General features: G+C 41.3%; 3 protein-coding genes across 5 annotated transcripts in view; 1 reads left to right on the top strand and 2 right to left on the bottom strand.

Annotated features, from left to right (window-relative positions):
• Positions 1 to 22,984: 22,984 nt before the first annotated feature.
• On the bottom strand, positions 22,985 to 44,783 carry CUNH1orf105 (chromosome unknown C1orf105 homolog). Its single transcript, XM_051185751.1, has 7 exons — positions 44,711 to 44,783; positions 44,061 to 44,146; positions 40,773 to 40,860; positions 33,392 to 33,466; positions 29,347 to 29,417; positions 26,126 to 26,190; positions 22,985 to 23,303 (listed from the first exon to the last, which is right to left on the bottom strand). The coding sequence occupies exons 1-7, from the start codon at positions 44,738 to 44,740 to the stop codon at positions 23,158 to 23,160; spliced, it is 561 nt and encodes a 186-aa protein (XP_051041708.1). The 5' UTR covers positions 44,741 to 44,783; the 3' UTR covers positions 22,985 to 23,157.
• Positions 44,784 to 46,446: 1,663 nt separating this feature from the next.
• On the top strand, positions 46,447 to 47,792 carry Pigc (phosphatidylinositol glycan anchor biosynthesis class C). Its single transcript, XM_051186092.1, has one exon. It carries the CDS (start codon positions 46,610 to 46,612, stop codon positions 47,507 to 47,509), a length of 900 nt encoding a protein of 299 aa, XP_051042049.1. The 5' UTR covers positions 46,447 to 46,609; the 3' UTR covers positions 47,510 to 47,792.
• Positions 47,793 to 62,637: 14,845 nt separating this feature from the next.
• Dnm3 (dynamin 3) overlaps positions 62,638 to 72,089 on the bottom strand; it is a 480,062-nt gene continuing 470,610 nt past the window's right edge. The window contains exon 21 of one of the 3 annotated variants that reach the window (XM_051186097.1): positions 62,638 to 62,772. In XM_051186097.1, coding sequence (XP_051042054.1) covers positions 62,736 to 62,772 — 37 coding nt within the window. In that variant the 3' untranslated portion in view covers positions 62,638 to 62,735. Of the gene's footprint in view, positions 62,773 to 71,299; positions 71,802 to 72,089 lie in introns of those variants that run through there. The other 2 variants (XM_051186093.1, XM_051186095.1) reach the window with 2 other exon arrangements.

Below are 72,089 nucleotides of genomic sequence, written 5' to 3' on the forward strand. Positions count from 1 at the left end.
GCTGGGATGGCTTCCCAAAGCAAGACTCAGGGCAGGAGAAGTCAGCCCCTGTGTTCAGCCCCTTTTGACACCTTTACCAAAGCTAATGAAAGATAGGTTGAAGCCAGTAATAGAGCAGTGGGAAAAAACCCAAGAGCCACATTAACCGGTGGAGCCTGGTGTATAGCAGGTGTGAGGGAATAGAAATAAAAAGCTGAGAGCCTGGACTGGGACTTCAGGCAATTAGTGTTCCTAGATTCACCTGGTGACTTGGGAATCCATGATTAGAACCTGTGTTCTACATCGTGTAGCTCTGCGGGGGGGGGGGGGGAATCTAGGTGCAGACATTTCTAACCAGCTCCTGGGATGTTACTAGGGTACACATTTGGAAAACCCCGTGGTTACTTGAGCCAAAGAGATTCACAAGCTGGAGGGAGTCGCTGGCATCCCTATAGCAACCAAATTTTATTTGTTCCTCTTCAGTTTCTCCGTAAAGCATTGCTGGCATTCGGGGATGGGCTGGGGGCGGGGAGCTGCTATTAAGAAAGCTGATTCTGAGGTCCACAGGCCTAAGCTCAGCCTTATTTAACTGCTATGTGATTGTGGCCTAATTTCTTAACCTTTGGGTAGCCCACAGTTTGGGGTTAAAAAAAAAAAAAAGTAACTTTTTCTCAGAGCTTAATATGGGCTAGTCACAGTACCAGGGTATTTATTATTTACTTGTGGATGCCTACACCACTGTTAGGAGCTACCATCCCCAATTTATAGTGAGGAAATTCTGAGAAAGACAGACGACAATAACAAACACTATATAATTACTGTGTGGGTTAGATGACATCATCCATGCTAAATGATAATCGAACACCTGAGAATGTCATTTATTTTCTAAGTGAACAAGGATCTGAAAGTCTGCTCTCTTACATTGAAAATTTCAAGGGATTGCCTAAAATGATGAGCCATCTTCCTTTTCCTCCTAAAGCTTATAGGGGAAAGAAATCTACTAGCCACACCCTCATTCGCCCCCCCCCCCGACCCGTAGATGGGCTCCTTTCTTGCAGACTTTCGGTCTCCAAAGAGCTGCGCAGTTCTAAGGGTCTCAGGGCATTGTGGGTGTAAAGAGGATCATGAAAGCAGTGGTATGCTTGCGCTTGGTTAAGCTGGGAGTTGGATATGAGACTTGACATCTCAAGAGAAAGCAGGCAGTTTGCAAATTCACCAGACCAAAAGAAAAGAGCTGGGAGGACGCCCAGCCCTAGAGCTGCACCAGCGCATTCCTGCCTGATTGACACTTGCTGGTGCCCTTTGTTTTTCCATCAGAGCTGGAAAGCAGGGGCTAGAGCCTTGGCCGGTACTTTTTCTGACCTTGTCACTTTTAAAGCTTTCTATTCATAGATTAGGACATAACGGCAAACTTCCCTTAAACTGATTGATATTTAGTCATTACCAGTGAGTTGAGTGAAAAGCTGGTGATTCAACCTTTAGAACTTTCTACCTGAAAGTAAAATATTCTAATGCAGGAATCATTATTCAGTTCCAACCCATATATTCTCCGCCCAGCCTTTTACTCTGGCTGCTGAACCTCCTGTGGTCCCCACACTGTGCCTTTGCTTTGGATCAGTGAGCACCTGCCAAGCCCTGATAGCCCCTAGATCTTAGTTTCTCTCACCCAACCCCATCCCCCAGCCAGAAAACTTAGGTGCCCTGAAAATGGTCTCACCGTCTTTGCTTTCTGCCATTGTTACCTGGTGGTTTGTGTAGCTGTTCGCCTTCTTCCCTCAGTAAGAAGGGACAAGCTTCAAAGTCTCTTCTGATTCCCAGTGCCAACTAGAGTGCCTTGCTGACAAGCCGTGACTGACTGGTATTTTCCACATACCCAGCCTGCCTGGGCTATCCTGTTGATTGCCTATGGGTCAGTGCATATGGGACAACTGATTTCTGTGCTGACAGAGAACAAAGAGAAAGACAGGAAACACTGGGCAGTCAGCTTAGTTATGATAAACTCTGGTGAGGCTCTGCCACACTCCAGCTTACACTGGATCTTTATTTCTGTGTCTTGCCTTCTCCAGTTTGCTTGAATGCTTCTGAAGCCATTTTGAGAGAGCCTAAAACGTTGCTTTGCCCTCTGGTGCATAGGGCAACATGTACCTGCATGAGGATATCATTTCCTGTATCTTGAAAAATTCAAAGTCTTTTTTTCTTTTTTTACCTTGAAGGTAAGCTTAAACCTTTAACAAATGGGTGTGGCTACATCTTTAAAGGACATCTAGATGCGAAAAATATGGGTAGCAGCTACCTTATTTTAGGAGTTTGATGCTTTCCCTAGCATACACAGAGGAAAATGAGAAATGCAGAGTTTTCAAGGATTCCAGGCTAATCTTCAATTGGAAGAGGTGAAAGAGACCATCTTGCCAGTCTCTGGCTTATCTCCTCAGAGGGAAATTAAACAGTAAAGTGATTTTATTTATGTCATAATCTCTATGGCCATTATTCAGTTTTGAAGGTCAAGCCTTTCATTAATTTTTAGTTTTTAAATTATTTAATAATTAATTTTTAGAATCTGATTAATTTACATTTAAAATTTTAATGTAATAAGCTAATTGATAATTTAAAAGTAATTACCAGTAGAGATGATCAGTTATCAATTGATAATTACTAAATATAAATGGAAAAGGTACATATATCCCACACAAATCATGTTAGCAATAACAAAAGATATAGGAAGCAGAATTAAAATGTCATTAGTGTTGGGCAATAGTGGTACATGCCTGGATCAGCAATTCTGAGGAGGCAGAGGCAGGGGCATCATGGATCCCACATGAGTTGAGACCCTGTCATTAAGGGTTTCCTTAACTAGGGCAAACTTTTAGGATGTTTCAAGGAAAAAGGGAAAATTATTACATAGTTTTATTTTCAAGGAGGAAGGTTTGACAACATTGTCTTCAGTATCTTGTTACACATTAAACATTTCTCAATGCTGTATCAAGGGATCTTGACTGAGGGATGGTGGGAGGTACATATAGGTTGGGGCTAACGTTGTATCATCCAGGTTCCTTGATATGGACTGTACCATGGAAACTCTACTTCTACCGATACCAATAATAATATCAATGTCAAAAGTAGCATTATAGGATGTCATAGAGACACTGGCTAAAAACCTGGCAAATACGTTATTTTCAAATACTTGCAGACTAGGCACTCATAGGAACTTCATTTTGTAGATGCAGAAGGTAGGGCTTAGAGAGGTCAAGTCACTTAATGTCATAGCCAGCAATGGAAGGAGCCAAGGCATGAAACTAGACCACCTGATTAACCTCATGCTGTGACCTTTGTGAGAAGCCAATCCAAGGCAGGAGGGAAAACAGACAAGGTTGGGATCCCCAAAGCATGAGTTCAGAAAAATAGTGGGGCAGCATTAGCACAAACAACATTAAGAAAACTAAGTGTAGGTGCAGACCTAGGCTGAGACTTGCCTTTTATACCAATCCTATTGGTGGGGTTGAGTAGGTGCTGGCCTAGCTACCATCTCACTCCTCTAAAGATGGCAGTTCCAGTGAGGCACTGAGCACATGTGCTTGACGTGGAACCTGGGCCCCAAGGGAGTCTTGTGATGTACAGCCAGCACTCCATGCTGTCAGGCTCTAGGTATATCCAGGATGTACTGGCATAAAGGAGTCATACTAGGTTGAAAGGTGTTTTGCAAGAACATATGCCATAGAAAACATCCTTCCTAGCATGCCAGACAGTAATGGTATTTATTCTAGCAGCATGGATGATCTAAGTTGTGGGTGAGTGAAAGTAATATTTACTTAGCTTTATATTTATTGTCTTTGCCCTGACCCCCCCACCAAAAAAAAAAAAAAAAAGAAAAAAGAGTGTTCTTGGCATGACACAAATAAGTGTTCAGGTAATTAGAAATAATCCTCATTTCATTTTCAAGTATATAGGCACCAATCTATGAGTGTGTGTATGTGTGTGTGTGTGTGTGTGTGTGTGTTTTCTTTTGAACAACCAACCAGCTTTTAAATCAAGACACAAAGACTTATTACTAGTTTTGAATACTCAGCCTTTTGCCTCGGGCTTATTACCTTTCTTTTGTTTATCTTGCTTTCACTGCTTCTCTGTGTCTGGCTGGCTGGTGTCTGCCTGGCTTCTTGCTCTGGGTATGTCCCTTGTTCTCTTCTCCTTCTCCTCTTGTTCCTCCTTCTGCCGAGCCTAGAGTTCTTCTATTTATTCTCTCTGCCCAGCTATTGACCATTCAGCTCTTTATTAGAGCAATTAGGTGCCTCAAGCCAGCCAAGGTGGAACAAATGTGACACACCTTTACATAATTAAGCATAAACAAAAGTAACACACCTTTACCCAGTTAAAGTAATACTCTGCAGCATAAACAAATGTAACACATCTTTGCCTACTTAAAATAATATTCTACAACGTGTTTGTTTTCATGTCTATGTAAAGGCCAGAGGCTGATGTCCAACTATCATCTTCTTTCTCCACTTTGTTGGGGTTTTTTGTTTGTTTGCTTGTTTGTTTTTTGAAGTATGGTCTCTCACTGAACCTGGAGCTTGATATTGGGTAGGCTGCCTCATCAGGGATTTCCCAGTCTCTCTGCTTGTCTCTATAACCCAGCCCTAGGACTGCATGTATACTCCATCTGGCTTTTTAACGTGACTAAAGGGATTCAAACTCAGGTCCTCATGCTCACAGGGCAAGCAGTTTGCTGATTGAGACAACACTTTAGAATTTTTCTTCCTCTTTTTCTCCTAACATTAATTATGGATTTTTCTGAGGAAGGATTTCAAATACCAAAGACAGGAATGGGGATTCCCTTGAGTAGCATGGGGCATCTGCTTGTGCTAAGTTACTGGCAGCTTTCGGGAACAAGTTCATAAAGATTTTACAAAGGTCACTCATGACTTGTTCATGGTAAATTCAGATGTGTGATTTCTGTTTTTAGCTGGCCTATTGATCCACTTTTGATTTCAATCCTGTGATCAGAATAGAAAATACCAAAATGCAAAGAAACAGAAACAGCAGCAGCTTGCTAGTGTTTGTGACCCCAGCATCTCTCTTGGCTGGAGTTTCTCTTGGGTTTCTGCTTCTGCCCTGAGGTGCCCACTGACCTTGAACTATCCTGTCTCTAATCAGTGTGTAGCATATTGGTGTTTCCACCCATGGGGGTACTTAAAGGATTACCTGGGACCCTGTGAGCTACTTAGGGATGAGAAAGACAATGAGTATAGTAATCCAGGGCTGCTAGACAGACAGGCTCTGCATTGTCTAGGTCAGGAAAACCCTGGGATCACTTACCTCTGAGCATCTCAAGCCGCTTAGAGGGACCTGAGATCCTGACTACCCAGAATTCCCTGTTGAGGATCAGACTCAGCCCTATGAGTGCTCACAGAAAATGTAGCAGGATCAGGTAACAGCCTCAAAACCTAGGTCACTGAACAATGTGACTCCTGACATTTTCTTAGGCACTGCTGGAGACCTGGAGGAGCAGAAAGAAAGTGAGTCCAGGCCCTCATGGGGTGGGGTGGAGAGTTGGAAGGGGGTGCTCCCAAGAGGGTGGAGATGCCATAAAAACCCAGATTGCTTTTATTTGAGCCTCAGTTCTTTACTATATTGATACTTATAGGATACATTATCAAGACCCTTCAATTTAAAAATTGTTACATTTGTGTGGATGTGTATGGCATGTTTACATGTGTGTAGGTACATGTGTGTATGTCAGAGAGTTTATGCTATTTGTGAGCCTATAGGTGTGGAGGCATGAGGTCAACATCTAGTTTCTTTGACAATGGCACTCGATTGAGGCATAGTCTCTCAGTTGAACCCAGAGTTCACCAATCCAGCTTGCCACAGGGATGCCCCTGAATCCTGTCTCCTGAATGTTGGGATCACAGGCAGCTGGCATGCCTGCAGAGCTTTTATGTGGAGATCCGAACTCTGGTCTTTATGCTTTCCAGCAAAGTGTTTTACCCACTAACTCATCCTAAAGCCTCCTCGGTTTTTTTTTTTTTTTTTTTTTTTTTTGGTGTTTTGTTTTGTTTTGTTTTGTTAAGCTTTCATTTTAAAAGTTTCTAAAAGTCCAAGAGTTTGTCTTTACAGCACCTGTCTTAATACTTACTGAAGATATATTAGAGAGAGAGAGAGAGAAAATGTCATGGGAGGAGAAAGAGAAGGAAAACATGTTGGCAGAGTTAGATAAAGGACACAATGCAGAGGGACAAGCTAAGTTAGAGGCTGTGAGAGGGTCCCTCAGTCAAGCTGATCCTGTGAGGGGAGGGAGACTTGGGGGAGAGATGATAAGTGAGTTGTTCCATGGATAAGTAGCTATTGGTCAGGTAAGGAGGAGAAAGGATATTCCAGCAGAAGGAAGAGGATGTGTCTAGCGATGTAAGAGAAGGCACCTCAAGAGCATTAAGTGAAGCCCTGTGGGACCTTGATCAGAGTGACAGGGGTGAGCAAAGGCCAGCCTGGAATCCCCCTGTGGGCTGTACTTAAAAACTTGAAGTTCTTGGGGCTAATGTTTAAATGAGGAACTACTGAAGTATTTTAAGCAAATATTAGCCTTCTTAGAACTTTAAAAGAACATTTAAAAATAGTAGTAACACAAGTTGGTATTTATTGAGCACTTCTTATATACTAGGCAATGTTTTCAGCATTTTTCCTAATATAAGACATGTGGTCTCACACAAGCCTCACCCTAAAGCACATAATAGTACAAGGCATAGGGTCAGGGTACAAACCACATCAACTTCCACCCCGACCTTGCTCTCAGCCACTAAGCCATAAACATACATACCCACATATCTGCATATCTCCCATTGTTCTTTCTCAGTAACAATGCTAATCCCCAGCGTTTACATAGTCCTTATCTCATGCCTGAACTACAGCTATGACTTTGCAATTCCCGCCTCCCCCAGGTCTATGTCTGGAGAACATAGAAAATTCCCAATGAACTGGACTTCTGTTCTACTCCTCAGTGACAGTGCTTCCCCCAAGAAGGCCATCTCCTTTGTTTCTACAGTGACCTTTGGTAATCTGGTAATGCCCCTAGTTAGGCTCAGTCCCAGAATAAACCCATCTTCTTTATTAGGACAATGAAATGGGAAAATAATTTATCTCCCTTGGAGCCAGTTGTTTGGAAGTAAATGTTCAGTTAATATGGAGCACAACTCAGAAAAATCAAATCAAGGTTAAATGAGAGCTCATTATTAAAAGAAAAAAAAAAAAAAGGATTTCTTTTATTCCTGGAGGGCAAATTTCATGCTGTTGGAACTGCAGTGATATCCTTAGCTCCTAAGATACATTCTCAGATCTCAAATATTTTTATTCAATCACTCAATGATAATTTGCCGAACACCTGCTATATGCCAGGTGCCATGCTGGTTAGAGACAAAGGCAGCCTAAAATCTTGCGCGCTGGCTTTGAGCTAAGTGGAGAATCTCAGTCATTGGTATTCTTTCAATGCAGGTGTGTGATGCTTCATCTCTCTGAACACTTCATTTCACCAGGCTGACAAATTGCAGGGAATTTTAAAATTACATTTCTTTAGTGTGTGTGTGTGTGTGTGTGTGTGTGTGTGTGTGTACCCGTACCCATGTCCATGACTGTGTGAGTTGGGGGCAGAGCTGGTAGTGGACACACATGTGATGTGGAGGTCATAGACAGCTTGCAGGAATCAGTTCTCTCCTTCCACCATGTGGATCCTGGAGATTGAACTCAGGCCATCAGATTGGGGGCAAGCATCCTTACCAGCTAAGCCATTTTGCCAGCCCAACTTGTAGGTAACATAAAAACACCATTTCCCTTGAGACCCTGGCTAGCTGCTTAGGCTCTCAAGTTGGGCCACCTGGCTGAGGCAATTTGCCACCGGTCCATCACTTCCTCCTTTGACTAACAAATGATGAGACTTTCTTTGGCTCAGGTTATTACAGGTCTATTTGGGAATTATTGAACTGTGGTAAGTTTTTTTTTTTTTTTTTTTTTAAGAGAAAGGGAAGCATTTTTGCTTTTAATGATCTCAAATGAGTCAAATTACTTAAAGAACCAGGAACAGAAATATTTCTAAGAGAAATGTCAGTTTTTAGAGATTCTTTGAAAAGTCCATTATTTGTTCAAAATCCAGTACCATCTGTCCTACACATCTACCAGTATACAGAAAGTATATTCTCTCTTAGTATGCATTAAGAGTTCAGACACAATGCCTGCGGATGAATTATTATGGAAGTAAAGCAGAGTGTAAGCCATTTATTCAGTCTGATACCCCTTCCCAATCAGGCGGTTTTTACAAATAAAGTAAGAGTACACTTTCAAAATAGTAACTGTAGGAGAGAAAGAAGGGAGCAGACAGTGTAGAGGAAATGGAATAAGTGTCATAGACCAAGGGGCTTTGTTATTCTCTGAATTTCAGAACCCATCTCTCTCATTCCTAGGTGGAGGAGTATGGGGAGAGCTACAAGGAAGCAAGATTTGCATTTACTTTCACAGGTACTGCCTTGACTACATTCTTCTTCTGGTCTGTATTTCCTGTCTTCCTCTTCTTCTCTTCACTTAGCTCCAATCTCCTTTCCTGATTCATTCTGCTCATCCCCAATATTGTAACACTGACCTCCTTTCCCGTCCTCCCAAGAGTTGATAAACCAGTTCCTTGACTGTCACCTGCACCACAGTCATCACTAACCCCAACTTGAACTGGAAAGACAGGATGTGCCTTTCACAAAGAAAACGAGGGCAGCCTTTTCAAAGGGAGATGCCAATCTCAGCTGCTCCTAAACTAGCATCATTCAGACTTTCTGAAGATATCATTTATAGCATTTTTGCATAGGGCAACACCTTTGTTTTACAGAACAAAGCTTTAGTCATCTTTGTCTCATCAGTTTGCCGCACAATGCAGTGTCTTTGTAGTATTGACTGCCTAGACTTGCACATTTAACATCCAAAACTGTGTGTCTCTCTGCCCACCATTTCACCCCCCAGAGCTCTGAAAGGCCACAGCAGGTGTCTTCTGGTGCTTGAGGCTTGGTACCAAAAGTGGTGCCAGACTTGGAGGCTGCCCTTAGTCAGATCTTCCACCATGTGGGAAAAGGATACTTCCCACTTCTAACTTAAGAAATGTCTTGATTTTCATGATCCCTCCTGGAAGGCATCACCCTCTCTTTGGAGTGTGTGTGGGGGGGGAATGAGATGTGAGTGGGGTGGGGGGGCATGAGAGGGAGGGAGGGAGGAAGAGGGAACTGGGATAGATATGTAAAATAAGAAAAAATATATAGATATATGTATAAAAAGAAATGTTGTCTTAAATCTTTAATCTCTTTCCATTTTTCAACCACTTACAAGCTATTTCTACTTCTCACCCTTTCCCTTTATTTCTTGACTTATATTACATAAGTCTCCTAATGGTGACACAATACTTTCCCTGGAGTAGAATCTTATAAAGAGACATATAAGGAACTGTCATACAGCAAATATTTATTGGGAGTTGTGTATATGGTAGGCACAAAGCTAAGAGCTATGACATTAGAGCATTTTTGCTTTCTCAGAGAAAATGAACTACCCAAGAAAGTATGGTGTAAACTTCACATTCTGACATTTAATTTTTCTAAAACTAAGATGACTAGCTATCATTATTTGCTGATTCATTCTCCATTTACTCATTCAACAAATATTTTTGGGTCAGGCACTATGTTGGCTTGGTTCATAGAAGTGAACAAGGGCCTTGTCTTCTTTCAAAAGAAGCAAGTTAATAATTAACAGGTGACTTCAGGCAGCGTTGGTGATAAATGCTATGACTAAAACAAACAGAATAAGGAATGAAGCATCCAAGGTGGGTGGGCTATTATAAAAAAAAAAAAAAATTACCAAGTGGCTTCTCTGAGGAGATAGTAACAGATACTTGACTTATGCAAAGGGATGAGCCATATGAACCTCTAGAATGCTCATAGCCCTTGCAGACATTCCCCGGGAATTTCACTGGATGGTCTCTGGGGTTCTTACATAGAAGAATCTAGAGTTGTAAATTTTCCATCCAGGTCTTATTTTATAGCACTATTTTGTGCAGTATCTGTTTTTTAGTTTTGTGAGACAGGGTTTCACTATGTAGCTCCAGCTGCCCTGGAACTCACCACTGTACCAGGTTGGCTTCAAACTCACAGAGTTCCTCCGGCCTTTGCTTTCTGAGTTCTGGTATTAAACCACCACCACACCTGGTGAGCATTTGTAACTTCCAGCTACAAAGCTTAGAATTAGCCTAGGAGCTGTCGGAAGGTTCTGCCTATATTCAAGGCTCCTATCGCCAGCAGTTTGTGATGTAGATGCCAGAACAGCACTTAGTGAAAGCGATCATCCAGTAAGGGTGAGCCTAAGCTACCAGACAAAAGAGTTCTCAACTGTCAGGGAATTAGCAATGGCTCCAGGAGCACTAAATCAGCACCCTGGTGTTATGGTTGACTTGTTAATGTCTAAGCCTCCATTCTCTGATCTAGAGATTTGGACTGGTCATAATAGACAACGTACTGTTCTCATAATTTAAACACACAAAAGGGAGATCACAGACAGTCCAAACCTCTCCACAATGAAATCTTACGGATGGCTGATGTCTGGCTGTACTAGACGTAAAAGGCTTTGACTGTAGCTACAGGAAGTTCATGATTTGGGCAATGTAAACTTTTGTTTTGAGGACTTGCTTTGCTTCTGCTGGTCATTCTGAGACCACTTCAAATTGTATCGAAGATGTTTGGCCTAGACTAACCATAAACTTTACTACCCATATGAATACCAGGCTCTCTCTCTCTCTCTCTCTCTCTCTCTCTCTCTCTCTCTCTCTCTCTCTCTCTCTGTGTGTGTGTGTGTGTGTGTGTGTGTGTGTGTGTGTGTGTGTGTGTTTTACCTTTCTTTTTTATTTTTGTTTTACTAGGCCAGTGGTCAGACCTGAGGCCTTGCACCCACTAGGTAGGCAGGCACTCCACCAGTCAGCTCCATCTTTAGCCATGAATGACAGCTTATAATTTAAATTTGCGGATTTTTTTTTCTCTCTATTAGTCTCTATTAGTGTCAAGTTGGAGACATACAAGATGTTCTCTTCTGTTCCTCTGGTGAGTTTCTCTCTTGTATTACTTACAAATCTATCCATATGTTATAGACATAGACTTCTGATTTCTTAGCTTTACTTAGGTCTTTTGGGCATATTTCTTCACTAGCACATAAAATAATATTGCATGTTTTAATTGATGGCATGCTAGATTGAACAATACACAGAAAGCAAGATGGGTGCGTGGAAAGAGAATGCCACCGCAAGGAGGGAAAGTCACCAAAAAGAGACACGGAATTAGACCATCTTAGAAAAGAGTGCAAATCTGATTTGACTGATATGCATACCAATTATTATTGGCTGATTTGTAGTCTGGATGGGGGAATAGGCTGAGATTCTGGAGATACTAGAAGTGGGAGCCAAGTGAACAGTAATGCCAAGTGGGTCAGGAAGGAGGGAAGTTGTTGAGTAAGAGGAAGGGAGCAGGCAAGGGAGGAAGCTAGAATGCCTAGAGCTAAAGGGCAGGCTTTGCTTCATTCCTTCTTGGTTCCAGCAACCTATCTATGGGCGTGACAAAGGCAGGGAGAGAAGCCTGCATGCAGTGAGCAAAGAGGTTTCAGGTTGGTGCTGGAGATATACTTAAACAAGAAAATAAAAGTTACCAACGAGATTTCTAAACCATAAAAAAAGTTTTACAAAACTAACTTGAACCACTCTCTCTGTGCCCTTTGCCCTGAATTACTCTGGGTCTTTTGAAAGCAGCCTCCTCTTTCTGGAATTTTCCCACCTTACTGGTGCCGGCTTAGGCATTTTTCCCCTAAGGCATAGCTAGAAGATCACCTTAATAAAACCTTGCCAGTAACACAGTCAGTGTTAATCGTTTCTGGGAGGGTTCTCAAAGTACCTATGCACTGATAAGGTGCACATGATGTAATGCATCATGTGTCTCTCTCCTTAAGATGTCAACTATGAAGGAAACACATTACATAAACATTATCCTTGTAAACCTACCATGAAACTTAATATCTGGCATAACTGGGAAACTAAATGTCAATTGAATGAGTCAGTGAATGAATGAGAGGACAGGTTAGGCATCTCTCTTATTGCCCTGTACTGCCTTTATCACAGCACTTACATTTCTTTGTGACTATCTGTTAACCTACAGTGGTTCAGTCAGAGCACAAACTTGTGAAGGACAGAACATGGTTGTATTTGTTATTGTACAATATCAACAGCACTCAGAGCAATGCCTGTTGCTTAAGAGGTTTTGTGGTGAATACTTGAGGTGCAGCCTTGTTGGGTAACTTCTTGCTAAACTTCACACACACACACACACACACACACACACACACACACACACACAAAACGTGTAGCTAAAAGTAATGGTTCATGTTCATAATCCAAGCTCTTTGGAGGCTGAGGCAGGATTGTCAAGTTTGAGGTTAGCCTGGACTATATAGGAAATTCCAGGCTAGTTTAGGCTAAAGAGTAAGACTATATAAAAAATACATACACAGATTCAAGCCAGATGGGGTCCCACACTGAGAGGAGGAGTGGTTGTGGGGGTCCTATCTATAACTGCTAGTACACACTGGAAATAAATGCATTTTCTCCAATGAAGCCTCACTGCATACACCAACTACATGTCAGGGTAGGCCCCATGCCCAAGAGGGGATGCCTAAACTAAAAAGAACTAAATTGTATTTTTTTGTAGACTTTTTCTTTCATTTTGCTTTTGAGGGAATATTTGTCTTACTGACCTTTTGCTTGTTTAAGTTTGTTTTGTGGGTTTTTGCAGTGTGTTTATTTTTTTTTTTAAGAGAGAGAGGTAAAAACATAAAGCTGAGTGAGTAAACAAGTGAAGAGGATTTGAGAGGGGATAACATGATCAAAATATTGTGTGAGCTGGGCAGTAGTAGTACACACCTTTGTTCCCAGCACTCGGGAGGCAGAGTGTGCGTGTGTGTGTGTGTGTGTGAGAGAGAGAGAGAGAGAGAGAGAGAGAGAGAGACAGACAGACAGACAGACAGAGAGAGACACACAGAGAGATTTTTTCAATTGAAAAAAAAAAGAAAAAATTGTCACCAAACAAAATTTTAAAACATCACCTTATTGTCTAGTAGCCTATTGGGTGAAGAGATTAAAAGCCCTCTGCCAATCTAGGAAGGGAATATTCTAAATATAAGGAACATCATAATTAAGTTCTCTCCAAATACAATTTCAGATTCATCAGGGCAAATATTTAAGATGAATAATTTATATTAACTTAGAATTAAGTACCAAGTGCTATATAGTTTGGATCCAGAAGTTCCCCAACACCCATGAAGTGAAGTCTTTCCTCTAGTTGCTGGGACGTGGTAGATCTTTAGCATTCCTACTTGGAGGAAGTTAGACCACTGGGGACATGACACTGGGACCCTGGCCCTTCTTTCTGTTTCCTGGCTGTCTTTAGGTGAGCAGTTCATTTTCATTGCTCACCATAGGCTGGAGGACCACTTCTAAAACCATAATTCAAAATGAACTTTTCTTTCCTTATGTTGGAACCCAGATATCAGTAACATAAATGGAAAGTTAATTCAAAGGTGTTTTAGATAGTGCTATGTTGCAATCCTGATATTGTGAATAAAGGCATTAAGCTGAAAAGTGGCATGTTGTTGGTCTGAGAGTGTGCCATCTCGACTGGAACTTAGCTAGCATGAGCACAGAACCCAAGCTTGTAGCCAGTGTGGCTCACCAGTCCTGACTAGCCTGCTCCTTTGAACTAGATCCAATGAAGTACTCCTTAAAATTTGTTTATGGACTTGTAGGAAACCCACTCTGCTTTCCCTATCTCTGCATGCAAGTTAGACAGTACTCTCTAGTGCCTGGTACTTCCTTGATTACACTTCTCACATTTACTGTCCGTTAACTCACTTTTACCATCCAACTAGACCACATGCTTCTCAGGGGTAGAAAATATTTTCATTTGTTATTGTGCAATACCAACAGTACAACACCTTTTGCATTTGTTTTTATGGATTCTCTCTGATGGAGAGAAACCCTACACTAACTCATTGTCCTTTGTTACAACTAGGTCTGCCCCAGAATACCATCTTTCCTTTATTTTCTCCAAGTGTTTCTGAATATTGCAATCGAATGACTTTCATTTTAGAAATTTCACAAGCTGCTTAAAAACCACTAACATGAAAATAATTAATAATTTGTAGCTCTAATTCATTTTCTGTACATCCTCCTAGCTAAACTAATTTGTTCAGATTTATTTTCATTATCTTAGATGATGGACATAAGAATAATATTTTAAATGTTTATGTAAAATGTTTACATTGACAACAATAACTGTATATCACTTTTCTATAGATCATGATATTAAGAATCCCTGGGCTTCCTATTTTTCTATTACCAGACTCCCCTCCTCAGGCAGAATCCATTGTTTTGAACCCTGTCTAGACATTGGGCTTTACTACAGATAAGTAGATGTTCAATATAATAATTCCTGCCCTCCATGCTTCCAAGTACTTCTTGTCATATGTACATTCCTCCACTTGGTTTTGGATCCAAAGCTTACCAGACTGACTGGTAAAAGACACTACAGCTAACTTTGTCATTCTGTTAGCCACTCTAACCTCTATTTCCTCCTTTTAAGCCTTGTCTGTCCTAATGGCTTTTGTCATGACAATACCCAGCTTCAACTCACCCCTCCTGGCCTTCCCATTCCAAAGACATGAGATATTCTGATAAGCCTGAGCATCTAACAGGCTGAAAGAACAGGGAAGCATCTGTTGGCAGCAAGCCAAAGAAAAACCAACAAGATGAGGCTTGGCTTGCTTTGGCTTGTGGCCCGTTTTATCCCATGGAAGGAAGAGGATTCAAAGGAGTGAATTATTCCTTTGGACTTAATTCAGACAGGAATGAGCAGATTGGGTAATAGGACATCTTAAATATGTTGTACCCACAAAATTGGCATCATTCACAGCTAAATAGACAGAGTAGGAGCTCCAGCTAAATACTAAAAACACCGAAGTTCATACTGTAGCATTGTGCAAGCCTGGTAAAGTATCTTTTCAAGATTCAGTATCCTCATTCACTCTACAAGGATAATGATTCTATTCTATAGAGTAATGTAAGAATGAAACAGTGGTGGATATATTATAAGGTATTCAATAAGCCAACCCCCTTTTTTGGTGTGGTGTGGTGTGGTGTGGTGTGTGTGTGTGTGTGTGTGTGTGTGTGTGTGTGTGTGTGTGTGTGTGTCCATGTACACATGCACGAATGTGGAGCCCAGAGGTTAGTATCAAGTGTCTTCTTGGATGATTCTTAGTTTTCAATATAGGATGTCTCACTCACCAATTGATGAGGCTGACTAGTCTGTGAGTCCTAGGGATCCACCTGTCTGCCCCAGTGCCCTAGCCAGTGCTGGGGTTACAGGCATGTACTGCCAGGCCAGATTTTAATGGGAGTGTGTGAGTTCTGGGGGATCAGAACTCAGATATTCATGCTTGCATGATAGGCAATGTTCTCCTGAGCCATCCTCCAGGCTGCAATAACTTAAAACAAAAGCAAAACCCCAAAACAAAACAAAAAACAAACAAACAAAAAACCCCTCACCATATGGATTTGATGTTAACTTAAAGGGTCAATTTCAAATGTTATATGAAAAGGTTTGCTCCAAAGGTCAGAGGTTTCAAATAGAAGTCTTGAGTGCTTTGTTGTATCCTTATAGAACCTTACTGTTGAGGCAGATACTTTTGCCCTTTCTATAGATGATAAAAAACAAAGCCCTATCAAGGTAATTTGATCAGTTACACAATTATGAAGTACCAAAACTGTGGTGTAATCCTTGTGACTATGTTAACCCATGATAAGAATGTTATTTCATACCCACTGGAAGCTCTAATTGGTAGTTACTCATGACTTTATAGCCACATGAATAGGAATACTATTTAAAGAGGTCACTAGCATTATTGTGTGTACATGTGTGCATATAGCCAGGGGCATGCCATATTGTGTATGTGTGTGTAGGTCAGAGGAAAACTTTGGGGTGTCAGTTCTCTTTCCTCTATTGGTTCTGGGGACCAAACTTGGGCTGTCAGGCCTGGAGGGCAAGCACTTGAACCTAGTGACTCATATCTCTGTCTCAGTCATAAGCATTTACAGAACAATTGTCTCGATCTCTTGAACAAGTCAGTATCATGGGAGTAAGTTGAAGTATGGATGAAATGAGGCAAATATGCAATGTGCCATTTTAATTTGATTTGAATTTAAAGGCACTAGCTGTTGTACAGGACTGTCTTCCATGTCAGACATATACAGCATCTTCAAAAATTCAGCTGTACATGCTTGCAAAAGATTATCACAGTCCAGCTTGACGATAATTGATATTTCCTCACAGAGGGAAGGACAGAGAGGGTCATGGAACCCTCATCTGGGTATCTAGCCACTCCTTCCAAGAAGTTGTCTGTAATTATGCCCTAAATGCACACAAGGTTAGAGGAATAGGCTGGCAATGCCTGGGGGAGTGGGCTCCTTCTATGAAGCTATGGTGGAGTCATCATCAAGGCTTGGTGCAGATCTTCCAGTTGGCTCCTCTAAAGGCACCCACAGTCCTGCCCATAACCCCTCACCCCCTGCTCTGGAAGGAAGCCTAATAAACTCATTGGTTCTCCAGAATGAATTGGTGGACTCATACATAGGTTTATAGTTAGAACCTTCAGAAGAGGGAGTAGGCACTGTTTATACCTCCCCAAGAAAAGGAAATTTAGCAACACTTGTTGTAATAGTCTCATTGAAGAGTGTGAATATGGACCAATGAGAGAAAACATCATAGGCTGTTTTATAATTATTAAGTAAGTCAAGAGTGATATGTGTTAAAGGAATCTGTTTTGGAGTTTTGAGTCAAATACTTAGTGTAAAATGTCAGTGTCTTTAAAATGGTAGCAAGCACTGGAGTTTCAGTAGATGTGACAAGAGTATCTTCTAGTGGGAGGGTATATTGGTGCTTGTGTGTTATTTCTGCTCTTATGTGTATGTGATTTTTTTCTATAATTAAATGCCAGTTAAGTACAAGGCCTTTAGGATCCCTGATCAAATGAGAGTGCTGTGCTGTTGAGAGTCATGGGGTTTGGTTTCTGATTCTATTCCTTCTACAAATGTTGGTCACAGAGAGAAAGAAAATCAGGTATCAAATATGGGACTAATCCAGATACAGAAAGATGGAAGCTGTCTGGAATCTAGCTATAGCATTTGTAATAAAAAAGAATACAAGTTCATGTATATGGCTTCAAAAATATATAGCATGAAAGCCGGGCATGGTGACACACACCTTTAATCCCAGTATTTGGGAGGCTGAGGCTTGTGGATATCTGGGAGTTGGAAGCCAGCCTGATCTACACACCTAGTTCCAGGATAGCCAGAGCTACACAGAGAAACCTTGTCTTGGAATATATATATATATTTGGGTATGATGGTGCATGCCTTTAGTCCCTTCACTTGGGAGGAAAAGGCAGGTAGATCTCTGTAACTTTCTGGCTTGTCAGTGCTACACAGTGAGACCCTGTCACGAAACACACAGTTAGCTGGAGAGGAAAACTTTAAGAACAATTCTCACTAGACTGACAGGTCATCTTTAGTTGGAGGCAAGGCTACGACAGAGACTAAATTAGGGATTTGACCATTGAGAGGGGGAAAAACCCCAAAACCCCAAAACCCCAAAACTGCAATATCAGCCCATGCTTCAGGAAGTAGGCCATCTAAAATGAGGGTGTTTGGTTCCCACAGCCACAGCCTGGATTTTAGATTCCACTCTGAGAGGCACAGTGGACTGGGCCCAAATGGAATGGTTAGAGTCATATCACTATCCATAAAAAATGTAACAACAACAACAACGAGAAAAGCAAACAAAACCAAGCACATCTATGCCAGGGAGATGAAGAATTTTTGTGGAAGTACCCTGGGGAAGAATGAATGAATAACATCTTGTGAAGCACTCTTGTTTAATGGGAAGAGAATGAGAGTATAGTTGATGCAGAGGAGAGGAATTAGAAAATGCTGAAGAAGCATGAAACATTTGCCATTGGGTGCCAGGCCTTAACTTTTAGTAGCAAAGCTTCCTGAGGGCCAGAGATTAAATGTATTCTTTCAACTGGACACTTGCCTGAAGTTGATAGTACTCAAGGTTTACGTCTGCCTGAGTGTCAGCCAGACAATTGTGCACATAGTTTATCGGGTTTCCAATGTCAAAGCTAGATTCGCTCCTTGGTGCCTTCAAAAAGGTCTTTTGTTTCATCCTGTTCTGCATTTAAGTCAGTGAAACCCTGAAGTAGTATACAATCTAAAGAGAGAATATGGGTAGAGTTTGCAAAATCCTCTCTGCCATCTTCTGCACTCTAGCCACTCAGTTCGAGTTTTTGGAGCTTACCAATGTTACCACAATCTCTTCCTTGATTTTATGCACTTTACTCTTCATGCATTTTTCTCAAGGCGAGAGTCTAGGGAATAAGATTCCCTAACTTCTTTTCCCAGGTTGGAATCCCCACCGGATGGCCCTTACGACCGAACTAAATCATCCAGTAAAATTTCCCTGAAAATAGCAGAAAGCTGCCAGTGCCTCACTTGGCTTTTCTGCCCTTTGCTGATCAGGTGACTAAATGCCTTGCCAAAGACTTCACAAAGAACAAGTGATAACACATTGTGTGAGTGAACATAGCTATTATCCTTCTAAGCCCCCTTGGCTTATGAGGTTCAGTGATTTCTTCTTTGTTCCTGTCCAGACGGAGTGTTAGTTACTGCTGAAATTCTTGTGTGTTCCTTTTTAACTCATATCCCATGCACTGTGTGTGTGTGTTTCTCTAAATGAAGACAGAAGCCCAATACCTAACCAAGTCTACCTTCAAAGCCCCAAATTTATGATTCTTAGCTAGTAGTTTTACAGATTAGTTAGTAAACCTAGGAATGGACTTGCCTTTCTTTTTAATACATCTCAAATATACTGGGTAGCTCCTGCAGGGCTACAATACAGCATGAGATGTTGCTGATCTTGCTAAGTTGTACTCATTTTTTAAAAATAGAACAGAGTTACAATTACATGTATGAAAGAACTGTTTTATAAAGTGCCAAATTAAGTCTCTCTGTTTGGTATGTGTGGGTACATGTGCAGGTGCCATCCACCTTGTTTTGTGAGGCAGGGTGTCTCAATGGCCTGGGTCTCACTGACTAGGCTGGGTTGACTGGTCAGCGATCTCTAGGGATCTGCCTGTCTCTACCTTCCCAGCATTAAGATTACAGATGCATGCTGACACACCCAGGTTTTTAAAAGTGGTTTCCAAGGTTTCAATTCCAATCTTTTCAAGGTGAGCACCTTGTGCTCTTCGCAAGCTCTATATCTTGATTCTTAGTAGTTTTGTTTTTAGGTTTGTTTATAGGCAGGAATCCCATTGTTCTTCCTTTGTTGAACAATACCACTCTCATCCCTCTTTCACACACACCCCTCTTGCACAACTGCACTTGATTGAGACTGAACAGGGCACCCTTGAGATTACCTGGAATTATGCACATTTAAGACAATGAACACGAGCTGTGCCATCTATAAGATCATTAGGCCAGGAAGCCAGCTAGTTGCTAACATTTTCAGCCTCCCTCCCTTCCCCTGTTGTTTCTTCTTTCCCTCCCCACCTAATAGTCCTGAGCAAGGGAAAATGACAAGTGGCCCTCATGAAAAATAATAGCATCAGAAGCCTGCCACACTGCCCAGAATTAAAATTGGGATCAGGTATGATAGAAAATGAAACACAATTAAAATTATAGCACAGATTTTTTTTTCCAAATACAGCATTTCTTTCCATTTCTAATGTAAAAGAATTATGTAGATTGACTGGTTTTTAAATTCCATATTGGAGTAAGGGGAGGTAAGAGAAGAAGAGTGTATATGACTAAAATCTGTAGGCTTTAACTCAATTATGGTTTTTTTTGTTTTTGGTTTTTTGGTTTTTTTTTTTTTTTTTTTTTTTTTGCAAAACTAGGCTTTTGCACTGAAATAAAAACATCTGCCCGGGATTATCCATTTTTCAAAATTAATCTGAACTACATATGACTTTGACCAAGGAATAACATTATGAATTGTAACATGAAAAACAAAAGACCCAAAGATAGATATTGGGGTTCAAGATTCAAGCTGAAGACCAGCAAAGCAAAGCAGCTGGCCACTAGCTCTTACCTCTACACTTCAGACTGAAAGGGGGTGATCCTGTCTCTATGAGCTCTCCACCAAGCCTTAGACTGCTGCCTCTCCTCAAAGTGGTTGGGGACCAAATCTCAGAATGCAGTCTGAGACACTGGACTCCTGTCTTTTACATATACCTCTATTAATCTTTTAAACTGATTCACTGTGGTGTAGCCCTGGGTAGCCTTGAACTCACAGAGATCCATCCTGAATCCTGGGATTAAAGGTGTGCCACCACCACCTAGCTTCTCTAGCTAACTAGTGTGGCTGATTTTGCATTCTAATACTTCAAGCAATCTTTATTAAATATTAAATAATATATCACCACAATGCATGAAGACATTGCTTGGTCCATTCATCACTGGTTTTTGGATGACACTTAGGAACATTCATGAGGTAAAATAATAACAAGCTCAGATTATTATGCCAAGAGGGATGCTGTCGAGCTTTTTCCTCCCACAACATAATGGAAACAAAGCATGGTATAGGTGAGATGTTCTATTTTAAACAAGTTTTCTATTGGTATAGGAAAGCATACAGTATATATGCAGATCCCTTGCAAGTTTGAATTAAAATGCTAGTAATGGGTTAGTCATGCATGGAGATATGTTAGAGGTGGACATCCAAAATTTGGAGCATTCTACTCTCAGTGCTATTACTCTCCAGAATATGATTACAGGAACAAAGCAACAGGGAAACTCTTCTTGGTTAGCTACGTAACAAAGCTATTGGGGTCATTACTAGTGTACTGAGGCCATAAGAGGTCAGGGTTGGGTATGAGATTCTGGGAAATTTCATACTAAACCAAAATGCAAATCAGCTAACACTTGTATTCAAATGGAAACATGACAGTGCAGTGGGGACCAGACTCTGTTCTCACTGGGAACTATTTGAGAAAAGTTAGAAAAACCATAGGTAGTAAAGGGAAGCTGATGCTAAAGGTTAGTATTATCGATGCTGAAAACCTAGTATTGCCTTCTCTCTAAATTATCTTTCAAGGAACCATATTACTCTGAGAATGAGTTAAATCACCATGCCATCACTTTTCCTGGAGGTCTTGAGATTCAAAGGTATATATCATTCAGCCTTTAAGTCTTGAATTATAGACCTGGAACCCCTTGGCCTTTGAAGTCCTTCTGGATTATCAAGTTTATAATTATTTGCATAGCACATACTTTCTTATTCTTGCTCAAACATGGTAGAATTTTTCTCAAGACTAAATGATGTGTGATAATTGAACCATTCTCACACCTAATGAAAGTGTTTTAGAAACTATTCCTTTTAATTTCTAATAATAGTAAATATCAATAAACATAACTCCCATTTTAAAATTAGGGTTCTTTATTATTGAAAGATATAAAATGTTTCTAAAACCGAATAGTGTAAGAAACATAGAGAGGGAGAAAGAGGAAGGAAAGACTGGGGATAAGGGCAAAGAGGGAGAAAGTTGGGGAGAGGAAGGGAGAACAGAGCAGGGTCCTATTATCCCACTCAAGGCTACCCCCAAATGACACAAAATCCTCCTTCGTGGCTCCATTTCTTAAAGATGAAGCTACCTCCTGGTAGTGTCATAAGCTGGTGGCCAAACCTTCAAGCAATATGTGACTATTGTGGGGAGCATTTAAGACTTAAACCATAGCAACCACTGTCAATATGTTGGCAAGTAACAAGATTCTCTTCTGGAGTGGTTTCAGAGTGCTCTAGATTAGACCATCTTAATGAGATTGCAGAAGCATTTTGTCTTCTAAACTGCATAACATCCAGATTACCTCTAAAACTCCAAATAATTGTGCATGAGGGAAGTATTTCCCCTAATTCATGAGTTCAGGCACCCCAAGTCCTTTCACTGAAATATGCATAAACAACAAACAATAATCAAAGAAAATGTTTCTGTGCTTGATAAATTGTTTGAAATGATATTAGAATCTGTGGGTACTATTTTTGAAGTTCTTGAACTCCAATCACAGTTAAAACAAGAATCATAGCCTACCAGAAACATAAGACAATGAAGCAGATTTTGTTGTTTTTGTTTGATTTGTTTTTCTTTGTTTTGTTGAGTTCAATTTGGTCATTTATCTGAGATCTCTTAATTCCATTCTTCAAAAGCAGTTGGCATAGGTTGAGTCTCATAGATTGGTCTAGCATCCACTTAGCATTCCACTAGGCATTTGCTTCATAAGAAACAGAAAGGTGTTTTTATACAAAGCCTCTTGAAACTTGGCTTGGGACATATACGACCATGGATATAGTATCTGCAAGCCTGGAATTTTATCTTTTGTGAACTGTACACTGTGTACTTACAGATCAGCACAGATCTGGAAGCATGCATTTTCATATAAAATAACCTCACTATAAAATATAAGTAAAGACTGGCTGAACACTTGATCAATATGCAAGGCAGCGAAAGAGGTGACACAAGAAGGTGAGATGGGCCACAGTTTCTGTGACTGGAGACTGCAACAAGTAATCATTTGCCAGTTATTACATCATAGTGTCCCCTGTTAGCTGAAAGGAAAGAGGAGATTTTTCTTTCTTTTATACTTGGTTATTGATAAGATAAATTCATAGAGGGCTCTAGGAGCCATCCCTGGTCCTCTTACCCGAAAGAATGGGCTAAATAACTTCCATAGAAAACCCATGACCTAGAAGGAGAAGATTGCCATTTATTATAACATGCATTAAAATCTTCAGCAAAATAATACAAGGCTCACTTATCATGTTCTGTGTTAATCAATAAATCTTTATATTTATGAAAATTAAACATTCTGTCTTTAGGAGAAAGTGGTAAGAGCTAGAATAGCAGCACATAGGAAGGGAAAAGTGATCCATCTTTCAGGAGATACGAAGACTATGAGAATGCATCAATAATAGAACAGCTTGGAGAGGTGGTCTCTTCTCTGACAGTTTGGGGGTAATTAGCTCTGACGACTCATTGCTTCACTGTCTTGCTCTTTTGTTTCTTTCTGGGAAAGGAGAAGTGTTGAGTCTCCTGAGGAGTTTTGTAGGCACCTGACAGCAGCCTGTGGAAGATAGCAGTCCTGGGACCCATAATGGGCAGTCTGTAGTGAATGCTCTCTAGAAGGCGGTGCAAGAAGAGTGGAGAAAATAAGGACTTGAACACTGTTCTTACAAAAACATAAAATAACCAAGGGCCACCAGAGACTCTTCCAGCCTTAGCAGATACTCAAAATTCACATAAGAATTTCTTTTAATAGAAGCATATCATGCCAACAACTTTCCTAAATCTGATCCAAGATGCCAAGCGAAATTCAGAAATAACACCCAAGAGCTAAGAGTGTTGCCAATTAAATTTAAATTGAAGATAAAGTTTATCTGGAGTTGTAATAGTAATTCAAGGGAAAAGAGGGCTCAGTTCTCAAGAGACTGCTCCAGGACATGTGTTCCCGTAGTCCTGCTCTTTGAAAAAATAAATAGCCATGATCTTACAAAAAGGCTATGGTATGAAAAGGATTTAGTATTTCAAAAAGAACCTTAGGCTGTGAATAATCCTAAAATCCTTACCATCCTGTCCTCTTCTTCAAACATGATTGATTTTAAAAAAATATTTACATTTGTCTTTTCCAGAATACACATTGCTTCAAGGAGATAAATCATGTGTGCAACAACACTTTCCCATTGGCAGTAACTGAATGACTAAGGGAATTGAAGCCCTGAATTTTCTGGAACAAGTTTGCTTGGTAAATCCAAACTGGAGTCAAATCAATTATGGGATTAAAAGTCTAGAACACAGTGCAGCCTTATCATTGCAATCAAGCTGCAACAATATTTTGGGTTGACATAAACAAACAGGTCCTCTTAGTCTCAATTTAGTACACTTTGTATCATGTCACACTTCTCTGAGGCCAGGCTCTAAACCTATGTAGGATGGGTAACATAACACCAAGGCTCATCAAATTTAAGAGCCTGCAGTTCTCATGGAATAAAGACAAAGACAAATGAGTCCAAAGTAACCTCCAATTACCATTTGGATACTGATAAGGTTTGGCTAAATTTAGGAAAAGGGTAGAAATCACTGTTTTGATCTACAAAATGAGTTAGATACTGTGGACAATGAAAACGCTGGGATTCTGTATTTCATAGCAAGTTTTCATGGGGGTGGCAGCTTAGGTAATAAGTAGCAAATACTGAAGAATTGGTGTGTCTAAGCTAACAAGCCATCAGGCTGGATATGCCAGCATCTGTGGCTTGGTCCCTCATAAAGGTTGCTTATATTGTTTGAGACAAGATGCTGCTCCAACTTTTAAAGTGAGAATATGGACACCAAACCCACAGAGAAAGGCCACCATCTGGGAGTGGGTTACATTTCCCCCCCCCCATGCTTTGGAGGTCAGAGCTAGCATCACATAAAGATTCACCAATGTTCAGTCCATAAACGGTTTAGTGCCCATTTTCCCTACAGCTCCATCTCCAAGATTGTTGTATTAGATTAGGTTCTATGGGCAAAATACCAGAATGCCAATCCCATGTACCCTCAGCCAGCTTTTATGTTACTAATTGAAGCATTCTCAGGATTTACAAATTGGTGTTGCAAAATAATCTTGCTGAGAGAAGATATAATTAGGTTGTGTGTGTGTGCACATACATGCATGTGTATTCGATTCATTCCTTTGCAACATAAATTTGAAAAAAAAATACAGGTCCAAGAGAAATTAAAAAAATAAGTATGTCACTAGTACAGATGATGCTGAGACTGATAGGATGTGGGTGTGCTCGTCTCCCAGTGTTCTCTTGGCTTGTGGGGAATAATTACTGAGCAGTGAAAATTGGTGGGGAATTTTCATAGGTCTCCATTGCTCCCTTTCGCCTAATCAAAGTCATGAATTAGGTCAATAGTTTTGGATATATGAGAGGAAATTCATGGGAACTGGGCTGCCCCCTTTCACTGCAATGGAGTTGAATTCCTAAACCATCCATTGTTTTGGGGGGTCTCTGGTCTTTCCTTTGGCATTTGTCCCTTCTGTACTCAACTTTCCTTTCTAGGTGGCTTCTCAGTTCAGTTCCTGTTATAAATCCCTGTAACTTCATGGGATTAAATATCAACTTCTGATTTCTGTAACCATAACTTTACTTCTTTTATTGTAAAAATCTAATGAAACAAAAGCTCCAGGTAGTTCCAGCTATTTGAATTATGTCACCCCCAAAAATGGTTTAGTTGTGTATTTGTTAGTCCATTGCCACCCACCTCTAAGGGGTGAGGCATAAATCAATGCTGAAGCCTGGGATATACTACTGTCCATTTGTTTACTTGTTTTATTAGTAATAGAACTTAGAATAGCACTGGGTATTTTAGGACTCCTGGGGATAAAAGATTTGTGGCTTTATAGTGAGGCCATTCCAGGGGCATCGTGATGTACTGACTTTCCACTTTGAGTTATGTCATCAGGACTGCTGAGGAAAGTCCTTTACTTAGTTTGTGTGTTTTCATGCAAAGTTTGTTAGCAAGTGGCTTATTAGTCAGACTTATGTGACCTAAAGAAACCTTGGAGACAACATGACATAAAAACATGGAGACTGCCCCCCAAGACAGCGCCCCTTACCAGCAGGAAGTAGTTTGGAAAGAATGACGCCCAAATTCCCAAATATTGTGTATAAATGTTTGTTTTCATTTAATTGGACTGTTATATAAAATTAAATAAAATTAAAAAAAAACATGGAGACCCTTGGAGGGGACAGAGTGAGCTGGAGTTAAAAGGAGGAGGGGGTGTGTGAAACAATCCAAACACATGCAAAAGATTATACAGGAAAGAAAAAAGGGACAGAGAACGGAATTTGCTCAGAAAATGTAGAAGCTATCACAGAAACTATGTTTTCCATTCTCTGGCCCCAAATAGAGTATCTATTACAACTGAAAGTACTTACTCCAAAAGAAAACAAACCTGTTAGAATGTCATTGCAGGGATGATTAAACTGCTGGACATGGGGATGATGAAGGAGCATCACTCTGATAGGAAGAATCAAGAAAACACATTAGTCAGTTAGTTAGGCCTTAGAGAAAAGGAATTGAAGGGACACTAGCTAGCCTGGGCCTGGCAAACATGGCTCTGGCAGGCCTTGCTCTTCTCCTCCATCCCCTCTGCCTTGCTTAAAAAAAAAAAAAAAAAAAAAACATTAGATTACATTCCTAAAGCTAGCCACCAAGGTCTGTCCCTTTATTTGCTCATTTCCTCCTCCCAAGACTGACTATTAAGGTCTAGTTATCAATGTATTGAAGTTCATCAATCAAAAGCCCCTTTGGGCTCACATAATTAACAAGCCCAATGGAAAACAAACAAACACCCAGCTTTTCCTATGTGTTGTGCCTGTCTCCTCTGTATCCAGAGACAGTCCTTTGTCCCTCTGGAACAAATACCCCTGGCCCTTTCCCTTATTTCCTTCCCTTTGTCCCTCATCCTCTGTCTCTTATTCCCTGCCCTCTGTTCCTCTGGGACAAATAAATCTCCTTTGTGATGAGAACTTGCTCTTGGGGTTCCTGAGCTGATAGTTTTCCTTCAGGAATGTGTCTTTACACATAGGGAAGGGGTGTTCTCCACTGCAAGGTTTGCTTACCTACTCCCAGGCCCCTTTGCAGCAGGGTAAAAGAATTCATTGTGCAAGACCCACTAATTCTCAAGTGCTTTTCCTCTTAATGGGTTCTGATAAAAGCTTCATTTTAAAAATACTTTATTCTTCTAAAAGAACATGTCGAGTCTAAAACTAGGAGGACGGGAATAAGGAAATATTTCTTTAATTTCCATAAAAAGCAAGAAATCTTCCAGGTCAGTCATCTGTCCCTGAAAAGCAAAACTGAGAGAATGTTTTGGTTGGAGAGTTTGTGACTTCCCCTTTCTCCTGGTAGCCAAGGCTGTGGGGGTGACCCCCACTTCAATTATGTTCAATCCTAAGACATTCTAGATTGCTCTAAACTGCTTAATTCCTTAAGACTTACAAACTGGTAACATTTGATGGACTAGTTAGCAGCAATTCTAAACTTGTGGGCCATAATCTCTTTGGAAGTAGCATATCTGATAACCCTGTAGATATTTTCACTATGATTCATAACAGTAGCAAAATTACAGTCATGAATTAGCAATGAAATGATTTTATGGTTGGGTTATCCCAATGTGAAGAGCTGTATTAAAGGGTCATAGCATTAGGAAAGCTAAGAACCATTGAAAGGCTAGCTACACATTTTAATATGCCTACTACCACAAAGATCTTCTGAGGTTGTTATGTTACCAAAATATATCGCTGCTCAAGACAGTTTGTTTAACTCACTTGTCACTGGAGGGCTCATTGAGATGGAGAAAAGAGAAAGCAAAGCGCATCTATGCCCATGCCCTGCAAACAGCAGGCAGTATATTTAGGAATAAATAGTTAATGGTCTGTCTATTGTACGATTCAGCAAATAAGCGTGTATGCCACATCATTTTCTCTTTCTCCTTCATTCTTTACATTTATAAAATTCTTGCACTTAAGGGGAGGTAGGCTTGGTGGTTAAGCAGCTCTTCCAGAGGACCTGGGTTCAATCCCCTGTACTTATGTTAGGCAGCTCAGAACCACCTGAATGTCACCTCCAGGGCATCTGATGCCTTTTCTGGCTCTGCAGGTGCACCCTCCACACCCCATGGCATATACACATACACAGAAACAAAGGAAAGGGAATTGTTTTGGTGAGGTTCCATTAGCCCTATGTATGGTGAGACTTACAAAGGGTGGAGAAGATTTTATATGCAACAAACAGAGTCAAGTCCATATTGTACAGCCACTGTAAGTATCAAACAGAAGTGGTAGGCTTTCCTTTATTATTATGTTGAAAATGAAACAAAAAACAAAGGTTTGAGATCATTCAATTCTTGGCCACAGTTTAAAGGAATAAGAACTTCTTGCTTAAAATAAAATCAATTAATGGTTTTGGGATTAAGTTCTTTTCTGAAAGTACAAAACATTCTAAATAAACCTGGGCAACAGGTTTCAAAGTCTCACAGAAGAATTAACTTTTGTTCAGAAACCCTTGAATCAAAGAGTTTCCTATTTAAAGTTGGCAAAGAGTATTTATTAGAACGACTTTTATCATGATTTTTTTTTAAAAAAAAAAGCATGAGTAAATGTTATTAGTGTTGGAACTTGGACTGCTCAGACACATGTTTTGTCTGTGACCTTTGTGTACCTGAGCCAGCACAGGTACATGGTTTCAGTGCACTTGACTTTTGTCACAGCCCAGAACAAAAGGTTGTAATGTCATAAAAGCAGTCAGAACATTTTCTTCTGAGCCACATTCGATAACAGAAAGACTTGTTAGGTTCTTCCACATTCCTCTTTATATAAGAGAGAGAATTAAAAGTTGCTTAATATCATATATAATTATTTTGTAAAGGTGACTCCATGCTCACATTCTGTCATCTATCACAAGATTAAGAACACTGATGCCTTTGTTGTTTTATTTAATCTTTGTTTTAGTTAGTGTAGAAAATAATGGGTTTCATTATGATGTTTCATACATTCCTAGCATCATATTTGGGCCTGGAGGGTATTTTTTTAAGTTGATGTTTTCATAATGAGAACTTTTTTTTTTTGCTCACAAGCCCTCATGTCCTCAACTCCTTCTAAGTTCTCTCTAGAGTTTTGAAAATAAAGTAAATTCTTTACTGTTGATAGTGAAATACGAGAAAAAAAGTATAAAAACCCAACTAACCAGAATTTAACTAGATTTTATTTTGTTGTATTCTATTGTATTTCTGTTGTAGTGCAGCAAACAAAATTGAATGTATAAGTAAAATTTAAATTGATGAAAGATGACAGAGGATGTCTTGAACTTAGGTCAAAGTGTGTGTCATCTACCATATTTTGTGAATTAGATATCTATCATCTATACAGGAATTTTTATCTGCCTGAGGACAATCAAGACATTTGCTACCACACTCCTTGTACTGTTTTTATGTGGGTGGAAAGATTATGCTAATAGTAACTTAATTTAGTCAGACTTCTTGACTCCAACAGAAGATAAAACAACTATGAAGTTCATTCCCTGGGTGTTCTGTTTACTGTCTTTTCAATCCCAATCCTGTGTCCCAAACAGATAGGAGCTTAAGTCAGATCCCAGCTTACATCTTTGGCTCACCTGTGATTCACAGAATTCTGGAAGGATGGTTTCTCATCACGGTGTGGGATTGTGAAATTTTTTGGCTGTACCTGAGGGAAAAAGCCTGATTCAGTATGTTGGCTATTACACGCTTATCTAAATAATGAAGCTTATCAAACCCTAGTTGTGTCTGACACCGTTCACAAATCTGTTTGCATTTTCCTGCTCCTACTCTCGGAGCAGCCACCACTGCCTTCCACACACTGCTTGCTCCTGGTATAAGGCCTGCTCTCTGAACACTCAGAAGATATCGCTGCACTTCCTTGCTTAATGGTGTCTGTCTTTCCTGATAAACTTGCATCCGAGGAGACAGACTACATTTCTACACTGTTATGTCTGAGAATTAATGAGCAAATGATGCCAATGTGAAGCACATTTGAAAGCATATGCCTTTCTCACAGGCTAAAATCAGCAGAGTGATAACTTCTCCAGTTAGGAAATACCTCATTCTTGAGCTACTTTGATCCTAGCACTCTAGGCTGGCTTCCTTCAGGAGAGAGCACTTTCACTCAGCACCCTTCCACTGAAGATGGATACCTATGACAGAAAAATGGCAATTACAAAAACATGGGTGCAGGTGTTCCCTTGGCCTACTCAATGAGTGACTTGGGACTTAAACTCATGGCATAATAAATTTGCAAATTGTTATGTGTCCAATATCTCTAGGGATTCCTGAAAATAGAAAAACTCAATGCCAGCTCTATCTGAATGGTCTAGCATTTTTAGTCAGATTGTTCTCCAGAATCATTGGCTGAGGGAAGATGGAAGAGAAGAAGATTGGGAGTCAAGGAGCATCAGGGGAAGTGAGAGCAGCAGGCTTCAGTGAGGACCTAGTGGGGAGAAGGGGAGAGAATATTCCTGAAACAGACCTCTTTGCTTTTCCTCAAATTCCACCTGTGGTTGACTCTAAAGAAAGGGTCAGGGAACTTACTACCTCCTGTAGAGTAGTACCACCCACATTCTACAGCCCCTTACTCTGGCTGGTAGTATTTTATGCATAATATGGGGTCTAGAGGCTACACAGAACAAAGCTACTGATGATGGCATTTTTTGTTTCTAAGACAAATTGCTTCTGAATGAATCTACTTACTTTTCTCAAACCTTAACTGCACAGATTCATGGTTATAATTTGATATGTGCACATAGTGTGATGACCAAATCAGAGTCGTTAAATATTTCTCTATCCTTAAATACATTTTTAAAATGTGGAAAAATACGTGCTAGTTTTTCTAGTATGTTGTGTTAATTTTGCTACTTAACACGTTACTCTCCTAATTATTACTTTGTATTTGGAGTTTTCCAGTTCCTTGCCTCCACTGTACATAAAACAATAAGCTGTCATGAAGTGCAGTCATCCCACTGTGCTATAGGCTTATACTTGTAGGACTTCTTACTTCCATTTATCCTTGGTACCCATTATTCAGGCTTACTTTATTCTCTCCCACCCTTCTCGCCCTTTAATGCTCTCTATTGTATATCCTGACTAGCATCTGAAAAATTTACATATGAGAAAATAGGTAATATTTGTCTTCCTGCACCTGACTTATTTCATTTAATTAGCACAGTGACATCAGGCTATATAAGATTTTGTTGCAAATGAGAAGATGCTGTTCTGTATGTTGCTGAATAATATTACATTATGCATGTACCACCTATTCTCATTCCTTCCATCCCTTTCATCTCAAGGTTGGATACATATCTTAGCTACTGTGAACAATATAGTAATCAGCATGTGCCCTTTTAATATGCTGACATGATTTTCTTTGCCTATATAATAGAAGAGAGATGGTTGGGTCACATGGTAGCTCTATTTTGAGGTTTTTATTTTAAGGAACCATCATGCTATATGCTATCCATAATGACTAATTCCAATTCCCACAAATATGCAAACATTCCCTTTTCTTCACGTTTTTGCCAGTATTCATTATTTATGAACTTTTTGGTAATAACTATTTGAATCAGAACAAGATCTGCCTTCACTACTTCCTAGTGAAGTAGAGATCTTTTGATCATCATTTGAATTTCTTCCCCTAAGAAGCAGCTGCTCATATCCTTTGTTCATTTGACATTGGATTTTTATTATTGAAACATTAAGTTCCTTACATATTCTAGACATTAGCCCATTGTAAATGAGTGGTTTGCAATCCACTCATTTTATAGGTGTCTCTTCACTCTGTTTCTTTTGTTCAGATTTTTAGCTTATATGTAGTTATATAATCTTTTAAAGCTTATATGGTTATATAATCTCATGCATTTATATTTGGTTTATTTTCTGTTGTCTTATACCCTCCTCCAAATCACAGCCTATATGGACATCTTAAGTATTTTTCCTGTTTCCTTCTAGTAGGTCTTTAATCTATTTTCTGTTTTCTTTTTATAAGGTAAGAGGGGTCACTTTTTTCTCTTTTTGCTTTGAGTGTCTGGTGTCCTGAGCACTGCTAATAAAGAGGCTGTCTTTTCTCCCAGTTATTCCTTTTGGCTTCTGTGTTGAGAATCCAATGGCTGCAAAAGCATGATATTATATGTGGGTTTTGTGGTGGATCTCTTTACTATGCTGGTAAAGTTCTCTTCCATTCCTAGGGGTCTTTACATCCTCCCCTACTATCTTCACTGAATGAGCTGTTAGGGAAGATGTGGGTGACAGAGAAACTACAGAAACTTAATAGTTTCTTCCCTTGGTAGATGTCATGTAGTGTGAGGCTAGCATTTCAGGCTTTCTTTCTGTCTTCCTGTAGTTTCTCAGCCAGTTCTGATGCAGCATGGAAGAGTTCCTAGGCACTTCTGTGTTAGAAGACTGTTAGTGTAGCATCTGTAGCAAGCAGCGAAGCCATAGCCTCATAGATCTATTCCTGTCATGCCTGTGCTAGGGCAAAGGTCAGGGAAAAGATCTTGGGAACAGGAGCTTCCGACGTGGCAAGTGTTCCAGTTGGCCATAGCCAGCTTAGCCCTGAGGTCGGGGCATTCTAAATGTGATTCCAGGAGTGAACGTGGGAGAAATCCCAGACCAGACCACAGTCAATGCTCACGTTGAACACTGGTCCCTGCTGTGTGGGAAACAGATGGCAACACCCAGAGCAGTGTTTGCCACGAGCTTTAGCCACACACAGATTCACTCCACTCACCTTCACTTATTACTCAGCTCACTTGTCTTCCTTATCCTGTGCCCCTCATCCTTTAACCCTTCGTCTTATAACCTTAACCCTGGCTTTCTCCACTCAAAGGAGAATTAGTGGATATCAGACTTAAAGTGGTCCTTTATCACCTGCACTTAACAGATAGCTCAATCGCCTTAAACCAAGCCAGATCTCTACTCTGACACTGAAAGCCACGTTGCCCTAATCCTAATCCTTAAATTAACCCATGTCCTAATTCTGACCTGGGTTCTCCCCTACAACAGGCCTCTTTTCTGTAGCAATTATGACATGGGCAGCACCGTGACCTTTTTCCTTCCAGATCCCCTGAGAATCTCCTTTTCCCATAACATTTCTCCTTCCCACCATTGCCCACTACAAATTAAAGTTATCCAGGCAGAGGGACACCTCTGTGTGGCTGAAGCTACTGTGGAACTTTTCCCCAGCTCTCTCCTGAGGCTCAGACTGAATTAATGATAGACTCCAATTATGAAATAACTGTAATGGTGAAGATAGTGTGCATGTGCATGTGCGTGTGTGTTTTGTGGAGGTGTTGTGGTGAGATCAGAAGCTTATCTCCTGGAATCGCTGGATGTGTGTGGCTAACAGCAAAACCCAGAGTAGCTCACAGGCAATAGCCCACTGTTTCAGCGACTTCTCTGTATTCTCCATCTCTTGTCCACCTCTCCTGGTTCACTTTTAGCTCCTTGAAATAGAGAAATCTGGGTATACTGTATCGGTAGCTGCTGCTCTCAGAACCCACAGCCTCCTCTGCCAGCTCCAACAGAGCCTTCTTTGTAAAGGGCCCCATCATTACTGCTTCTTAGAGAGCTCCAGTGGAGGCAGGGGAGCGCTGTGTCTGGAAACTTCTTGTCTGTTGCCCCTTTGCCTACCGTTTTCATTTCCGGGAATGTGGAGTATAGCTGCTTGTTCCTGGGCGAGAGATTTTCATGCTCATTCTTTCTGGCCTATGGGGAGAGGGGACAGAGATGGGTAAGATAGATACCCAGGGCAGGTAAAGAGTTAAAACAGGGGAGAGAGGGAAATTTTCCTTCCATAAAAACAAAATGGATAATCTGCTCTGCAGAGAGGCTGCTGAATCTGGGATTTGCTGCCATTTATGGGTTCACAAAGGGATTAATAAGCAGGAGGGAGCGACCCCAGACAAAGTAGTGGTGGCGTTGGGGCTGCTATATACAGTGGTAGAGATGTGAGGATGGCTGGCACAGGGGACGAGGAACAAAATTCCAGCAGGATCTCTGCCTTTTAGCCTGCACACACATGGCAGAAGTGCTGCATTTCCCTATGGGCAGCACATTTCCCCCATTTTTCAAACGAGTTCCACCAAATGGCCTGGGAACTTCTGACATAATGAAAACCTTCCTGTAGGTCTTTGTGCACCATGCATCAAGCCAGAGCTGATCTAGAGCTGGTATATCTCTTGTGAGTCCTCTCCTTTGGGGAAGAAAGGCTGTGCCAACCAGGCAAAGGAAGAGCTAATAGAAGGAGGATGGGATACCCTTCTAGTCACTGTAAAAACTGCTTTCTTTCTGACTTCATCTTTGCAAGATGGGAGAGTCTCAGAACATTTACACCTAGAACAGAGGGCTCTAACATATATGTCTGGCTGAGGTTTCCTTAGGAGATGGATGAGAACTTGAATCTCACGTTACATTTGCAGATTCAACCTAGCTCCTTTTGATGCATGCTGACATCCAAGTAATCTGATGCACCCACAGAAAATATAGGTAAGAAGAACACTGCAATGACAAGCTGGTAACAACTAACAACTTATGCTCTCTCCTTCCAGTTGGCCCATGTATGCCCTGACTTATTCCTGTTGTCCTGGGAGGTGTGGGAGACAGAAGAGGTTGAATATGTCTATCCAGCAGTGTGCAGTAAAGGTGACCTTTGCCACATTAATCTTTGAGTTTCATCCTGACAGATTCATGGCTTTTAGAGTTTGAAGACTGAATATTACTGACAAAAGTTGAATTCTCCTGACAAATGTTTAAACTATGCCTTATCTTTATAGGACATGAGAAAGAACCAACTCACTATTAATTAGCGCTGTGGGTTGGCATGTGAGAGCATGAGTATGAATAGGTAGATTTAATAATTTAACATGCAGTATTTATTGTGGGCACCATATATGGGGTGGTGCCATATGGTGACATAAATAAGAAAAAGCTCTTAGGGAGATATGAAGATAATACAAATTCACTATTCGATGGGTATACCAAGGTAACCAAGATACAGCTGCTCACATCAAGCTGCCCATCATCTACCAATCTGAATCCCATGAGCACAACTGTTGTATTGACTACCTTTCATGGTGCTGAGACAAAATACCTGGCAGAAATGGGTAAGGAAAAGGTTTATTTTGGCTTATAATTTTGGGGATTCCAGTCCATCATGGTGGGGGAACCAGAACAGAGCCTTCTGGCCCATGGCAGCAAGAGAGGATAGTAGCAGCATCATGTTCACATGACAGCGGATCAGGAAGTAGATGGCTCATGCAGAACCAGGGGTATGGATAACTCTCAAAGTCCAGTCCCAAGTGCTCTAACTTTTTAAAGGCCCCACAGCCTTCCCTATAATGTCATAAGCCGCAGATGAAGTTCTGGAAACACAGACTTCTGTGGGAGTCACTTCACAGTCAGACTCTAACAGTGCTGAAGGTGCTATGACAGAAACAACTTCTGGGAGCCCCAGTGAAGCTACTGAGCATTGCTGACTTCATTGGGAGTAATGAACAGAGGAGAGGGTCTGAGAGGAGGAAAATGTCAAGAGATGCGTAGAGTGGCACTTTCTGATGAACAAGCGAAAGGGAAGGCATCCCAGGCCCAGAAAACAGTATGTGATAATGTGGGAGAATAACCTAGCAAATCCCCCTCTGGTGGTTAGAACATCCTGGTTGCCTGGTGGGAGAAGGACTTGGATGAGAAGAGGGACTTGAGAATGAACTCTCTGTGTATGTTCCTTGGTTTTGAGCTGAGTCAACTCTCTGCCATGCCTTCCCAGTCACTTTTGGGGTGACCTGCCCTGTAGCTCAGGCACCTCCATCCATTTTCTGTATCTTTGAGGTCTTGAGACTCATGATATCTCTAAAAACAAAATGCCACCCAAAGCATCAGTGATACCTCTGGGACCTTAGAAAAGAGACAGGGACTACTTCTTGGTGTAGGAATAAAGAAGTTGTTCTTAGAAGGGCCTTTGGTGGTAGGTTTGAGGGTAAGAAGACTTGGATAGAGGGTGGCAACTGTGAGGAAACACGATAATGCAGATTATCTTCTATGTAATGAGTTCCTTCCACATTGAAAGACTTCTGAGTTCCTCATAGAATACTACTAGAATACTTTCATGGGTTGGGATCAGAGTTTGTCACAACCAAGGGCCAAACATATTAGTGAAATCTCCAAGGGGCAGTTAGTAACCACTCTGGTAATGCTTATACAGTTCCAGATCAATAGTGGCTACCATCCTTCAGCATCAAAAGGATAAAAACATTCTCTAGATTCTTAGTCTGTCCTTGTTAACTCATTATTCTTTACAACACAGCTTTTTCCTCCTGTTGCTGTGATAAATAAAATACACTGGCCAAGGTGACTTAAGAGTTTCCTCTGACTCACAGTTCTAAGATGCAGTCAATCATGGCAGAGAAGTCAAGGTGGCAGGGACTGAAGCAGTTGGGTACTGCATTGTCAGTCAAGAAGCAGAGCTCAATGAATGCTCGCATACTGTGCTCAGCTCAGGGTCCCCTCCTCAGGGAATAGTGCCACCCACAATCAGCAGGTCTCACTGTCATTAACATAATGGGCAAAGGCTGGTCTCCAAGGTGATTCTAGATTCTGACCAGTTGACAACATTAGCTATCATGTTTTCTCAGAAAACCCGCTTCCTTCCGACTTTTATCACCTACTTAGGTTAAGCTGGATGTCTACCTTTCTATTCCATTGTAGGCTTGGTAAAACTTTCTTTGCAGTTTATGATTTATTCAAAACAATCTTTTTGTTTCCACCACCAGTTAAGAGTTACTTAACTTCAAGAACTATGCCTTCCATGTTATGTTTCAAGAACCTGTAATGGACACAGGTCCACAATTTAACAAATATTGAATAAACGAGTCATGGTGAGTTATTTGAACTAATAGATGCAAATACAGACATATCCCAAAATATTGCTGTTATAAAAATGTATTACAGAAATCTCACAAGAAGAGCTGCTCTGTTCTTCTTTATTGGGAGGGTGGGATAAGTAGGCTTAGAGTTACAGGAGGCAGCTGCAATCTGCAAATCTGAAGTGGATGTAAATCATTTTGGATTCCATGTTCGAGAGGGCTCCTTTCCTCCAGTCATGCTTTCTTTCCCGGCCATGGAACCAAGGTCTTTTTGACCTGTACCATTTTCACCTTATTTTCTTTCCCTAAGGCTGGCATAGATCCAACAGCAGCAATGGAGAAAAAAAGTGGCCAGGCTTACTGCCAAGCTCCTGGTGATATCATCTCTCCAATGAGAGACTCTGGAACATTAATGTGTCTCTTGTTTTCTAAGCAGCCATCTTCAAGACAGCTCACAGTAGTAGCAGGAAGGCTACAGCAACCTGTAAAAGTCTAGCAGAAGTATAACCAGATGTCAAGCAGTCCCCAGATGTTGAAGACTCCTCATGTTTTACAACTGCAAGATCTTATTTTAGGACAGTATTTTCTGAGGTTGCAGAGAGCTGGCTCATGGCGCAAGATTTTGGATTTCTAAAATTCTTGATAAAGAACTTGAAGTTTATTTCATCCTTCCCATTCTTACACACCCACCCAACATCCCTCCACCCCCCCCACATCTGTTTACATAACAAAACTGAAAATGTAAGTACCAGATGGTAATTTTAAAAATAGACAAGCTTGATTTCAATATAATGATAATTTGCCTATGTCCTTTTTGCCCTTTACCACATCAAGTCCTTTCCCTTGTTATACTCCTGACTTAGCTGACAGACCTTTCTGGTTTTCTCTCTCCGTTAACCCAGTGAAGGCTAAGAGACTTATCTAGTAACTCATCCCACTTAGGGTCAGTGATTGAGATTTTTTTTTTATCTTGTTTTGTTTTTATAAAAGGGTCAAAGACAGATGATTTTTTTCCACTCATGGTAAAAGTAGATCCTCAGAGTCTACTTGAGGGCATGATTATCCCTCTACCTTTAAAGACTGAAAGGTTAGTCAGTTCACTGTTCCAGAAAACCCATAAAATAACTACACCATTCTCCTCTGTCTGAAAATATCAATGATTTCCATCGAAGAATAAGTCCAAAAGTTCCCCCTACTATTCACTAGGAAAACATTATACACAAAAGAGCCAGGCATGTACCATACAGACTTATTAAATACAAGTTCTGTGATCATAATCATTTTACAACAATCATATTCATTATCCTGAAGGTTTTTTCATAGTTGTATATATTTGATAAATATAAACAGGAAGAAGACTTAGGACCATATGAGGTAGTTTCTTTGGTGGTGATGACTTTCAAAATTTAGAATCAAGGAGAATTAGCTAAAGAGTTCTTAGTGGTGAGGAAATGGGATTCATCTTTTATTGTTTCCCAGCTGACCCTCTGATATTGAACAATGTCTTCAGCCAATGTTTTTTCTTATAGGTCTGCTGAAAGCAAAATAAATAATACTGTCATGTTTAATCTGACTTCATTAGATCAGTAAAGCAAAGTCAAAGAGGGTGGCAAGCCACGAGGGGTGGGGAGATGGGGGAGGTATTGAGAACGCACTCATCAGTGTGTGCCCTGCAAGTCCTGGCTAGCTCCTACTCAGCCCCACAGGTTGGCAAAGGAGGTTTAGAGTCTTGGGTGCTGTTCTCCAGGTAACTCATGCACTTCTCCCTCCATGTAGGATAAGTAACCTTCTGGAATCTTCATGAGGCAAAATGCTAGGTGAGAGTATGGCTAGTGAAAATTCTGCCCAGTAGACACTCCAGGAAATGTTTATGTTTCATTCGAAAGTTTCCATGCTGTCCACTCCCCCACCCCCCTTCTCCTGGGTATTGTTTTAGAGCCCCCTGTCTCCATGCATTCTATTCTTGCTGTCTGCCTCTCTCTCCCAGACCCTTATCTTTCTTTACCCTCTGTCTGCTTCAGACACATTTGTACCTGCAGCTGCTGCATGCCCCCCCCCCCCCAGGGCAAGCGAGGAATGCTACTGTGGAATGTGAGAGTTCAAATTGTGCCCTTTGATTGTTGATGGTGAAGAGGAAGGGAGCCAGGTGTCAGGACCTTTGTACCTACATGGTGCCCAGGGCCTCTGCTTGGCCACAATGATTAGCAGTTTCTTGGCAGGTCCCTGGCTTGGGGATAAAGAAGATACAGTGTCCACAAAACATGTCACTCCCCTGAGGCACGACATAGTTTCTTTCTGAAAAGGAGCAGCTGTTGAGCCTGCATTTATCTCATGGCATACACATGGCTCATAGCATACTCTGGAGGGCTGTTTTGACAGTGGCACAGCATGGTGCCTAAGAGAACAAGTATCCTAGATCCCTTAGAGATCTTTCCCACCTTCAAGGGTGATTCTTTCTCACACACAACAGTGGAGAGCAGACCCCGGTACGATGAAAATGAGGGTGAAAGCCATGGATTTCTATTCTTGAAGGAGCAGTGCACTTGGGATTCCTCTTAGGTCTGCCCAGAGACTGCTCTCTCAGACCTACTATTTATTGGTTTGGCTGCTGGAGGCTATTGCTCCTAATTGCCCTCTAGCGGTCATTCATCAACATTGCAGTCACACAATGCTAAGCACTGCAAGGCCTCCCGTGTCTTTAGGAAAGCCTCTGCTGCAGCCACAGGGTGCTTTGGTGTCTTAGTGTCTGGGCTGCCACAATGCGCCAAGACGCAAATAAACTTCCGGGAGCAAGCAGTTGGCGGCAGATGAGAGCTTGTCTAAATAGTTTAGATCTTGGTGACTGAAAGCTTCTTGTCTGTGGTCAGTCTCCTCTCTTCCCTCTCCTCATCACCTAGTACATGTCACCGTAGCCTTGCTTGCTTGTTCAGGGTGTGAGGGGAACTAACTAACCAAGCTCTTAGCACAGCTTGGACCCCAACATCTCTGTGCTGAAATTGGTCTCTCTGCTCACAGGTAGTGGTTTTATGGGCTCGCTATGCTCTGCCTGGGCGCACAGGCTTGCTGCTCCCCTTTCACGGAGCTCTGTCTGACCCTTGGGTGTTCGTCAAGCATTTCCTACCCCAGTCTCTTTCGCTCTTTCTCCAAGCTGGCTCTGAATTATAGGTGTAAATGTGTTACCTCCACCTCTCCTCACCCCTCCCCAGCCCGAAGTGACCCCCCACACCCCTTCTCAAGGCCCCACTCTCTGGTATTTCTGTGAGTGCCAATAGTCTCATCTCATCTAGCCTGCCCTATTGCGTTTCTGTAGACTGCAAATGAGCTACTCTTAGCTGTATCGTGTTAGAATAAATGAAAAGGGTTCAGTTAGCATTCATGGACTGACATGAGTGGCTTCTAATAATCGGTGCTCACTGCTCATTACCTGTTGGGCACTGGGCCAAGTGCTGTGGGAACTCCTTCCTGTACTGCCTTGCAACAGCCTTGAAGATGCCTGCAGTTTTACAAGTGAAGGAATTCCTAGTATCAGCAGGTGTGTCCCTCCCTTCGTCCTTCTCTCCCTCCCTCCCTCTCCCAGTGCTCAAGCACCTTGTGTGTGTGTGTGTGTGTGTGTGTGTGTGTGTGTGTGTGTGTGTGTGTGGGTGTGGGTGTCACCAAAAACCAGCTGTTTCGGATTTCTGTGAGCTGGAGCAGAAGGGTCGGAGTTTTAAATGGAAGCTCCACAGGTGTAGGGATTTGTTTGTGGAAGGCATAAGTATTCCTGAGGGCCAGGAAGAGGCTGGGTTAGCCTCTCTAGAAACTAGGACTGATCTAGCTACATGCTGTATCTGAGATCCTTCTGGCAAACTCTTCCATAATTAATTTGTTTTCCTTTTTGGTATCTCTAACATTATTTCTTTTTAGTTATAACATATTGAAGTACTAAAATACTTGAGTCAGGGCAAGAACAAATAAAACCTGGTTTTAATTGTGGTGATACAAATTCATTTAATTAAACAAATAAATATTCATGAACCCTGATGATGTGCCAGGTACAGACTCATGTTAAGACAGGAAATACATCCATATTCTATATTAGGGACAAAGGAACAGACATTCTATTTTCTTGAGACAAGACAATTCACAGAGGGCTTCAGTGAAAACATTCTGAGTACCTTTGATATGATATCTGGAACTTGAAGCAAATTTGGCAAATCCATGTCTTTCTTGGATAAAGTCAGAACAGTGGCAGAGGCATGGTATCTAAGTGATCAAAGCAAAAGCAAGTTAGAAAGTCCTTGGTGTGGAGAAGCAGGCCCCAGCTGTTTTGAGGCCAGGCCTGGGGACTTGTACTCCCTCCTGCTCCAGTTCTGCAGCTCTGCATAGCTGGGGCCCGTGCGGGCTCAGGCCATGGGGGCTCAGGCCATGCGGGCTCAGGCCATGGGGGCTCAGGCCATGCGGGCTCAGGCCATGGGGGCTCAGGCCATGGGGGCTCAGGCCATGCGGGCTCAGGCCATGGGGGCTCAGGCCATGGGGGCTCAGGCCATGCGGGCTCAGGCCATGGGGGCTCAGGCCATGGGGGCTCAGGCCATGGGGCTCAGGCCATGGGGGCTCAGGCCATGCGGGCTCAGGCCATGGAGCACTCCCACATACACTCTTAGGCCACTTTGGCTTCTCTCTTCCTTTTTTTTTTTTTTAACTAACCAATTGCAGTCCTGGATGAGATACAAACAAATCAGGGGGAAAGATTGCCCCTGGAAGCCAAAGTGCACAGAATGAACTGTACCTTAGATTTCTTCTTCAAAGTGTCTACATAGATGTGAAGTCTTAACAATAACCAAGAACCCATCCTTTGGTGCCTGGCTGGGTTTTCTGGACTTTACATCCCTGCACACTTCAACAACTTACCTCTTTCTTCCCACAGAATATCTTTCACTGGAACATTCTTCCCAGTTACAAGGTGAAATGGAGATGTGACAGGGCCACACCGGTTGTCTCCACAGGATTACCTATTGTCCCATTTAGTTGAAGTGTTAGGGGTGGAGGCCTTGGTGTGAGGATGGTAAGACACTGGGCATGCCCCTGCCATCCAAGGGATGGAAACAGAGAATGCTGAGCCTCTGCCAAGAACACCTCTCCTCTTTAGTGAGAAGGGATTTCATTGTTCATTGTTCATGTGAAAGGAGTGTGGTGTTCATGAAGTATTTATGGTTTCATTTCTCATGCCACTTCCCTGGGTCCTAAGAAGCGGGGGAGGTGGTCTGATATGAATTCCTCCACAGGCTGTCTTGAATTTATTATTCCAGAAGTGACCAGGACAAACAAGAAGGCAAAGTCGGTCCTGCTTCAGCACACAATAATCTCTCATTAACAGGACCTCTGTGTCCTGAGCTGCTTTGGACAGTGGGTGTGATTTCAGCACACTGCAGCCAAGTTGAGGGACTGCTCCTTAGTGGCTTTGTACAGACCTCCCCTCTCTACCACTTCCTGGGGGGGGGTCTTACAGGTCTCACTTCTATCCCTATAGCTGTGTTTCCACAGCTTGTTTGAAGCTGGGAATATCCCGAGACGTATTTCACTAAACATTCCTTTACCTTCTCTAGACCATTCTATTAGATCTGCTTGTCCAAGTGCATGTAATACTTTGAGTGCTTTAAATTATCCCCTAAGGGCTTAGGAAAGTTACTGTTAAACCAACATTCTGGGACCTGAAACTCGGGACAAATGAAGAGTTTCTGTTCTTATAAACGGCTAGACATCAATTGTCCTCTTTCTGTTTCCAATAAGTCATGTCCCTGCCCTGTCCTTTGAGAGCTGAGGGCACTTCACAGGTCTGGTCCAATCACAGTTTGGTGAGGGAAGTAGGTTCATTTCTCTAAGCAGAGTTTGAGATTACTGCCTGGGTCTTAGAGGATAGAATGAGAAGAATTTCACTTACTACCATATGGAACTTCTCATCACTAGCCTAAATGTGGTGGGGTGGGGGAGATAGCATCCTGGCCATTGCCGATAGACAACCCAGTCTTAACTCTGAAAGAACAGATGCCATGACTGTCTAGCTGGGTGCTAAGCCTGCCTCTCTCAAGCCCGGCTCTGTCCTCCACTCCCCACCTTTCACCAAAAGGCTTGTAGGCACAGGGGGATTGGAGGCAAGATGAACATGTATTGTGTGCTCCCCTGGGCTCAGGGGCACAGCTGGTGGGCAGCGAGGACTATGGGATAGTGGGGGCCAGCTTATTAGACGCCAAGCACTAGCAATTGAAAATTTCCAGATTTTAGGAAAGCCAGCATATTTGCCCCCCACCCAGGCTCACACATCTGAGGCAACACTGACTCAGGTTGAGGGCAGGATGTCACCTTTGGTCAGTTCTCCCATTCCCTGCTGACTCCATGTGACCAGCCTTACCAGTGTGGCATCCATCTAACTGTCATCAGCAAGTGAACTTAGGACATAAGCACAGTTTAAAAAGATGTTAAGTTGTCATGACTCACGACGATTCTTGAGGTGTTGTCAACTCTTAATAAGTATATCACTTTGTTGCTTCCGAAGCAGACCTTTGACTTTATTGAGCCTCTGATTGCTCATGCCAGACACACACACACACACACACACACACACACACACACACACACACCCCTGAACAATTAGCACTCAAATGTTTAGTTTGAAAATACACAATCCCATCTATCAGCTTGTGGAAAATTGTTTTAAAGTACAGACAAAGTAAAAATGTAGTAGGGATGCCCCTCATGGAGTCATCTGTTTACAGACGTAGGAGTGCATGACCCACAGGCAAGGAAACTCTTGGAAAGTGTGCTTTTTCTAGCAACCTCTTCCAGTTTATGATAAGTCTATGAAACTGCCTCTGGGCCTTCCTTGCTTAACCCAATTCTTTACTTCCCTCCCTCCATCGTCTCACAACCTACCTCCCCCCCTCCAGAGTAGTGATGAGGGATGATTTAATCACTAAAGGGGAGGGGGAGGGTAATGAGGAGCATAATTACTTTAAGTGGAAACTGAAATGCCTCCTACATACAAATTATCAATTTTCAAAAACAGAAGTGTGTTCTTTATTGGCTTTGGGGGGGGGGTGAAACTGGAGAAAGCCCCAAGTAAAAAACAGCAGCTACTACTCTATAAAAACGAGTTGTCATGGTTCTGGACTTTTGATAGTTAGCATTTGAAGACTGGAAACTAAAGCAGGGGAGGGGAAGATATTATAGGATTTTGAGCAATATTACCTAGTGTTGAATATTGTAGACAGAAAGGAAGGCTATGCAGGCCTCATCTCCTCTGGCAAGGCCTTCACGAAGCATAACCATTGTCTGAGAACTCTAGGGCATTTCTAATTTGTGTAAGCTTGACTGGGGTTTCTCCACTGATCGCACACACCTCTCCCCCTTGGGAAGACACCCCTTGAGATCTTGCTCAAACCCTTTGTCCTCAGAAGCTGGGGGATTACCTTCCAGGGACACTGAGTACCAGGGGCTTGTTCACCAGGCTGGCCTCACTAAGCCAAGGAACTTTTTCAAATTTTGGAACAAAAGCCTAAGGAGAAAGGGAAAGAGATAATTTTTCAGAGTTTATCACACTTATAAAAAATGAAAATAATTGTTAAAGGAGGTCACAGGGCTGGAGAGATGGCCCAGTGTTAAAAGCCTTTCTTTGAGAAAACCCAGTTTCAGTTGATAACACACACCTATCAGCTCACAGCTGCATGTAACTATAGTTGTAGAGGATTTAGCACCCTCTCGTATGGCCTCTGCATTTCAGGAGCACATACTTATACACAGACACGTGTGTCAATAAAATTAAAACTAGAATAATATAACAGTTAAACACTTGACTAGTGCTGGCACTATGATAACCCACGTGAACTATTAGCAATCAGATAGCAATCACCTTTACAGAATTTTTTACACCTGAGTCTGTAAGCCATCCCATAAAGTGGCCAAGAATAAATATGTGCCTTTTATGGCTTACAAATGAAGACTTCAAAGTGAAGACAGTGTGAATTCCTCTAAGTGGCACTGTTAACAAGTGGGTTCGTGCTTCCTGACTCTTATGTCCACTATATCTGTATCTTACATATTTTCAGTTCTTTGTACTTACATCTATTGATAAATTCTGTAATATTTCCATGAGCTCAGCTGAAAATCAGCCATCTCTTGTCTCAATCCTGTAGTCATGCTTTCCGCCCCAAGGGCCTCTACCCTCACTCTTTCTGGGTTCTGGGAAACAATTGAGTTTTAGAACCATCCACATTTGGACATTTTATCTAGTTGCAATCAGTATATAGCTGCCTGACTTTGGACAATATAAACCTAGGATCACATTGTCTCTGTGGAGGTCATTGCCCAGAAAGCTCCATGAGATCTGGAGGGTTTGTTGTTTGTTTCCTCTGTGTAGTTAATGCTGTACTATGAGCGCTAGAAGCCTGTGTTGGCACTGTAATCTGTAGGAAGGCTGGGACGCGTTAAGTCCCTTAGCTGAGGACTTGACAATATAACACAAACTCAACATCCGCAGCTGTTACCCCTCTTCCACCAGCCCAGAATCTGTTCCTGCCTTCTCCCTCTGAACCCCTGAAGGAGCTTCCCAGGTGCAGAGCCCTTCTCTGGGAGAGGAGCAGCCAGTAGAGGGCAGCAGCGACCTGTCGGTGTGGCGTTTCCGTGAGGGACGCTTTGGCGGTGGAGTGGTGCCGACCCGGAAGTGCTCCTTCACAGTAGTACACTTCAACCCCGCGCCCCGGATGTAGAAATCGCTGGGCGGCTGCCCTGCTCAGTCGTGCACCTCTGGAGCTCGGTGTAGGTGGGTTCCGGCATCCTTCCTGTTGGGCCAGTCCCGCAGAGCTGAGGCTTGGGGGGGAGAGGGGCAGCGGCGGGCGGGGCAGGTGGGGTGAGTGGCCGCACAAGACCCGACCCTTCCCCGTCTGGGGACGCGGACCTTTCAAATCCAGAAGTCCCCGTGCGTGAGGGTACACGCCGGGGTGTCTGGCTTTTGAAGCAAAGTCTATGCTGGCCTCCATGGAAGGTCGGCGAGAAGTTCCTCCCTCCCCTTAAATTTCCTGAATAATCTTCGTGTTTCTGACTCTGAGTTTTGCCTTCTGAAAAATGAAATGGCTATCCATCCCGCACTGGAGTTTTGCTGTTTCAGTTAATTAGAATGATGTCACTGTAGAGGGTGGTAAGCTTAGCTAATGAACAAAGGAGGTTTGAATTCTTGCTTTGGGCTGAAACGGTAGATATTATGCTTCTGTGTTGTGCAGAGTATTGTCATGAGATCTATAACTTAATTCGATGCCTTTGGGAACCTGGTAACAGCTATGGATTGTGTCCCTATAAATTTGCATAAGTTCAAATACAATCAAAGCAAAAATAGTACATACTTTAGGTGTATGAACGCCAAAGTTAAATAAAACTGGCTTAGAGGAAGATAATGAGAAGCACAAACGTTGATATTAGTTTTTGTTGGAGTTCTGGCTCCACTGTTACAGTGGGACATAAATACTCAACCAGTGTGAAACTCAGATGTCTTACTAGGCAAAGTGGTACAGGTACTAACTTGTAACGTCCTGACAGTTAAATAAGGTACATAAGACATTTAGCATTCTAAGTCAGTGATGTCATGCAGATATTAATTGTTAATATTGTATTTATTTTAAATGCCTCAAATTATGTCACTATACACAGTTGATTTAGGCTTTCCTTAAACTGAGTTGTTTGATTGTAGCATAGTCCTACTGTGACCTTTTGAAGCTTTCATACATTCACAGATCTCTCTTTTTCTAGGAATTTAGCTGTGTTGGCCTGCCTCACAGAACAAACTCATCTGCTACAGGCCTAGCCTGGTTTGCATACACAGTCTTTGTAAACAAGGAAAGGTCTGGAGGGTGTCAGCATGGTATTTCCATAGAGGTCCTAATTTGCAACTGTGTCGTCGAGGAGGAGACTCCTGTGGACTTCTCTGAGGGAAGTTGAACCAGTCCGGGTTTGAGGGAAGGATGAGATAATGTGTGCTCAACATGTAGCAGAAGTCAACACCACAGAAGTCAAGTGGCAGAAGGTTTTATATGAGCGGCAGCCCTTCCCCGACAATTATGTCGACCAAAGATTCCTGGAAGAACTCCGGAAAAACATCTACGCCCGGAAATACCAATACTGGGCTGTGGTGTTTGAGTCCAGTGTGGTGGTTCAGCAGCTGTGCAGTGTCTGTGTTTTTGTAGTGATCTGGTGGTACATGGATGAGGGTCTTCTGGCCCCCCAGTGGCTTTTTGGGACTGGACTGGCATCTTCATTGATTGGATATGTTTTATTTGATCTCATCGATGGAGGTGATGGACGGAAGAAGAGTGGGCGGACCCGGTGGGCTGACCTGAAGAGTACTCTGGTCTTCATTACTTTCACTTACGGTTTTTCACCAGTGCTAAAGACCCTGACAGAGTCTGTCAGCACTGACACCATCTATGCCATGTCAGTTTTTATGTTGTTAGGCCATCTTATCTTCTTTGATTATGGTGCCAATGCCGCGATTGTGTCCAGCACACTCTCCTTGAACATGGCCATCTTTGCTTCTGTTTGCCTGGCCTCACGCCTCCCCCGGTCATTGCATGCTTTCATTATGGTGACTTTTGCAATCCAGATTTTTGCACTGTGGCCCATGTTACAGAAGAAACTGAAGGCATATACCCCACGAAGCTATGTAGGGGTCACTTTGCTTTTTGCATTTTCAGCTTTTGGGGGTCTTTTATCCATCAGTGGTGTGGGAGCCATACTCTTTGCCCTTCTGCTGATTTCCATTTCGTGTCTCTGCCCTTACTACCTCATTCGTCTGCAGCTTTTTAAGGAAAATATTCATGGGCCTTGGGATGAAGCTGAAATTAAAGAAGACTTGTCTAGGTTCCTTAGCTAAGCTAGGGACCTTCATTTCATTATTACAACAAGCTGAAAGACTTAGACCCTGACCAGTATAACACTTAAAGGCAGAGTTCCTCTCTTGAAGCTGTGGGCTGATCTGTGTGGTAGAACAGAGAGAAGAAGGAAGCATTTAACCTAGGGCTCAGGGGAAGAGTTTTGACCTTCAGTTATTTTGTGACTGAAAAATCTTTCTGGTGCTGTCATGAATTATTGTCCCTCTTTATTCCTTGTAACAAATGATATAATGTGAGTTATGCTTATTAAAAAAGTAACACCAATTGAATTGTCTCATATTTAAAAAATACCCTTATTTATATGAAAGAGAGAAAGAGAAAGAAAGAATGTGTGTGTGTGTGTTTTGGTTCTGTTTTCAGTATGGATGTCCTAGGCATTCAATCTAGGCCTTGGCAACAAATGCCTTTACCAGCTGAGCTACCACACTGGCCCTGTCTCATGATTTTTTTTTTTTTTTCTGACAAAAGTGGTCTGAAAAATAGTAGGTATGTGTACTAAGTTATTTCTGTGTACTGATGAACACCTCTATATATTTAGAGCCCAAATTTGAGAATTCAGGGTAGTGGTACCCAGCTTGTTGTCCAATACTACAGAACCATTTTAGTTCTTAGTGGACCATACATCTAGCCAATAAAGATGTATCATAGAAGCAAAATTTTAGAGACATTGAAAGACTGTAGAGAAGTGAGTTCATCTGAAGCAATTAGGCAAAAAGAGGTGACATTTACTCATAGAGGATATGTGGTGAAAGCCCTTGAGAGCCAGATTAAGTAATGTTAGCCAGTACCAAAAACTATGGAACTAGCAACTGTCCAGTAAGGGCAGCTACTATTGCTCCAAAAACTATTGTTTCTGCTCAGTTTGGGCTCCATGCCTGTGGAATTTTCAAGAAAGTAAATATTATAGTAGCTGTGAATCTGATTTGAACATGAAATTGCTTTGTAAGATATCTCAAATTTAATCCAGGTTGCAAGAACATTTGTAGGCAAAACATAACTACGTTTGATGTCACATCCTCTAGCCGAGGCACAATGATGGGAACGGGATAGGGATTTAGAGTTACAGAGATCTGGGGGAGGAAAGAAAGTGGGAGCATGAGTAATGGTGTATGTGGGCTCTGTAGCCCATACTGAGCAATCTAGCTTGTCTAAGGATGGGGCAAATTGAAGTCTTGAGGTAGCTAATTGTTCATTTCTCACTTTGCATCTTTAAGAATTGTGGCACTTAGATAAGCTGTGTGTGAAGAATGCCTAAGGAGTCACAGTATTAGTGCTAAATATCTCAAATGCAAAATTCAGAAACTGAAAATGTTCCCAAATCTGAAAGGCTTTGAACATCAATGTTATGCCCTGGGAAAAGCCCACAATCTATACATTATGCATTGAACATGAAAGCTTCATGTATAAAATTATTTGAGAAATATAAAATTGCCTTCATACTGTGTATAAGGTGTATATAAAATAAGTGAATTTTGTATTTGGATGGGTTCCACTCTCAAGCTATCATTTCAGAATCTGAGGAAAGAAAAGTCCAAAAATTCTCTGATCTTAAGTGGATAAGGGACACTGGGTGTGTCATAATGATTGGAAGGTAGGAAAATTTGAAGAGGTCAATGGCACAAAATGAATCAGGTACTTCCCTGAGTGGTTGCTTCCAGCCGCGAAGGTACATGTTTGTACTGTCCTCTGGTTATTGTAAGTCATTTCAAATTAGAACTAGCAAGAGAGTAGTGTACTGTGAAGTAATGCTTTTTATTTTTCTGATTTTTTCATAAATGTCTTGAATAGGATTTTGAATTAATATCTGCAGCTGTGATCTCATTCTTTTTCTGATGCTTATTGTCTCATTATAAAAAAGTGGGTAATTGTCCCCCAAGATCACTTATCTGGACAAAAGGATGCAGAAACTGCCCTGTGGAAACCCAAAGCATCCATCCACTGAGATGGATTGCACATTTTGTGCCTTGAAAGTGGTACAAATTTTTCTATAGTCCACATCATTGGATGGCAGATGGATATAGCAAAAAAAAAAAAAAAAAAAAAAAAAAAAAATTAAAAAGATCTGTGTCTCTTTTTCATGTTTTAATACCTTGACTTATTTGAATAGGTTTCCAGTTGCCAACCTTAGAAACTCATGACAGTGAACAGAATGCTTCAAAAGACTGAACCACTTTTAAGAATGGTCGGGTGAATGAATGTGACTGCTGTTTCCAGCTCTTTGTGTTGTGTGTGTGTGTATGTGTTTTATTTGGAGTCATCCAGTACTCAAATGTTACTCATATTTGTGGTCCTAGGTCAGTGTGGAGGTGATGGGGGATGGGGAGTTTTGGGATGCACTTGAATTTGAGGGGGAAGCTGTAACAGAAACTGCTTGGGTACTAATGGGAGAAGGGTACCTGTGGAGGTTTGAATGTAATTGGTCCTCATAATCTCACAGGGAGTGGCACTATTAGGAAGTATGGCTTTGCTGGAGTGGATATGACCTTGTTGGAGGAACTGTGTCATAGTTGGGACAGGTTTTGGGGTTTCCTATGCCCAGTGTCCCGGCCAACTTCCTGTTGCCTACAAGATGTGGGATTCTCAGCTACTTCTCCAGCCCCATGTCTGCCTGCATGCTGCTGTGCTCCCTGCCATGATGATAATGGACTGAACCTCTGAAACTGTAAGCTGCCATGTCAATAAAATGTTTTCCTTTATAAGAGTTGCCATGGTCATGGCGTCTCTTCACAGCACTAGAAACTCCAACTAAGACAGTACCATGAGCAGAATCCAGAGTGGGTAGCACTATGTGTTCCAAAGGGACCTAATGAATCCTGGTGGCGGGTAGAAGCACACGACAAAATGGATTATAATTGACAGAGAGCAGATGACTTTGTATTACAGTATCTTGTAGTCAGTGGCAAACTCAGGGACTTTCAAAAAGATATATGCTAAGATACTGTATGGAAGTATTAGGAAACGTTATATATAAGTGAAGTCTAAAAACAAGCAGTAGTTTTTGAGGCTTAACTAGTGTGGCTGAGCATGGAGAGTGCTTGTGGCAATACTGGAGAAAGGTGAGGGTCTAGATGGAGAGTATGGCAACAGGCATGGGAATAAGTGTATTTAGTGTTTTTTAAGGAATTTGTTAACTTCACATAGAGAGAAAGAGGAAGAGGAGGTAAGAAGACAGGGTAAGTGCAAATACTCTAGCAGGAGTAGACTTGTGTGTCTGTTAACTCTGCCACGAACTAACCAGGGCACGGAGCAGGATATAACAATGGGAGAAGTTACATTTGGGGTTCTTGAGATGATATATCCAGGCAGAGGATGAGCTCCATATGCTGCACCCAGAGCATACTGGCTCAAAATTCTAAGCATAGTTTACATGGATACCGAGACAAATAGAACAGCATGCTTTTGGGTTTGGAATTTTTTTCTCACTCTAGTTGCCCCACAAGTGGGCAATCATGGAATTCAAAACAGGTGACAGAATGACAAACTGAATAACCCAAATGATAGAAATCAAAGGGACAGGAGGGACCCTTTTGCAAAATGGATTAGACACTAGAATTCAGCCCAGGAGGAAGACTCAAAGGGAACGTGACCAAGGCCTATAACATTATTCAGAGTAGGACTATGTAGTTCACTAGTAGAGAAATTCCAAGCATTCCTCAAACTTGAAAAAAAAAAATCAGAGAGTAAAAGCAACTATCAGTTTGTTCACTAGATCATGACTTAGAGTAAACACTGAAGTTGCATCAGTGTGTGTTTGTGCCAAATGAAAATATATTTTTACCAAATTTCTGCATTTTCTCTAAGAAAAATCTCACAGGCCAGCAATATAAATGAACCCTAAAAAGGTTTAGGGAGAATGAAACAAAACATCATGCTTTGTTTTGTTTTTAACCCTTAGAACACCTCAGCCCTTAGCTGTTGCTATTAGGATGATAAGACTAGCCTGTGGCACGCTCATTGGCTGGTGGCTGATGGGAATTCAAGCCTAGGAAATGATTCATTTGACTTAGTATGGCAGTTGCTAGGAACACAGTTCATCCCTTAAATCCAGTACTCTAGCTAGCCTCAGCTTAAACCACACTAAAAGGGTTGGGACAGTATATTAATGATGGAGATTTCTAAAGTAAATAGTGTTTCAGGGAGGCGCAACAGGGGAAGGAGTTCAGTAGTATTGTAATTTTATCTCAACCTGTCAAATACTTGTTCGTATAAAAAGCCACAGGCTCTTCTACCATTTCCCTCCTCTCTCCGATCACCACTTCTTGTCATTTGGTCTAAGTACAAGGAAAGCTAGAGGGGGTGGTGCATGTGGGAGCAGGGAGGGGAGGAGGGGGAGGCTCAAAAGGAGCTGGTATAGTTTGGATCTTATCTGTCAGTCAAAGGCTCATGTGCTAAGTGTGTGATCCTACTGGGAGGTGCTAGACCCTTCAGGGACTGGAGGCAGGGAGGGAGGTGGAGTCTTTCTAAGAGTATGCCTTGCTCAGGATGTTGGACCTGACCCTCTCTGCATCTCAGTGACTCAAGATAAGCAGCTTTGCTTCTCCATGGGCTCCTGCCATGGTATGCTTCTACACCACAGGCACAAGAGCCAATCAGCCATGGGGCTGCACCCTCTGAAACTGAGTCAAGACAATTCCTTTCTCTTTCAGCTTGCTCATGGAAGGGATTCCCCCCTCTGCCCTCCAGCCATGGAAGACAGGTGTCAGGCATTGAAATTGGGGTGGAGAGGATCAAAGAGGAGTAGAACTTCAGGGGAGGCCAAAAACCAAACCAAAACAAACAAACTACTAATTTTGTGCTGTGCTGTAGCTGACTTATGCCAAGCAGGGAGCTAGAAGACATATGTATGTGTGCAGCAACATGATGGCTCCCGGTGTTAAGCACATTTGTATGCTTTGCTGTACCGGCACCTAAGTACTGTGAATTTCTCAGAAAATTTTTGGGCAGCTCTGTGCTTAAACATTCATGCTGAGCATACATGAGGATGAACACAAGGCTATCATTTATATCTCCCAAGCCAAAAAAAAAAAGCCCAAGGACAAGAAATAAAAAAGTCAGCAGAGGGCATCAGTTACACAATTATGTAGTATTTCAAATCTTGGAATTGCATGAAGCAAGCCTGGGGCACAGTGCCCTCTTGTGGAAGTTACAAGTTGTTCCTTTTTGCAGTAGCGTTTGCGGATTGGAATTCGTACTGACTTGTGAATCATGAAATAAGGTCTGAGGTCTTCATAAACTCAGGAAGCAAATAGTAAACGGGAGCTTGATTAAATTAATAATAATACTACACCTTAGAGCACACCATGGTGTATTGTGTCCCAGTCACTATGCTTTGCACTTTGTGTATACATTATTTTATTCTCATAACAGTTCTGCAAGGGAAGTCATTTCCATTTTACGAGTTAGGAGACCAAGAATCAGAGTGAGTAAGCAGGAAATTGTCTAAGCCTATGTTGATACGTTAGGTCAATGCTCTGCTATTCTGGCAGCTGAATTGCTTCAAGGACTAAAGGCTGACTAGCAGATAGATGCTTTGAATACTTCAAAACCCTCATCGTCCCCTGTACCCTATATTCTCTCCCTCCAATATTAATAAGATATTTAATGCCTACCAAGATTTTCTCTATGCACTTTATACTATTGGTATTTTATGTATTTTATGACATTTGTCTTAGAAATTTGACAGTCAACCAATACTTTTGTGTACTTACTATATGACACATATTATATGTGCCTCGGGTATATCTCTCAATTAAAATACTTAAAGATTCTTAGCCTACTACAGTTTAGCAGGAGGAGACAGATAATGGAGATAAATAGAAGGTGATATGTGATGTGAAATGGAGGCAAGAGAAAAATGAAGAGGGCTGTGTGTCCTAGAAATCAAGGGCAAAAGTGACTGCAGTTGGAAAGGGTGAGCAGCTGTGATTAGTCAGAGTCTAAGGACTAAGGTTACGCCATTGGACCCACATGGGAGGGAGTCATATCTTTGAAAAGAGTAAGACTTTGGCGGGTGGATGAACAACCTATTTGGATTGGGCTTGAAAATAGAGAAATTGTAGCAGCAAAGTTTCTTGGAAGTTTTGCTTCTAAGAGACAGCCAAGGACTAGTATAGAAAAGGAAGGAGATGTTAGAAAAACAAAACAATGCTGTGAGGCGTGGCTACCTGAGGGGGACCTGAGTAGTATTCCTGAGTAGGTGAGAGGAGATGGGGCCTGATTCGAAAACGGATGACAGATGGGAAGAGAGTTGAGCTATGGTTACAAGTGGGCAGGTAGGTAGGGTGCTTGGGCACAGGTGTTCGGGAGTGGAAGACGAGGTGAGGAAATTCTTTGGAAATTCTTTTCTGACTCCTTCAGTTTTCTAGAGAGAATGGAGGGAGGAATAGGATGAGAATGAGGGGCTAAGTGTGAAGGAACAGAGTACACTGGGACAGCGGGGTAGGGGGAACCGTGAGAGAAGTTTTACTGGTTATCCTGTAATACTTAGGGCTTCTGCAGTGGTTTCAATGAGCATAGCCCCCATAGGCTCATATATTTGAATGCTTGGTCCCAATTGGTGGACTTTTTAGGATTAGGAAGTACGCCCATATTGGAGGTGTGTCACAGGGGGTGGGCTTTCAAAAGCCGGCTCAGTCTTCCCTTCCCCTCCTCATCTGCTTGTGACTCCTTCAGCTACTGCACCAAGCCTTACCTGCTGGCCCGCCACCATGCATCCCTCCATGATGATCATGGTCTAATCCTCAGAAACTGTAAGAAAGCTCCCAATTTGATATTCTTTTATAAGCTGTTTTGGCCGTGGTGTTTTGTCACAGCAATAGGACAATAAGACAGTTCCCTTGAGTATGGTGGTGATGAACTTAAAATAAAGCTAGTTTCCCCTTTATATATTTGATTATATTTTCCAGGTCATGTTCTGTTATGTGGTGCAAACCAGGATAGGTAGAGTCTTGGTTTTATCCAGAGTGGTAAATTAATCAATGACATGCCCTGGAGAGCAGGCTGCACATACTGTGGATTTTATAGTCTGGGCAGTGAGTTAGGCATTTGGGCATAGTGTAACAATTTTAAAAACTTGAGATTCCTGGGAGAAGAGGACAAGGACCATACAGAAGCATATGGAGGTTATAGTGCAGGGTGGATCTGGGTGCTTAGGGGTTCTGAGATGGCTGACATCGACTGGGATAAAGGTAAATGATACAAATATCAGTGAGTTCAATGTAGTATGCTGGATTTCTGCAGCCTTCTCTTCATATCGAAGCAGGTTTGACCTTAGGGTAGGGAGATACTATCATGGTTCACTAATAGGATTCATGGGCTCCTTTTCTGGGTGATGTATATTTTGACTAGAGCCCTTTGGGAATAATCACACAGACTTCCTAAGAACTATGAACATTTCAACAGCAGGCAGTGTTTTTCAAAGGTTGTAGAAACAGATTCTGGCAAGGAATCAGAGTAGCTGAGAGCCAAGGCTTGATGAAGAACCTTGGACTATGGGACCAGAGGGAACACATTCCTGCTACCTCTGGGAGGGCACAGGCAAGCTGAGCAGCAGGGAGAGGCATGTTAGAAGCAACAGAAGGTCTGCTGGGGTCTGCTTAGGCCAGGTCAATACTTTCAGCTGCTTTTTCAGCCCTCTACTCTCAGGTGCCATCAATGTTGGTTTACCTTGGGAAACAGCTGTAGTTCCCAAACAAATGAGAGCACCACATTTCTCCCAGGTGCATTTGTGTGTGAAACAGGATTGCCAAAAGCTAGAGCTATGAAGCAGCTGTTTCCCAACTGCTTCACATGCGTACAACCCCTCAGGCCTAGCTCCTCTCTCTCATTCCACAATGGGGAGAGGTAAGAAAGGAAGAGGCTCGGAAAATCGGTTGGTACCTTGCTTCCCAGGGCATCCGGGAGCAGCCTGAGGTTTTCTGCCCTGAGGTTTGTGTTGCCCACACTGGTACTGATTTCCTCAGTGCTGACAAAGACATGGTCTCTTGGGGCCACTTAAAAGCTGCTTCTGGTTTCCCAAGCTTGCTGGCTAGCTGCTCACCACCCCGGGATGGCCTGTGGCCTCGTGCTGGGCCCAAGTCACATTTGGACTCTGGTAAGTGAGAACTCTGTGGGCCTCCCACTCTTTTTAAAATTACCAAATAAACAGATCCTTAAGGCCCCGGGCAGCCTTTGTGTACATAGCTGAGAATACTTTTTGTGTTTAAAAGAGAAAAGGGCAGACAGAAGAAACTGTCTTTTGGCTCAAACTTCTCCTGTTGCTTTCTGCAGCATTCACTCAGGAGGAGAAAATACAGTGCCAAAGAGCCGGAAAGACTGGGTTTCAATAGTGTACGGCAGTTCAAAATGGTACTTTTTAAAATGTGCACAGGCAGACCCCTCTGGGTGTCTTCTTGGTGACCGTCTTCACCTTCTGGGGCACGATGAAGACTTTGTTGCATTTGTTCATGATTAACATAGTCATGAGTTTCATTGATGTTAACAGGCTGAAAATTGGATCTGATATAAAGTACCATGAAGTAAAATTAAAAACAATATGGAAGTGGTAGTGTGTAGTCTTTATCCACCAGTAGCCGGCCACCTGTTGATTGCCTTAGCATTTGACCTGGAGGTGTTGACAATATTGAAATGTAATAGTGATGGGCAGAATTAAGCAACAACAGTATTGGAAACAACAGGTGTATTCTATGATGTGGAGGCAGCTGGCCGTGCCCTTCAAAGGGTAGGGGGCACATTTATGACGTAGTGGTCTAAGTTCAATGTGATTTACTCAGATACAGACTCTATACAGAATATGGAGAGCACAGAATTGATTTTGGTTTTAGCCTTCTTGTGTGTGTGTGTATGCATGTGTGTATGTTCTGTGTGTGCATGTGGAAGCCAAATCTCAAGGTTTTTTTTTTTTCCATCAATCCTTCTCATCTTCTTTTAAGGCAAGTTTTCCACTGATCTGGAGCTCACAGGTTAGGTAGACTGACCAGCAAGCCCCAGGGATATTCCTGTTTCTGCTTCCTTAGCATTGGAATTACTGGATCTATTACGTGGATTGTGAGGATGTGAAGTGTAATCATCATGTCTGCAACTTTCTGGGTGTTTCCCTTTAAGAATGGATTTATAGTTAAGCATGTTTATCTGAGACTCTCAGGAAATTGGATGAAATAATTCAATATTCGCTTCCTAAAATTAACTGTATCAGACTTATTTGTTGAGCTATAAGATACGTGTGGCAAGCATAATGTTGCTTTTTCAAGCCATGGAATAAGGAACCTTGAAGTCTATCACACTCATTAAAATGTCCTTGTTTGTACATGAATAGCAATGCTTTCTTTGTCATCTTTGCTGTGGTTTGAACATGAAGTGTGCCCACAGGCTCATGTGGGGATCTAGTGTGGATGTCAGCTGGGATTTGAAGAAGTAGTTGGCTCCTTCTATTGAGCTAATCAATAGATCAATTCCTTGATAGAGTCAAAGTTTTATGACTTTAGTAGAAGGTGGTGAGGAGTAGAAGGTGAGGGAGTAGTGGCATGCCATGGAGAGAGAGATGCATGTCGTTACCTGTCCCTTCTTTGCTTCCTTGCCTCCATATTGGGAGATGAAGGGTGGGACAAAAAGTTAGTTGAAGAAGTGTATCTTATGAAGAACCTGCATACTATCAACAGTATATACACACTATGCTGTTTTGCCTCAACTCAGGCCCAAAGCAAATGGAGTCACTTGAGCTTGGACTGAAATACTTCCCTCATTTGCATACAAGGTACCCATGATTGACATACATTTATTTAGTGATGAAGCTCTAAAAACTATTGGATGTCTTAATTTCTCCTACCTTTAGCTCTCTTTTTTCCATCTCTTAGGTGTTCTCAGGTTTTTTTTTTTTTTTTTTTTTTTTTGAGCTGTGAACTGCAGAAAAATGGCCTCTCTGTGTGCTGTCAAGAGAAAGCTGCAGCAGGACCTCTCAAATAGGCACCAAAGCAGGTGGGAGACCCCTCCATAATTTCCATAACAACATGCTTCCTTTCTTTCCAACACTTGAATGACTTAGAATCTTGCAGCATGTATTCTATTAGGAATGAAAAGTTTGGGTTTTGATTGGCTGACATGAATTCCATTGTCTCTTTGTCAGGAGTCACAATTGGTACTTTCTGGAACATTAGGTCACAGCTGGAGCCAGTGGATTAATGCTCTTGAGATCTCAGCTAGCTGTATCAGCACTTGGGTCATTAATGGTTTTCCCTAGAAACATGACCAAGCCTTTTATCATAACAATATGTGCTAACTGCTGATTTGGTTATTTCGCAAGCTGCTTTGATTCCATTACTGCTCCTGCTGACCATGATGTTATTATGAATCCCAGAGACAACTGACACATAAAGAAAGGGGTGTCCATACAAGGACTAGCTTTCAAAAGAAGTATTAACTCCTCTTGACCATCCTGAGTTATGGCCAGCCTTGAAGAAGTAGTTCCTTTCCTACTCTGTCACACATGGAAGATGTATGTATAGGTAGAGACAGAGACCTAGTGGATGGTTGAAGGAGAGTATTATGAACGAAATAAGAACCATGTACAGTAAACACGTGCCAGTGCATCCTCACAGCATTTACTTCTAATCCATGCTTTTCTCCTGCCTCCCCAGATTCCTTCTTGCTCCCCCTGTCTGTAAAATGAGAGGGAACACACTTTTATTCAGCTCAGATGACTTAAAGTCATTCCCAGCTCATTCATTGGGTCAATTCAAATTGTAAATATCCAAATTGTGAAGGAGTAGGGAAAACTAAGTCTGTATGTAAGTTTTAGACAAAGTGAAAAAAAATGCCAATTGGAGGAAAACCCTTGCTCTGACAGCCTCAATTTGCTTGGCAAAGGGGTATAAAATAATCAGGGAATATTGTGTCTACTAATGTATGGCTCTATCTAGAAAAAAAAATGTTGCTTTAAAATTCAAGGGGCTGGAAAGATGGCTCAGTGTATAACAGTATCTGCTGCAGGGACATGATGACATGGGGTCATATCTCAGCAGCCAAGTAAAAAGCCAAGTGGGGCCACAAGCTTGCCTGTACTCTCAGTGCTGTGTAGAGCAGAGACGGGGGATCTTTGGGCCTTGCTGACCAAATTCAAAGGAATAGGGTAGAAATTGATAGAGAAGAATATTGGGAAGTCCTCTGGCCTCTGTGAGTTCATAAACAGATGCTCACTAGCATAACATATGTGAGCACACACACACATACAAACATAAAAACACTATCAAATGAGGACTGAGGTAAAGGCAAAAGCTACACAGTGTGGGTCATTTCACATCAGCTCAGTTGCCTTGGGTTACAGGAGAACCAGTTGAAGGCCTTGCCTTAGAGTCTTTGAACCTTGTTGCCAGTAACCCTGTTCATTATTGAACATTGGATGCAGCAAAAAGGGAGGTGACACAGGACTTGCTACTAGAAACCTGAGAAGCTGGCTTGCATTTTTGAGTGGAGAATTTAATTCTTAAAAATGATTTAAGTGGTTCTCGTGGTCCAAAGAAAATGGTTTTAATGAGGGGGGTCTTCTTTTAGAATAAGGAGGTCCTGCCCAGAACTTTTCCTCATGCCTCCTGCCTTTGCCAGGATTCCCCCCAGGTCAAATGTAAATGGGATTCTAGCGAAGCAAATGGAACACAGAGTCCCAGAGAACGATTTGCTCTCCTGATGTGTAGTACTCTATTTTCAACGAGATGAGGCGTTTTCATCCGAGAAGGGCTAGCTGCTCTTCAATTCAAATTCAGGCCATGCACATCTTCAACACAGAAAATCACAAATCAATTAAAAGCCCTTGGCAAAGCTGCCATACAATTGGCAGAATGTACTACATTACCTTAAAAGTAAGCATTCTATTTGTATAAATTTGGGGGGTAGTTAAAAAAATTCAAAGCCTAAAATTTCAATATTGGTATTATTTAAGGATCGATGCATTATAAAGTTTTCTCAGCCCTGAAGTTTCTACTGACTTTGGTACTTCACTGACATCTCAAGAATCTTGTTGAGGTGGCAACCTCTCCATGCTTTATTGCACAAGAATTTTAAACGATTGGGTTTTTCTTTAAACATTATGATTTGTCAAATATGTGTTTCAGACCCACGGTTTCTTCTGTAATTGTAGTTTGTTGCTTTTACTCTTTGGTCTTTGACTCTTTAGGGACCCACCACCCAGCTCCCAAATAACCACACAGAGACTTATTCTTACTTATGAATGCCTGGCCTTAGCTTGGCTTATTTTTAGCCAGCCCTTTTTTTTTTCATTTCTTAATTTTTTTTTCATACTTTATTTTCAAAAATTTACTTTTTGTTTTATATACCAACCTCAGTTCCCCTTCCCTCCACCTTCTCCTGGCCTCCACCTCTTCCCTTCCCACTGCCCCCATCCAGTCCTCACAGTGGGTAAAGCTTTCCTAGGGGAGTCAACAAAGTCTGGCATACCAAGCTGAAGCAAACACAAGCCCTTCCCCCATGAATCAAGGCTGAACAAGGTATTCTACCATGGGGAATGGGCTCCATAGAGACCATGCCCCTGGGATTGGTCCTGATGCTACTAACAGCCCGCTCCTCCCACAACAGATCAAGTCATGTAATTATCACCCACATTCAGAGGGTCTAGTTTAGTCCCATGCAATTTCCCCAGCTGTCAGTCCATAGTCCATGAGCTCACACTAGCTCCAGCCAGCTGTCTCTGTGATTTTTTTCCCATCATTCTTGATCCCTTCCCCCCATTCATATGATCCCTCCTCCCTCTCTTCAATTGAACTCCAGGAGCTCAGCCCAGTGCTTGGCTGTGGGTGACTGCATCTGCTTCTATCAGTTACTGGATGTAGGTATGATGACAATCAGGGTAGTCACTAATCTGATTCAAGGGGGAAGGCCTGTTCAGACATCCTCTTCATCATTGCTAGCAGTCTTAGCTGGGGTCATCTGTGTGGATTCTTGAGAATTTCTCTAGCACCAGGTTTCTCCCTAATCTCATAATTATCTAGCTTTTCTTAAATTATCCCACCTACCTTTTGCCTCTGGGCTTTTACCTTTTTCTATTTCTATACATCTTTTCTTCTTCTTCTGTGTCTGCTGTGCAGCTGTGTGGCTGTGAGGCCGGCCCCTGGCAGGCACCCTAATTTTCTCACTCACCTCTTTTCTCTTTTTCTCCTTCTCTTTATTCTGCCTGTCAGTCCCATCTGTCCTTTCTCCTGTCTAGCTATCATCCCTTCCGCTCTTTGTTAGACCAATCAGGTGTTTTAGGCAGGCAAAGTAACACAGATTCACAGAGCTAAACAAATGCAACATAAAAGAATGTGACTCATTTTTACATCATTAAACAAATATTCCACAGTAGAAATGAATGTAACACATGCAATATTAACATCTTTTATTCTTCTATAATAGCTTTAGAAAAACAATAGTAAAATGTTTTGGTGCAGTAATAACTATTGATACTATTTCTGAAGGCAGAACAAAAGGATTGAGGATCCTATGTCCTTTCTAGACTCCTAGATGTTCATTCCTTTTTTTTATTGTTTTGAAAGAAATTTCTATTCATTAGATTATTTTTTCAATTCAATACACTATCATTCTCTGCTGAATAGTATCTTAAATTACAGTGGTCTAATGTAATTTTCTTTCCCATTCAGCTCTTCAATATACCAAACTATACATTTCTGAGGAGGTATGTGTGATGGCACATGCTGCTAACCCAAGCACTTGGGTGAGTAGACAGAGGATAAGGAGTTCATGAAACCATCTCAAAAATACTATTTACTTACTTACTTACTTACCTTTAATTTTATTTTCTTGAAGTTTCCCCTCCCTCCATTCCTATTAGTCTCTTCCCCTAACTCCCCTCTTACCCAGATCATCTCCTCCTCCACCCCCCAAAAAAAACCCAGAAACCAAAACACAAAACAAACAAAAGGTAGGCCCCTCCCAGGGATAACCACTGAATATGGTCTACCAAGATAAAATAAAACTGGGCACAAACCCTCAAATCAACGCTGGATGAGGCAACTCAGTAGGAGGACAAGGGTTCAAAGCACAGATAAGAGTGAGAGATCCCCTCCCCCATTGTTGAGAATCCCACAAGAACACCAAGCTACATAACCATAATGTATATGCAGAGGATCTAGCTCTGACCCACACAGGTTCCATGATTGTTGCTTCAGTCTTTGTGAGCCTCTATGAGCTCTGCTTAGTTGATTCCGTGAACTCTGTTCTCATGATATCTTCTCCTCAACCCCTCTGGCTCCTATAACCCTCCCTCCCCCTCTTCTGTGGGTTTCCCAAGCTCAGCCAAATGTTCATCTGTGGGTCTCTGCATCTGTTTCTATCAGTTGCTGGGTGAAGCCTCTCTGATGACAATTGGGCTAGGCACTAATCTATGAGTATAGCAGAGTGTCATTAGGAATCATGACTCTTGTCATTGACTTCCTTTTGGGGGGGGGGTCAGTCATATTTGGTTCTATCTTGGGTCTCTGGGCTGACCTGGACGTAGTTCCTGGTCATTCGGGCAGTGTTAGATGTGGGCTCCCTCTAATGGTGTGGGCCACAAGTTGTACCAGTCATGGGTTGGACATTCCTACAAGTTCTGTGCCACCATTTCCCTAGCATGCCTTTTAGGCAGTACAGATTAAATTTGAAGGCTTTGTGGCTGTGTTGATTTCCCAGTCCTACAGCTAGGAGCCTTGTCTGGTTACAGAAGATGGCTAATTAGGGCTCTGTGTCCCCCATTGCTAGAAGATGTTACTAAGGATCACTCCCATAGATTCCAGGGAGTTTTCACTACACTGGGTTTCTATAATACTCTCCCATACCCCCACTCCCAGTTCCAGTCTTTTCTCCTAGTACTCTTTCCTGCCATCCCTCCTGTTTGTATCCCCACCTACACACAGTTCACCACAAAATCTATTTACCCTTCTTAAAAAAGAAAAGGGAAAAAAGGAAAGGCTAGATAAATGCATTTCACCTTACCCAGCATTAGCTTAAATTATTTTAATTTTTTTTCTAAAGGAAAAGAAATGAACATATGTAATGTCTTATATAGAATAAAATTTATTTTTTAATTAAAGACAGATCAAAAATAAAAGTTTCTATATACATGTGACATAGTGCAAACAAAAGTTTTTTTAATACCATGGGTAGACATGTTGTTGGAAACAAAACGAGATGAATGACTGAATGACAGGGGTGGGGAGGATGGGTTTAGGATGGTCGGCCTGGAACTGCAGGAGGGGGTCTCCTAGTAAAAACAAAACAAGATAATAAAAGAAAAAAACACAGATGTAGAGGAAGACAATGTTTAAATTATAAAATAAATACAAATAATAACATGCAAAAATATCCCACAAAAGTCTAATTCAAACAAACAAAACCCCCCAAATAAAGCAAAAGACTAGGCAGACATGCACGGAAAATGAAAGTAGACCACATGGCAAAGTTAGCAGCGATGAGGAGTCTCCCAGGATACCAGCAGCATGCTAAGGCATTGGCACCCATTCAAAAATGTTACCATGTTGCACCATTGGAATTGTAAATACTTGTAATCAAATTTAGGTGAATTAGGATAAATATTAAAGATACCTTTTATATTTGCATATTTGATTTCTAACCCAAATTTTTTTTGACCCCAAATTCTTTCCAAAGACTTAAATGAATGATGTGCATTCTCCACAGGCAGGGGAAGGGATTGCTATAGAATTCTGTTGATGGAAATTTCCATTTACTAATCTTAGCCCTCACATTATCTTGTGACCAGTGAAATATTTTTGAAGGTGAGGAAATAAAAGGTTATCAAGATCAGATGAGCAACATCATCTCAACACAGAAAACCTCAGGAGCTAATTTACAGTCATGAATTTGTAACTAAGAATCTGAGGTGAATAGTTGTGTAGTATGGCAGCTTAGGATCAAGTCTAGGAAAAACAGCCGGTCAGGGTGGGCCCAGGATTTGTAGGAATTCCCTGTCTTAGAGCAAGGAGCACTAAAAATCCTGATTTATTGGGAAGCAAGACCAGGGTACACAGACTCTGGTTTTCTGGATGTGTTTCCGGATCCCTAGCTTGGCTTGTTTGTCGTAAACTGTGGAGTCAGGGTTCAGAGTTGTGCTGCTGCCTGACACCAGCCTCTGGAATTGGAGGTGACTTCCCATCTCCAGAGGATACAGTAACCTCCATGCCGCAAGGGACAACATCGTAGCAGACAGACAGGGGGGGGGGGCAAAGAAAGGCTTCTGGAGGGATTCCAGTAGATGTCTGCACTTTAATTCCCTCTTTCTTACCCCCTCACTGAGAACTGACTCTCATGGCACTGTGAGACCATCTCAAGCCCTCCTCTCTGTGCGACTTCACCTTGAGCTACTTGGCCAAATGTCCAGCAACATACTCACTTCCTTCTTGTGAAGACAATTAGATCTACAAAAAGCAAAACCCAAACTCTTCCTTTTCTCTTTTTAAAATCTTCTGTGAGATGTTAATGGGAACACACTGACTGGCTTTTTCTTGAGCCGTGGTTACCTTTCCCAAAGTCCTAGACCAATTTTTCTCCTGTCCAATTTAATCTGGCCACGCTAAGGAGGTCTCCCATCTATTTAAATGATGGAAAACTTGTTCTTGGTCCCTAACCTTTCAACTGTGGGGGGTATGCAAGCCTTGGGCTTTGAGAGATCCTGGTAATGGTATCCCTGGTGTTTTCATGAAGAAAGTGTAATTACATTTCTGTCAGGCAGAATGAGATTTATCACCTGCCTAGCAAACAGAAACTCTTTTTGAGTTCTGAAGGGGCTTTAGAACACTTTAATTACCTCAGCATGGTGGGGAGGTGAGCCATTAAACCAAACAGCAAGTCCACAGTGCTGAAGGGACATTCTGCCAGCATATGCCAAAAACACCTTCCCATGGGAGCTAGTTTGGTGTTCCAGTTCAGAAACAGGATCAGACATATTATGTCCTAAAATATATTTCACTGACAGCAAGAAAGTTTGCCTCAAACACCATGGTGACATTCCCTCAGACAGCTCCTTTCTTCTCATCTTCACTCATCCTGTATCCTGTTGTTGCCAGAAAAGCACCATTGGTGGTAAAAGCACTCAGTGGATCAGCTAATTCTACTGTGAGCCTTTGACAGTTTGGTTTTTTTTTTTTTTTTTTTTTTTTTTTTGCTATTCCCTTGTCAGAATTCTATATTTATAGAGTGCTTGAAGGCAAGTGCTGAACATATGTGGGCTTTACACATGTTTAAAAACTACAAAAGTACTTGCATTGTGAGTTAACAAATTTCATACCTCAAGTATTCACAGACACAGATAATGTAGTCAAGATTATACATTCAGGTTATATTTTCTTAAATGTTCAGAAAAATAACTTTATGGATAAGTTTTTCCAACCACAAAGAAAAAGATGAAAAATTAAGAATTATTAGTAAAAACGGATTACACCCTCTCAGCTCTATCCCTCTGTTGGTGCCCTTGCTGTGGAATGACTTCTTAGAAGATTTTCTTTCTAGGCTTTCTCTCTTCTGTGAAATTTCACCGAACATGGCTGCTTGGCTTGCTTTGCCCATTGTTTAGGTAACTTACCATCCCACAGCAGGGGGCTGAGCCTGAAGCATGGGAAAGTGAAGGTAGAAAGATAACAGGAATAGGGTATCTTCTGTTCTTCTCTGGTGAGGTTCAAAATGAACCTGGCTCTGACTCTCTTCATTCACAATAACCTCACAAATATAATGAAATTATCCAAAGCAGGTTTTTTCTTTTCTTTTTTTTTCTTTTCTTTCTTTCTTTTTTTTTTTTTTTTTTTTTTTTTTTCTGTTATTGCTGTTGTTTTGGAAAGGGAAGAAAAGAAAGTAAGGTAGGAAACAACAAGGTCTCACCCAAGGTTTGGTAAGAATCCCTGCCTGTGCACGCCTCTTCTGTTTTCATGTCCCTGCTCTTTTGGAATCTTCTTCCGGGGAGCTCAGATACTGTGGTCACAAAGCCACTGGTGCTTCCAGATGCCTGTCCTGAGCTGGGACTTCATCTTGTTTTTACACTTGAACTTGTCCCACAACTTTTTGTTGGTGTCAGTTTGGTCTCAAATAATGATCACATACAAGGGCTTTCCTTCTTGCCTAATGCCTCCAAAGTGATGTTTCCTAAAGCAGGTAACTTAGAGCACTAGTTCTGTGGGATATTACATGAATGAAACTTTTATAATCAGAGAGGTCTGGGAAGCTTGTGGACACTAGCACTCAGAGATTCTCATTCTCTTTAAGGATGTGAGGGGTGTAATTTTATTTTTCTTTCAGTAAAAGGTATTTAAATTATAGCCTTTATAAGATAAAATGACTTTAGGTCTCTGCGTGTGAGCTCATTATAATCAGGCAATGTACTTTGGAAGGTTTTGAATGAAGTCAGTAATTTTAGTCAATATATCTTTCATGTATTTTAATTACTATGTCACCACAGTATGAAAAACACCAATAAAAATGTGACAGCATTAAGAGTTGGTAGAACAGTGTGGGTGAAGTTAGGTTGAGTCTTGTGAAACCAGGTGTCAGATGCATTTCTCAAAGTGCAATTCAAAGACTGTGGCAGAAAGACAGGAATCTTGAGAAGAAATCAAGCAGACACTGATGGCAGAACTGTTTCAAAAACAAATGGAAAGTTGCCAAAGAGTGACAACATTGTCCTTTGGGTTTTTCTTGTGTGTGTGTGTGATTTTATTTAGAAATTATTCTGAATATCATCACCATACATTAAAATCATGTGATTAAAACAAAACGCAAGTGAACAGCCTGATTCTTATCTATGATATCTCCCAGTAGGCTGCTTCCTTTGAATGTATGAATTCTCCACTTGTGGGAAATGTATAGAGAAGGAAATTGCAGCTAAAAAGAGCAATCTGTCCAACTTTTTCCCCATAATTATATACCCTGGCCATGCATGGAAAACTAAACCAATATTTCTCTCTTTTTATCCTGTCTAGTGTCTGCATTTTGATGGCACAGTCTAGAACCATGTGTGGTTAGGGAGCTATCGTCAAAATTCAATGACGGTGTTTACTATCTGGAAACACAATTAGGGAAAGGATTGTTTTACCTCCTGAGCACTTATATTTCTTATTAATGGACACATTGCAGGTACATTTCCTCCTTTGTGCCCAGTGAGCAGGTAACGTGTATGGGTCAAGTGCTCAGTGTTTGTCTTCTGTAATCTAACATGTAAATAGACTATCCTTCCTCCCACTTCCTGGGTTTTCCCACAAATACTTCTTCTCCAGGGGCAAACTGTCACATCACTTCTTGGCCAAGTTCATACCATTCAGCTGTCTGAGGATAGAATCCTACAACCTATTTCAAGTTAGCAGGAAGTGCCTCCTTCTGCCTCCTCCCTTTTATTTACCTATTTTTCTCTTAAAAAATCTTTTTCTTGTAACTTAAGTACAAAAATGCAAAACACTATCACTCTCCACTTTAGTAATGTTGGACAAATCTGAGCAGAGGGGCAATAAGAATTTACTCTCAGGTGTTAACTGAAATGCACAGACTCAAATGTATACAAGAATGAGGAATTAGGGATTCCTTCAAATGTAATAATTTATTTCAGGTTCGAAATACAGTTTCACATTTTCACAATAGGTACATGACCTTCAAGGATGATACAGGCTTTAGGAATTTGCTTCAAAAATCTCATTCACAGACTCCATATTAATCCAGCATTAAGAAATCCCAAAAGTGCCAAAAAGGACAGTGGAAAGTATTTTGGCTCATGTTAATTAAGGAATAAACAGAGAAGACAGGATTTGACTTCTTTGTGTCATCATTCATAGAAAAGCAAAAGAGAAATTTGGCTCTGAACAGGGGGAGAAGAGAACACACGTACACAAGCCCATGAAATAAAAGCAGCACATATGGAATCGAACACACACGGTAATAGTGGCAGGGTTTCTGAGAAATTATTTCCACAGATTGGCAGCAGTCAGAAGACAGTGGAGTGATTTTTGAAAATATTATGAATCAAGTTTAGGGAATTTAATGGTAAAGGCAATAAGGAAACGAATGCCTTGAGCTGAGCCACATGTGAAGCCCTTGACCAGTGGAATGAGAAGTCTCACCAGTATACCAGTACTAACAGATCTTAAACAGGAGGCTCTCTGAGGTTCCCGTCTCTTGTTCTCACACACACAAATATTCTTACATGTATTTATATATACACAACTAACAATACATCATATATATATATACATATATATATATGTTTCAAAAATATTGTTAAAGTATCACATACAGAGCACCACGTAATTTAAACATATCAGCTAGACAGGTGACCTATTATCTAGAAGATAGATTGAGTTCTTTAGAAAAGACTAAATGATCCGATGAACTATCCATGCTTTCTCTAAAATTGGCTTCATTCACAGGAACTTCATTCAAAGACAGTCGTCCTAGGTGAAACTGTGCAAAACTCAAGGCTTGGGTCTTAGACACAATAATCTCTCACTGAATTAAGACAGCTTGGAGATCTGTTTATGCTTTATTCTCCATCCTACACAGTCTGGCCAAATGCAAAAGGTTTACCTGAAAGAGTAGATAACATACCTCCAAGGAATTAAGTAACCTGTCCCCTGCATGATTTACAATTCTGCTCAGAACTATCCATTCTTTTCATTATGTTGCCAACTTTCTGTATTCTTTCATAATTTACTATAGAGAACAAATGACCATACAGATCAACTTAGCTTCTTAGAGTCAATTCAACAATCCTCAAATAACACAGTTCTAACTAGGGACCTTAGAGAAAAGCTCCCAAATCTTATACTTTTTATCAGAGTATCACCAAGGGGTAATGCCTTTTGGGTATCAGTGCTGTGGGTTTCAGTACTGATGACTGTAGACATTACCTTGTCCTGGTTATCATCACTCTACCTCATCCTGGTTATTACAAGCTTTGTGCCCCTCAGAGTATATACAGTATGAGTTAGAAAAATCTTGTGTGTCTCATGTATGTTATGAACTACTGTAATAACAGGTTATGGCAGATCTTCCCAACATATATCATATATTAGCACAATTAAAATATATTCATATTCTTACATACTGAGCACAGGTTTACACTGATATTTATACTCATACATATACATATATAATGCACATATTTATCACATTCATGCTTAATGGCATTTTAGCAAGTGTTTCTGACCCTACTTACTCAAAAAAAGGACACAAAATACATGTTTACTATGTATATAGTGTATTCTTAGAGACATGCAGAGAAAATGAATACACAGAAAACATCAACACTTGTCACAATACTGGTATCAGGTCCCATTTCATATTTTAGAGTTATGGCTACAGTCTAAAAATCACAAATTAATCTATGTGGCTACTTAATTCTAAATTCAGAATGCTTATATCACAGGAATTGTTTTCTTATGCTTTTGGATAGAATGAGCATGTATCTGCACAAGCAGTGAAATTGTCAATAAATGAACCGTACTGCTCCTCTATGCTATAAAACACATCTAAAAGCAATATTCAAGAAGGTTTCTTAGTAGAAGAGTTTTGGGAATGTATTTGTTCTAAATCAATACTGTTTCATATTCCATCCACAACTGAGTAAGTGGTTATTCCAGTTAGCCAACACGCATGTAAAACTTATTAGCATGTGACAGTAAAACTGGATTTACTTATCAAACAAGTACATGTTTTTCTTCAAATCCTAAAAACACTGGGTTTATTATTAGTATTAGTGTTATGCTAGACAAGGTAGAGCTACATCTATTGTGCTGACATCTGAATCGTCTTATCTGGAGGTTGCACAAGAGATTAGAAATGGAATGGGAAATGGAAGGCCCTTCTAGCTTACATTCTCATCGTAAGGCCTGATGTGCATGCTGCTCCACAAACTGTGCACATTCTAGAACGTCAGGGTCCACTCACATTGCCGTCTCCTGTGAGCAGGGTACAAACCCTTAAAACTGCAGCATACCCTGGAATGTCATTGCTGAAATTCTGGAGTGAAGTGGGGGTTTCTGGGTGCCACCAGATATAACACGGCAACTAGAGAACAAAACTGCCCAGACAAATGGAAACGTTTGGGACAGGGCATCTGTGATCAAGAAGCAAAAGCCAAAGACGACAAGCGCCATTGTTTATGACTGTCTAAGATCAGTGGGAAGAAACTTGGAGAGACAAATCCCCAATTTTCCTTGACATTGGTTTGTGCTGATCTGAGAACACACCAGTGGTTTTCTGCAATATTTTCCTCTAACAGGACATTTTTGAAATACAGCAAGATGCAAAACCACAGTAAGTACAAAGCCAAACCCTGATGCATCTAATTTGTTAGCTGCCTATTTCAGAGAAGTCAAAGGAAGAAGCAAAGGGGATCCTAAGAGGAGGGAGTTTCATGAGAGGACCCCACCATCCATTACTTGTTTGATTTTGAAGGTTAGCTTGATGTTTTTCCATTTAGTTGAGACATGGTTTTCAAAGACAGTGTGCATCTTGTATGTGAGTTCTGTTCATGTATTTTTTTCCCAATGTGAAAAAATGAGAAGCGAAGAGTGGTGATATTCTATGTCACTTAAAGGTTGAAAATACCCCCCTTTGTATATATCTCATCTCTAATTTTTGCCAATATAAGTGGGATATAGCCCATTAGAATAAGTTCAAGGCAGTGTCATTTAACTTGGATTTTTTTTTTTTTTACATAATGGTTAAAAGTTTTTACATCATACCTTAGGGAGGTCTGCACAGGAAATTAAAGTGAAGGTTCACATACAAATCATGTTTGCTTCCTTCAAAGCGAGACACTGCTGTTAGTAAAACCTGATCTACTTCTGTGAATATGGAATAATGTCACGGGACTCCATGGAACAGTGAATGCTCAATCTGCTGTCTGGGAGCAGTTAGCAGACAGAATTCCCAGGGGTTTCTAGCTGTTTCCTACACGTTAATCATCTGGCTGTAGGTAGTTCAAAACTTAGCCTTAAGGCTGAACTATTAACCTCTAGGCTAGACTGCTCTTGTAAATTTGACTGTTTTGCAGCTCAATATTGCAAAGGTATTTTCAGGTGCAAGCTGGAGCAGGGCATCTGTAAACATGTGTGCTGTGCTTTTAAACCATGGTACTCTGAGTTTCCATACCAGGGAATGCACCTTCAATGCAATTGTGTCATTCATTACATTGCAAGATTTAAGAAAGTCTGGAGTGAGTAGAGACATTAAAGTTGTTTTAAAGGGATTCTTACATAATAATTCATATGTAAACCATAGGAATCATGTATTTACACACATTTAACTTTGCTCCAGCCCAAATAATAATCATAATAACTAAATGGAGTTAGTTACACATGCCAAAAAAAAATCAACTGTAAAATTAAACATTTTCAGTGTCAGCCTTCCTTCATCAGAGCCTACAAAGAGGTAAATATGCAAGATAATAAATAGATTATATTTCCCCCAGACACTTGTAGAATGGTGGTATTTTTGCTTCTTCCTTAAACTCTGAAAGCAGCCCAATCTATTGATTGATTTTTTTTTTTTTTTTTTTTTTTTTTTTTTTGGTTATTACCAAAAAAACCCAGGCTTTACTCCATTGTTGTTTGTGCTTTTAGCAAGAAGCAAAGCACGCTGGGAGACACTCCCCAGATCAAACACTGTAAACTCTCCCTTTGCTGACTGCTTCATGCCCCTGAAAAGCTTCTGTTTTAAGGGATCCTAATTTTAAAGCCTGGCTTCCTAGAAGTCATATGAAATAAAGAAGGGAAAAAAAATAGGTAATTATGGAATAGGTGGTGGCATTAATATCAGACAACAGAATTTCTGCTGTCCTAAACAGAGTGTGGGGAGAAGCTTGTGTGGTTCTAAGCTCACTCTTACCTCTGTTAAGAATTGTTCTAAGTTGCTTTGTAGACACCTTAGAAAACTCTTCCAATATGTGTTGGGCAAACAAATGGTACCAAAGTATAGGACTGCTCTACAAAACTACCTTGGTCAGTACAACATATTAAGTCTCTCTATAGGTTAGCAGTTTTCCAGTCAAACCCCAAAGGTCTGGCATACCATGAGCAATGAAGATGGGTGGTGAATACATTAGTAAAACTGGCTACTTGCCTATGGATGTTCATACATGCGACTACTCATGGTTGACTGCAAAGGTTACATAATATGTTGCTTTTGCATAAATCATTAGTGATTAATTGCCATGCCAGACACTTCGTTTAGTCTAACAGTGAGGATTCTAGTGGACGGATTATAGTGGGGCGAGTTGGCGATGGGGGTGGCCTCCGGCTAGAAAAAGAGAGAGAGACAGGTCAAGAAACAGGTATAACAGCAAAATTGTTCTTCAGGACATTGACAAAGAGCCATCATGCACATGCACATGCAATTCATGTCTGTAGGTGTGGTCATAGTCTGCACTGATTCTAAGACTGTCACCTTTGAGTCATCCAGGTATCCTAATTTTCAATGGAAATTGTATATTTTAAATATGCAAATCTTTATTAAAACCAAAGAGGTTTCTCCCAATATTAACACAAATATGGAATAATTTGAAAGCCACCGTGAAACATCCTGCAA

The sequence above is a fragment of the Phodopus roborovskii genome, unplaced genomic scaffold (genome assembly GCF_943737965.1).
Source record: "Phodopus roborovskii unplaced genomic scaffold, PHOROB, whole genome shotgun sequence".
NCBI lineage: Eukaryota > Metazoa > Chordata > Mammalia > Rodentia > Cricetidae > Phodopus > Phodopus roborovskii.

What these genes read in the sequence shown, in the direction of transcription:
- CUNH1orf105 (XM_051185751.1), bottom strand. Translation starts at nt 44,740, where the DNA reads ATGGAAATATTACAGAATTTATCAATAGAT. An exon ending in TTCCAGATATCATATCAAAG is followed by an intron (nt 33,467 to 40,772) that starts GTACTCAGAATG and finishes CTCTCCCCATAG; the next exon opens with GCCAGAAAGAATGAGCATGA. An exon ending in CTGCAATGACATTCTAACAG is followed by an intron (nt 23,304 to 26,125) that starts GTTTGTTTTCTT and finishes ACCGCCTTCTAG; the next exon opens with AGAGCATTCACTACAGACTG.
- Pigc (XM_051186092.1), top strand. Translation starts at nt 46,610, where the DNA reads ATGTGTGCTCAACATGTAGCAGAAGTCAACACCACAGAAGTCAAGTGG.